Here is a 72,089-nt window from a genome sequence, read left to right as displayed (position 1 = left end):
GGGACCCTGCAAGTTATCTAGTCCAGCTTCCTTCAATGCAGGAATACGCAGCTGTCCCGTACGAGGATCAAACTCACAACCTCAAGGACCGCCCCTTTCCATATGAACCTACCCGGGCCCTGAGAACATCTTCTGAGGCCATCCTGTAGCACCCTGCTTGTGGTTAACGCTTAGCTGGAATGAAATATTCAACGCAGCAATAGAGAAATTAAAATAATAATTTATTTGTCGGACAAATAAATGAGAGGCACAGTGGTATATGGTTACCAAGCTCTGGCCTGGCCTCCTGCCATTATGACCAGCACTTATATTTCTTTAACCCAGCCCCCTTGCTCCTCTGTCCAATCAGCCTGGTTGAAATTCCTATTGGCTGTTTGCTAGAACCAATCATAAAAGATACACCCATTTCCTATTGCCTTTTATGGGAAACAAAAAGCTATATATTCTTCTATTTATAATTGGCAAACAAGTAGCCATTAACCTCTACAAGGCACCTTAATTACCAGATCACCTTTGCCCCCTTAATTCTAAAATAGAGCAGATGGCTAAAACAGATGGTGGCTAATTTTATTTTAAACAGATGTCAGAGATCTTGGGTTCACATTTTCACGCATCATCAATGAAAGATCTCCTTCTTTTGGAGGTCTTTAAACAAAGGCCTGACAACCATATGTCTGGAGTGCTCTGATGGTGTTTCCTGTCTGGCAGGGGGCTGGGCTGATGGCCCCTGTGGTCTCCCACAACCATATGATTCTATGAAATAAGAATCTAACATAAGGATCTAACATTTCTTACTTTCTAAATCCTTTGCATAATTACATTTAAGCCAATATTTCATACATTAACATAGATAGCTTTTTAGAAGAATAAACCTTCTAAAGTAAAAAGGAAGGAACAGTTTACAGCCTCAAAATAAACTTCTTCAGTTTACACCCCCCTTCTTTCAAGCTAGCTCTTGCCCTCTAACCTTAGGAGGCACTTACTATTTAATTGTGTAATTTGTATGGTCAGTTTGACCTTTTGCTTCCAGCCTTTTTATGACTGCAATAAACCAGAGGGGCCTCTGCCCAAGAGTTTGCCAGCTGCCTGCTGGTTTCCTGCCTTGAAAGAAATATTTGTGAATTTAAGCTCATTTTTAGAATACAGGAATCTGATCAAAATATAAGCCTTGATAAAAATGCAGGCTATGATCAGATGCCTCAATCCTATGTGTGCCTCCTGGAGAGGGTCAGAGGGCGGCAACACAAGAACGGGGCCTTCTCTGCAGTGGCTCCCTGTCTGTGGAATGGTCTCCCCAGGGAAGTTCGTCTGGCACCTTCATTATACACCTTTAGGCACCGGGCAAAAACGTTCCATTTTAACCAGGCCTTCCATTGATCTGATTGACATCTTCTTCTTCTCTGGCAATCACTCATAGCTGAGTAAGATTGTCTTCCAGTATGTTTCCAAGCACAATTCAAAGTGTTGGTGCTGACATTTAAAGCCCTCAATGGCCTCGGTCTAGTATATCTGAAGGAACGTCTCCACCCCCATCGTTCTACCCGGACACTGAGGTCCAGCACCAAGGGCCTTCTGGCAGTTCCCTAACTGAGAGAAGCCAAGTTACAGGGAACCAGGCAGAGGCCCTTCTTGGCAGTGGCGCCCTCCCACCAGATGTCAAAGAGAACAACAACTACCAGACTTTTAGAAGACATCTGAAGGCAGCCCTGTTTAGGGAAGCTTTTAATGTTTGATGTATTACAGTATTTTAATATTTTTTGGAAGCTGCCCAGAGTGGCTGGGGAAACCCAGCCAGATGGGTGGGGTATAAATAATAAATTATTATTTATTATTATTCCATAAACATGGTTTTAACAATGAGTCCTATCCCTTTTAAAATACGGCTCTTGGGGGGCAGTTATTGGGTTGTCATTTTTATTTTTATTATGTGTTTTGTGGTTTTATATCTTCATTTTATTCTGTGAGCCGCCCTGAGACTCCCAGGTATAGGGTGATATATAAATAATAATAATAATAATAATAATAATAATAATAATAATAATAATATAAACACCTTGGCATTATCAGCACCACGCTCTAACCTACTGAGCTATCCAGGGTAGCGGGTATTTTTAAAACAGTTTTTTTTTTTCCAAATCTGACCTACTCCTTTTTTTTCTGTTTGGTCTTCTAATGCTACCGTATAAAGCTATGACGGTGAGATTTTATGTGCCGTCCATTTGCCATGTTTTTAAACGGCTGCTTGTATCTTACTTTATCCATTTTTACAGTCATTTGCATTTTGTGTATCGGAAGCCACCTTGTGAGGGTATTTGCCCTGAGAGGTGCCCTAAGGATGCTTTAATTAATGAAAAATGATAACATGTTTGATAATTAAATAATTTCAACAAATATCATTTAATTAATAAAATGAATTAATACTGATTCTTCCAGTGACCTCATTGTAGTAACTTCAGTTCTTCCTTATATCTGTGTGATATTTCCTTCTCCCTCTCCTTTTGAAGTTAATAATAATAATAATATGTTTATTAATCATTGGCAAAATCAAATGACAACCTAAGGTTGTATGGGGCCTCCCCAGGAAAGTTCGCTAGTCTTCAGTTGTAACTCCTCAGATCTTTTACCTGAAGAAGAAGCTGGAAATAAATCACTTTAGGTGACATTTTGGGGGGCAAGTGTAATTTTCTCCTAAATGTACCCTTCTAGGCAGTATTTTTAGCACTGCATTCAAGAGATTGTCAGGTGATACCTGATATTAGAGTGAATGACGCTTCCTATTCTAAGGGAAACTCACTACTTTTTCTTATTGCATGATCAATATCAAGTCACTGACATCAAAGGGAAACAAGAGGGTATATCCACTTTTGATTCCCCCTTTCTCTGCCAATTCTATAGTCTGGCTTCGTAGCACCTTCTTTCACAACCACATCTGTTTTGGAAGACACTATGCAACTATACAAGATTCATCTAATAAATATGTATGTGGGGGTTTATTGCTTAATAATTGTAAGGTTAATAGTCACGGTGAATACCTATATTTAATACGTCAATGAGGCTGCAAAAATGCCAAGGTGACTAGCTTTAGCACGTATCCATTCTGCTTGTGGATCTACAAATATGAGCCCTGCCATAAGTGCTTTCAAACTGAGATCAGTATTGATTCAGGTCCATGGGAAAAGCAGAGGGCTGTGACAGCTTAAAATGATGCACACCAAGAGAATTATTTGCCGGAATATGATGAAAAGTGGTAAATTTGCATGTGGCATGACCTGACGTACTAATCCTTAACACTCAGGGCAAGTATAACATCAGGTGATTAGCCAGAGGTGTACTTTTTTAAATACAGTTCTGTACTTGATGTTGAAAAATCCAAATCTCCCTTTATGAAATCCGCACTATTCGTTATGAGGACAGTACCTCCCATGCTTCTGGGTGTTGAGGTGACACGCACTATTTTTCTGAACTAAAATAGGAGCCACATTTGAATCTTATCTTCTCATAGAATTAGTCTGGATTCAAGACCAGTGTGTGTGTGTGTGTGTGTGTGTGTGTGTACACAGATGGTCTGGGAAAAGTCTGCTGGCGACAAGCAGACATAGCCAGGGTGGATCTACACGCATGTTTTTAACGTTAAGAAATGGTCAAAGAAGGGCTGTGGTAACGTGGAGGGATAAATGGCGCATTGTTTTTAACGTTCTTAATGTGTTATTAAAACGTCACACCAGAAGGCTCTGCAGAGCAACCAGCAGCATTTTGACGGAAATAAACCAACAACAAAGTAAGAAAACCGATTTAAATTACATGTATGCCCTGTGACATTCTAGAACAATATATCTAATATTGTTCTAATAATGTTAAACAGGTCAGTGGTGTAGATCCAGCCTAGAGCAGTATACATGCAGGAGTGCAGTGATTTTGGGGGGGAGGGGGACGCAGGAATATGCATACCCCTAAACATTTTGTAAATCTAATGGGAGAAGAAACTAATTTTTAAAAAAATGTTAGTTTCTTCTCTAGCACGGTGAATCATTAGTTCCATTGCTACCCCTGATGGCGGCCTCATTTGCTTTCCCGGTGTAATGCATGTTCTTTGTACTTTTGTCCATTTACTGTATTTATTTATCCCGATTTGAACTATGAAATGGTGATTTTCTTGGGTCAAAAGGAGAGTAGAGTGGTACCTCGGGTTACAAACACTTTGGGTTACAGACTCCGCTAACCCGGAAGTAGTACCTCGGGTTAAGAACTTTACCTCAGGATGAGAACAAAAATCGCAGCGGCGCAGCGGCAGCAGGAGGCCCCATTACCTAAAGTGGTACCTCAGGTTAAGAACGGTTTCAGCTTAAGAACGGACGAATTAACCCGAGGTACCACTGTACCCCTAAACATTTTTTAGGGGGGGAAGCATTGCAGGGTTGTATGGGGTGTTAGGGGGAGGGGGAGTACCTTTGGTGGGGGACACATCATGCTCTTTCTGGGGCAGTTTGTCCACCTTTGGTCCCCACCCTGCACTCAGCTCTCACCTGCGGCCCCAAGGTAAGCTGTCAGCTTGCGACAGCAGCCACACCCTGGGAACAGCTACGACTGGCTGGGTTCACATATTAGGAAAAGATCTGGGAAAAGATCAGACCTTCATAGGTGTAACGGCAGAGTGTGAGAGTGAGGGACAAAAGATATGTGTATGTGCATCTCTGGAAAGAAGATAAAAGTTCCTACCAGAGAAGAATGGCAGATGAAGTTGATGGACTATGCTGAAATGGCTAAAATGACCAGAAGAATCAGCTATCAGGAGGAACAAAATTTTAATAAGGAATGGGGAGGAATTATAACTTATCTTAAAGATCATTGTAAACAGTTGAAATCATTAGTAGGATTGGAATATCACTTGTAGTTTAAGGGTGAATTCTAGACACAATGGAGATGTAAAAGATTTGGATCATCATAAATGAGAGTGCCTGATCACCTCATCTCTCTCCTGAGAAATTTTTATGTGGGACAAGAAACTACAGTTAGAACTGGATATGGAATAACTGATTGGTTCAAAATTGGGAAAGGAGTACAACAAGGCTGTATATTGTCTCCCTGCTTATTTAACTTATATACAGAATTCATCATGTGAAAGGCTGGACTGGATGAATCCCAAGCCAGAGTTAAGATTGCCTGAAGAAATATCAACATGCTGATGAGACAACCTTGATGGCAGAAAGTGAGGAGGAATTAAAGAACCTTTTAATGAGGGTGAAAGAGGAGAGCGCAAAATATGGTCTGAAGCTCAACATCAAAAAAACTAAGATCATGGCCACTGGTCTCATCACCTCCTGGCAAATAGAAAGGGAAGAAATGGAGGCAGTGAGAGATTTTACTTTCTTGGGCTGCATGATCACTGCAGATGGTGACAGCAGTCACAAAATTAAAAGACGCCGGCTTCTTGGGAGAAAAGCAATGACAAACCTAGACAGCATCTTAAAAAGCAGAGACATCACCTTGCCAACAAAGGCCTGTATAGTTAAAGCTATGGTTTTCCCATGTAGTGATGCATGGAAGTGAGAGCTGGACCATAAAGAAGGCTGATCACCAAAGAATTGATGTTTTTGAATTATGGTGCTGGAGGAGACTCTTGAGAGTCCCATGGACTGCAATAAGATCAAACCTATCCATTTTAAAAGAAATCAGCCCTGAGTGCTCACTGGAAGGACAGATCGTGAAGCTGAGGCTCCAATACTTTGGCCACCTCATGAGAAGAGAAGACTCCCTGGAAAAGACCCTGATGTTGGGAAAGATGGAGGGCACAAGGAGAAGGGAACGACAGAGGACGAGATGGTTGGGCAGCAGCAGTAATTTCTGGGGGGGGCACTAGGGGGCGCATCGGAAGATGGCTAACAATAACATCTCTCCGACCCACACGAGGTAATTTGGAGGCTATGATGGGAGTAATTAGCCTCCCTACCCCCCCCAGGATGGTGGGGGGGGACTGCCTTGCCTGCTGTGCCCTATACCACCCCCGAATTTGTGGGGATGGGGGCACTAGGCACAAAGCCCTCCTGTGGGATTCCGGTGCTCCTGGACGCCATCCCTGATTCGTGCCACTAGCTGCAAGAACTTCAAAAGAAACAATTTGGATGAAGGAATGCACATATCTCAAGGAAGAAGGGGGAGTAAAGACTGCTAACAGAAGAGATCTCTGATAAAATAAGACGAGTCGGAGGAACAAGAGAAATCATGAGAAGATACGCCAAGACTCGGTATGGCAAATGACTGATGGGGGAGGGGGGGAAACTTTCCTTTCTTTCCTTATGTGATTAAACAAGAATCCCCTCCCCTCACGAGTCAGAAATGTCCTTTTAAGGACTTAAGCTGTGGATTTAAGGCTGTGTGGAGATAAACTTTCGAACCAAAGCATGTTTTAAGAAGAGCGTGGAATGTATAAGAGCTTTGGAATGACGCAGTTAAAAATGCCGTCGCCATATTGGGAAGTTCTGTTGGAGGACTTAAGTCTGAGAGGAGAATTAGAGAAATAGAGCTGTTTTTATATTGTGGGTGAAACTCCTCAGTGGGACTTAAGAGCAACAGTTTTGCGAGATTAATGGTGGAAAGAGCGATGTTATCTATGAAGGCAATGATATATGGAAACCATCTCGATTTGAGGATTGGAAGAACGGAAAAATTCACACAGGATTATTATTGGTGTTTATCGGCTTAAGGAGAGTATCAGAAGAGATCATAAAGAAAAAAGAGAAAATATATGAACAAGATGTGATGTGGAAACAGCAAGATAAGACTGGATAGAATTATGAACTCTGTTTGGATTGATTTGGACTGATTTGGACATTAACGCAGTAGCAAGAAGATGCTCAGAATCCCCCTTCGGATCTTGAAATATGGGTCCCCCCAACAAAATTTAAAATTCGGCTTTGTAATTCGGAATTTATGTGATGTGATTTAATTTGATTTGATTGGCCGGTTAATAAAAATTATTTTTTTAAAAAAGAGATGGTTGGGCAGTGTTCTTGAAGCTACCAACATGAGTTTGACCAAACTGTGGTAGGCAGTGGAAGACAGGAGTGCCTGGCGTGCTCTGGTCCATGGGGTCACGAAGAGTCAGACACAACTAAACTAAACAACAACAACAAAAGATGTAGGATGAAATGATCAATAATAGGACCCACAAAGGGGAGGATGGAAGTCCAGGAGATTCCTTGGAATCTTGTTTTGATGATTTATGTTTAATACATCTTTGTAAAATTTTAATATGAAAGACCAAATAAATAAAGTGTGTGTGTGTGTGTGTGTGTAACCTATATGACATTAGTCAGTATGCATCATTCCTTTATGCTCTATTTTCATCCAGTCTCATGAGAAGGATACCTTTCGGACAGCATTCTTTTAATCACAAGTAGAAGAGCACAAACTCACCTCTGATTCACATCTCCAGAGCAGTACAGCTTTTGTTAGCGAGTTGTACAATCAGGTCCTGCATTTGTTGTCAGATGCATATGTTGCCCTCAGAACCAGATGGTGGGCATGCATATGGCTGTAGCTGTAATGACAAGAAGGGCCTCAAGCCTGCTGCTTTTAAACCTGCCTTGGCAGCAAAAATAGACGCAGCCATGGTCCCACTGCTGCGACAGGCCAATCAGGAGCATTGGGGGCCGTGGTTTGTGCAATCAGTCAATGATGCCTGCAAATTGCTTTTGTATATAGGAAGCCATTTGGATGAAAGATCTCTAGGAATGTGAGGTTCTCGCCATTTGCTGGTGTTGCCAAAGAAAAGCCAAAGGCATCTCTTGCTCCTCTTCCAGAAGAGGGGGGAAGGGAGGGAACACAAGCGCTTGAGAGAAGTTCCCAAATTGCCTCCCACTTGTAAACTTCCAGATACACTGCCATGGCAAAGTGTGTGGGGCTCAGGAAACCTTGGCAATCACAAGGCATATTTCCCATCTGTTTGCAGCAATATGCCCCAAAACACCAGGTTTCTAAGTGTACGATTTAGCTAGGCTGCAGTGCTTACTGTTCAGGAACTGGATTGTTTTCCTCCTACTTAATGCTGATTTGTAACCTCTCTGCTTTTCTTTCTCTCTTTCATTCACTCTCTGGTGCTTACTTGCTTGCTTGCTTTTAGGAGCAAACAATCCAGACGACAACATGATCAAAGATCTCTTGCTCCCTTGTTTTCTTTTGCTGCCCCTAGTGCAGAGGTTTTCAACGTTTCTGAGTCCACGACTCCCTTGACCAAACTACATTCTTTCTATGGCACCCCTGTGGGGCTCAGGAGCCCAAAGCTAGGAGCTTCTCACCCTTTTTCAAACACCCTCCCTTGTGGGGTGTTCCCTCAGCCTCCTCTCACCTCCCCTCTCCTTGGGGGTCCTCTGGGCAGCCTCTGCTGCTGGCACTGGTCTCTGAGGTTGCCCCTCACACTGCCCCACAGGAGCCTGGGAAGCACCCCTGGCCAGCCCCAGACACACCAGTGGCCTAGGGAGCTTGTAGTCAGGGCTGCTGCAACAACAGCTGTGCAAGCCTTTGGGAGGCAGAGGTGCGAGAGGGCATCAGAGGAGGGAGGGAAGGAAAGAGGGATACAGGCCAGTGTTGCCTGTGGCACCCCTGACCATCATTCAAGGCACCCCAGGGTGCCACGGCACACTGATTGAAAACTACTGCCCTAGTGCTTCAGAGGTGGAGAACCTGAGCCCCTTCAGATGTTGTTGGACTACAACTCCTATCATCCCTTGCTGACTGGGGCTGATGGGAGTTGTATTCCAACAAGATCTAAAGGGGCACAGGTTCCCCATTCCTAATCAATATGGTGCCACTTCCCTCTGTTCCTTCAGATCTCTCCGCATAACCTACTTGCTCCATAAAGCCTTTCCATCAAAGCTCTCCATAAACCCACTTAGTTCATAATGCTGTGCAAAGCCGTGCAGACTATTAATTCAACTCCGACTTTGGAAATAAAGCACACTCTGGAAATAAAGCGAAGGGGATTGGATTTGTACACGACCCCATCCCCTGTCCAACGGTTCCTTGGCGTTTGCAAGAAGAAATTGTTTCAGTGAACAAATGTGTAACTGTCAGGTGGCTGTGGCAAGTTTCAATCACCCACAGTGCTTTGACAGAAGGAAATGAGGCCTTAATAAATGGGTCAACTAAAAATCCAAAGCACAAGAGTATGGCTGCACCACATATTTTCTAATTTCAGTATTTATTTGTGGTACAACTTGTGGAAACCAAGGGGAAGTGGTCCCAAATGTGTGCTAAACTGCAGTGATATGGGAGACTACACTTCACTTTGAAGCACTCTGTAGCTATCGCTACTTAGCCTGTTTGTGAAGCCCTATCTCCTCCAACATTGCTGCAATGGTTTGTCACTCTTTTAGTTCTTCTTGTTGTTTAAGGATGCAGGTGATTCATATTTTATCCGTCATACTGATAATGGTCTTGTTTCTAAAACAAGTTACTCTTTCATGGGAGTTGCTCTCTTCAGGGGAAACATCTAGATTTATTTTTTTTTTAAAAAAAGATATTTATTGCTTTTAAGCCCATGTGTCCCACCTCAGACCCTAAAAATCAAGTTTTGTATATATCACATACACACAACTAAGCAGCTCCATCATGCAACTCAGCTTAAAATCATAGCAACAGTCATATGTTTCTCACTTATCCCCCCCCATAATAAAATTCTCCAGAGTCTAGACCTATACAGTTGCCTTCCCACTCACTAAATTACACTTGATGAGAGAGTGCTGTTGTTGTGTGTCCTGTTATTCTAAAGCAGCAATGCTGCAGCAAGCAAAGGCTCCAGCAGCTCAGTCAGCTGCTGGTGGCTGCAAAGCCAGACAGGATGTATGTGACTGTTGCCATGGAAACAAAGGGGCAGTCCATTCTGTACTGAGCACCGGATGTTAGCTCAGTGTGTGTGTCATATGACCTGTACAGGATGTACATGGGTGGAGTTTGGAGTTTCTCTCTGTTTGTTGAAGAGAGCAGACATGTTTTCTCTGTACTGAAGTGAAAGACAGGAATAAAAGCAATGTAGATTCATTTCTGTCTGTGTCTGATTCCCCTCCCTGGGGATATGCTGGAGAGCAGGGAGGAAGAGAAGCAGTTGGTGTGTTTTTCTCACAGCCTGAGGAAAATCGCCGGAACGGACCTCGTGTGTTTTTCCTGCCGGGAGTCGCCGGAGGGAGGTCAAAAGAATTCAGCCGGTGCCTGGAGAGATAGGCACATACCTCTGACCGAGCCTGAATTCTGACATTGGTAGCAGAGGATGGTTTCTACGATCCATGGAAGTCTGCAGAAATAGGAGCAGAGCTGCTATTTTCATCCCTCTCCATGGAAGCCTGAGATGGAGGCTGATTCTCTGCAGCCAGGAGCTCACCAGAAGATGCTGAAAGCCAAGCTACGGAGCCCAGGTATGAGATTTTCGGGCTTAAGAGTGTGAATGCAGTTGGATTAATTCTCTGCTTCATGGGAGCAACGTTTGGGTAAAACAGCTCCGAGAGAGAAGAGTCTGCATTCCAAACATTCCTGTGGTTTTTCCTGTCCAAGGAAAGGAATGTGGTTGCTTAGCAACGCAGGCCAGTTTCAAGATAAGGGCTGGAAGTCAGGCTATGCCCAGAGTGGCAAAAACAGCTCGTGTTTAGACTAGGCCCTTACAAAGGAACTGTTGGAAGGGACTTTCCAAGTGGCCAGTGTTATTGCTGCCAGGTGCACAGAGTGTAAACAAGCCAGCTATTGGATTTTAGAGGCTTGTGTTTGAGAGTCAATGCAAGGACTCAAAATGGATGCCAAGAAGGGGGGAGGCCTGCCTTCTCCACCCCTTTTGACCAGTGACAATTATGCATCTTGGTCTATTAAGATGAAGGCCTTGCTGCAGAATCAGAGACTGTTTGGGGTGGTTGAGAACCCCATCCCTGCAGCACCAACGCCTGTTTGGGAGTCACAGGATGTGAAGGCCAGAACCGCTATAATTATGTGCGTGTCAGACTCTCAGCTTATTCATATACAAGATTTACAGCACGCGAAAGATGTTTGGGACACGCTGAGAAGGACACATCAGAGAGATGCAGGTTCTTCAGCGTTGCTGTATTTTGAAAAGCTGACTAACCTGAGGCTTGCGCCTGATGGAGATGTTCAAGCGCACCTGACGGAAATGAAATTTCTGCGTCAGCAGATGGTGGAACGCAATTTCCGTCTGGATGAGGAAGTGTTTTGCTTCATGGTGATCAACAGTCTGAATCGGACTTACAAAACGGTTGCCAGTCAGCTGGGGTCTCTCCCAGCGCAAGATCTAACGTCGGACAGGGTCTTTGCCGTCGTCCTGAACGAACATGACAGACTTGCCGCCCTGGAAGTCAAGGACAGGGGGAGGGCAGAACGGAGTTCAGACACCCCCACTGCTGTAGCTACTGGAGGAGACGCTGTAGCTTTGAACGTTGACCGATGTTTCAATTGTGGGCAGACTGGGCATCTTCAGCGGTACTGCAAGGAGCCACGTCAGAACAAAGGAGCCAAGGGAAGCTCCACGAAGTCTGAGGCGTCAGGCAGAAGTCATGCCAAGTCACAGGCGAAGCCTGCAAAGGCTTTGATGTCCCTAAAAGCCACACCACAAGTGGGGAATTCCTTCGTTTTAGACACGGGAGCGACGGTTCACATGACCCATCGCAGGGATTTGTTTTCGTCGTTTAAGAAGCAAAGCTTCGTTGTACAACAAGCCAACGGTCAAGAGCTGGAAGCCACCGGAATTGGGACTGTGTATCTTAAAAGTCTGAACTTGACTATAAACAATGTTTATTTGGTTCCAGAGTTGAAGTACAATCTGCTCAGCGTTTCGCAGATTGCCAAGAAGGGACTAAAACTGTCCTATGATGATCAACACTGCGAGATCTACAAAGATGGAGAGATGTATCTTTCTGCCAAAGAGAAAGATGGACTGTATTTGTTGACTTTTGATCAAAGTGATTACATGGAATGTAATTCTTGTGATTCTAACATGATTTCTTTTGCAGGTGTAGCCAAGAAGAACACCAAGCAGGTCACCTCAAGGGTCGACAGGGCATTTCAGCGGGTGTATGCTGATGTGATTGGTCCTTTAGCACCATCTAGAGGCAATGCAAAGTATTACCTAATATGTGTTGATTCTTTCACAGGTTTTGTCTGGATTTATCTTTTGGAGAGACCGAAAGAAGCCTTAGAAAGGTTTAAAGAGTTTTGTGACAAGGTTAAAAATATGCATGATGCTGACATAGATTGTCTTTGCACAGATGAGAAGCCAATTTTTCTCTTACAGGATTTCCAGAGGTTCCTGAAGAAGAAAGGGATAAGACACAAAATTGCAGCTTCCGAAGAAGCTTGGAACAGATGTGTCTGTGTTAGGGTGAACAAAGAATTGCAAAAGGGAATGGAAGCGCAATTGCTTAGTTCACATCTGCCACATGAGTACTGGGCTGAGTCACTAATGTCATTTTGTTACACGTGGTTGAGAAAGGTTTCAAAAGACTTGGGAAGTTCTCCTTTTGAGAAACTGTTCCACAGAAAACCTTCTGTTGCCCATTTCAAGGTTTTTGGGTCTCGTGTGAGGACAGAAGCTCCAGGTGGAGTAAAGAATGCCAGAGGCATTTTTGTGGGTTATGAAAAGGGTCTCTACAGAGTAATTTTGTCTGAATCTGGTAAGGTGATTCTCACAAAATCTCTAGAGAGTGCTCCTGAACAGGAGCGAGTGGTTGTTCACACATTTCCCACAGGTGATGATGATGATTCTGATGATGATGATGTTGATTTTATTGAGTTCAGTAGTACTGATGATGACAGCGATAGCTCAGACAGCTCAGTTGTCACAGTCATTGAGAAGAAATCTCACACAATGACTAGACCCTCAGAAGAGGAGGATGAACCACTGATTAAGCTTAGTACTGGTTCTCCAGAGAGCTCAGAGGCTGAACCAGAAAGCAGAGAAGAGCAGCACCTCTTACGTAGGTCTGAGAGAGCAACGAAGGGTGTACCACCCAAGAGGTATTCAAAAGAGTTTGCCAACCAAGCTATTGCATGTGTTGCTGTTGTAAACGACCAAGGTCAAATTGAAGCTGTGTCTGAGTCAGAGACAAAGGCACAACAGAGAGTTGCTAACCAAGGTAATGCAGATGCACTCATTCCTTGGAAGTCACACAACCAGAGAGGTACATTGGTAAAACCAGTGGCGGGTAGTTCCAAGGGTGGAACTGAAACAACAGGGGAGTGTTATAAGTATAACAACTGTTTGTTTTCTTCTCTGGATGACGCTTTGCTCGCAGCACGCATTGATACTTTAGGGGGAGTATGTTATTCTAAAGCAGCAATGCTGCAGCAAGCAAAGGCTCCAGCAGCTCAGTCAGCTGCTGGTGGCTGCAAAGCCAGACAGGATGTATGTGACTGTTGCCATGGAAACAAAGGGGCAGTCCATTCTGTACTGAGCACCGGATGTTAGCTCAGTGTGTGTGTCATATGACCTGTACAGGATGTACATGGGTGGAGTTTGGAGTTTCTCTCTGTTTGTTGAAGAGAGCAGACATGTTTTCTCTGTACTGAAGTGAAAGACAGGAATAAAAGCAATGTAGATTCATTTCTGTCTGTGTCTGATTCCCCTCCCTGGGGATATGCTGGAGAGCAGGGAGGAAGAGAAGCAGTTGGTGTGTTTTTCTCACAGCCTGAGGAAAATCGCCGGAACGGACCTCGTGTGTTTTTCCTGCCGGGAGTCGCCGGAGGGAGGTCGAAAGAATTCAGCCGGTGCCTGGAGAGATAGGCACATACCTCTGACCGAGCCTGAAGTCTGATTCGGTTGAATCTCAGCAGCTTGCCATGTATTTGAGCTAAACATCTGCACCAGGGAGCCTCCACAACTCCTGTTTTAGGACCCTGAACCAATCAGGGTTCTAGATCACGGTCAGCAGGAGTAGTCTCTGTTCTCCTGTTCCAGACCGTCAGGTTGACTATGACGAAAGGTGTCCAGACCACTGAGCAGTGACCAAAGGCGGAGCCAAAGAATTATGACCCTGCCCTCTTCCCCTCATGCAGGGGAATGACTGAATATGGCTCGTGGAGAAATCTGATCACCATGCTATTGAATTTACTACCTCTTGTTATTGTGGGCTTTAGCAAGGCTCCATCATTCATGTGGGCATCCTATGGGCATCTGGTTGGCCACTGTGAGAACAGGATGCTGGACTTTTGGCCTTACTCCACAACTTTGTTCTTAACAAAGTAAAACCCTTGCTGCTTGGTAAGTTGGTCGTTTGTAATGGGCCTTTGAAAGTAGCACATTTGACACAGCCGAAACACCATCCAACCCCACCTGGCTGAATGTTTGCTTCATTTTGATATTATTCAGTGTCCTTTTGCTCCTTTGGCTATTGCTTCTTCCTTCCGCCATTTTCTTCCTTCTCCAATGCTCTCGTGGCCTGTGCTATCATTTAAGCCAATTGGCAGCAGGGACTAATGTGATTTCATTGATATGTTACACATTACATCATCCGTCCATTCTCGAGGGTCACGACAGCCAGTGGGGTCAATGACAATGTGAGAAAACGAGTCCAAGGGCTGCAATGAGGCAGGGATACAAAAACCAAGGGGAATGGCACTGAAACAATTCAAATATGTTTACAGCAAGGGTTGCCAAGCCCCATAAAAAAGAGGCACTCACAAAAATGAAAATAAGTTTTCCTTGCCTCTCTCTTTCCTCCCCTTGTTCTGACTGCCCACACTCCCAGTCAAAATTTAGATTGCAAGCTCCTTAGAGCAGAGGCCTATTGTTTTGCTTGTGTAATTCTTTAAAACTTTGTAAATTATTCTGGTGTGCAATTTAAATAGATTGATAATAACAATAGGAACCGTACAGTTCTTCCCTTATCTGTTTTGTACCCCCAGCTTTTATAACAAGTCCCAGTTCCTGGAATAAGGATCACAAATGGTCTCTCTGTCCAGGTCCAAAAGACATGAGTATTCCTTTCTTTCAGGAAGTGAAACACACATTTCTCTATAGTGCATTAAATTTCCAGTTACTGCTAAGTGTTCACCCACATTCTGGCTTGCCTTTCTGCAAGGCTTCAATTATTCTCCCTGATTCAGCCTCAGAGTGTACACTCTTGACTGTCACATGGATTGGCATCAAATTTGCAAGAATTCCTACATGTCCCCAGCTTAGCCAGGCTGTTTCTATGGTTATGACAGGCAGAATATTGCTTTTACTTAATTATGTTTTCTCCTATTTTTCCCCTCTTGGAAAGATGCTTTTTGTAATGCAGCCCCAGAATTAAGACTTCCGCTGCTATGGATATTTCACCAATCCTCAGGTTTGCACACCCTTTCTGCATTAAACTGGGGCCTATACGCAAAACTGCCAGCCTCTGTCCACCCAACCACCAAGATCTATTGACAACTCTGAGCTGCACACTGGCAGCAAGCCGCAGCAAACCCGAATGAATGCTCAGCTTTGACAGGGTGTGATGCTGGTCTTTCAGGACTGGGAAATTCTGAGCCATGACACAGACAGAGGAGGCAAATTCTCTGTAAGCTGTCCATTGTTCTCACAGCAGAGCAAGATCCACACAGAGACTTTATTGGCTCAACTTTGTATGCTATATCAGCCCTCTGTTGGGAAGCTTTTAATGTCTGGTGTATCGTATGTTCTTTATATTCTGTTGGAAGCTGGCCAGAGTGGCTGAGGCAACCCAGTCAGATGGGCAGGGTACAAGTATTATTATTATTATTATTATTATTATTATTATTATTATTATTATCACACCAAGGGCAGGGATTCTGACATCCCATATGGTGACAGAGATAACATTTCCCTCCAGCAAGCAGGCTAGAGTTAAAGGAGAGAAAGACTGACTTAGGGCAACCATGATACTGTCAGCCCACTGTCAGTCTGTGGGTACGGCTGGGAAGGCCCATCAGTCCATATCCCCAAACTCATTATGTCACTGGCACCAGTATTGGGGGCTTGGGCACGCACAAAAAAATTATTATGGGTGCTCAGCATCAGCACCTGTCAAGCTCAAAAGATTCTCTCCTCCCCCGGCAGCCTCCAGGATCAAAGAAGAAACAAGAAAGTTCGTATTTGTGGTTTTATTCAGCAATTGTGGAGCAAGACAAGGAATCTAGTCCTGGACGCCATCATGACATTGCTCACTCTGAGCTCCTCCTTTTCCTTCCCCAACAGCACCCTGTGTCCCTACGCAGTGGCGTAGCATGGGGGGTGCAGGGGGGGCCGGCCGCACCAGGCGCAACATCTGGGGGTTAGGGTTAGGGGGCGCAAATCCACGGATTAGGGTTAGGGGGCGCAAATCCACGGGTTAGGGGCGCAAATCCACGGGTTAGGGGGCGCAAATTACTTGCCTTGCCCCGGGTGCTGACAACCCACGCTACGCCACTGTCTCTACGGAAAGTCTCAGGAGGCAAACATCACTGCATTCTTTACCCTTGAATCCTAATTGTCCTTGGAGAAGGGGGAGTTCCCAGGTTCTCTAAAGATGTGTCTGCTATCTGTTCTCCAACTCCCTCTCCCTCTTCTCCCAATACTTCATAACTTGGTGGTTCAGTGTCCTGTCATAATTCAACCCTGTCTCTGTCTCTTCTTGCTGCTACTTGGGGGGGGGGCGTGATTACACCACCTGTGCCGCTGGGCACTCATAATCTGGGGTCCAAGTCGGCACCCTGCATTATGTGCGTACCCAGTGGGGAAATAGGGAACCCACTCTTGCTTGCCCCAGACTATGGATCCTACCTGATGTCTCTTAGCATAGCTTGCTTTATTCCACACCCAGTCTAAAGAAAGCTTGAAACTCTTAGGATTTTAACTGATGAGCACAGATATAGTCCAGAAGATCAGTACTTTCCATGCGGTTTTAAAAATTTACAGTAGGAAGTAGGATTGAGGCTGCAGTCCTAACTCCACTTACCTGGGAGTAAGACCCATTGAACTCAATCGGCTTACTTCTAAGCAGACATGGTTAGACTTGCAGCCTTAGTGCCTAGAGGCTGCCTTATCTTATGGGCACACAAAATCAACAAACGACACTTCGGGAAAAAGAACAGTGATGAGGCCCCCGTCAGGACAGCAGCATTTATACATCAATTAATATGTAATAATGCAGCTTGTACAAAACAAGAGAGAAAATTTCCTTGTGGAAAACAGAGGCAAACAGCATCCATAGCAAAAATGCATGCCTTGATGAAGGAAATCAGCTTGATAGTCCATTTTCAACAGATTCCTCCGACATCCGTAGCAGGGTATCCGCAGCCTTGGAACTTATCTCAATACCTAGATAGATAAGTAAGCTGTAAGGAGGACCCCTCAGTCTTTTTCTGGGTGCACTGCAAATATATATATCAATTAAATACTTTAAAACTCTCCATTTCTTTGTTAAGCACAGTCTCAGGCATGAGAGTCTGGAAACAAAAGGCAACAGTGCTTAGCAGGGCAAGAAGCCAAGATGAACCCTAAGAATCATATACAATAGTCAGGGCAAAAGGGTTTTAGGGAGACAGAAAATAATTACTCAAATCTGGACTCCAGCCAGGGTGCTTTGGATTTTGCCCCTGCAGGAAAAGAAGAAAACTGGCAAAGCTGAGGACTGCAGAACAAAACAAAACAAAAATCATGGCAGGAAAAAGAAAAAGGAGGCCACAGAAGGGCTTAAACTAAATAATGAGAAATTTCAAAGAGAATGAAGAACAAGAGGTCACTGAAGGAGACAGTGTAGCAGTCCTCTAAAAGGTGGGAAGAGTAATTTATTCAAGAGAGGGGAAGAGAGGCCATAACTCAAAGGGAGCCGGAGCCAAGAAATCCAGTGTAAAGTTCAAAAATGACACATTTTGTCAAAGGCAGCTCGAAAGAAATATATTTCACTAAGTCAGAACAAAAAACACACACATAGCAACTGACATAAAAATTCACCAGAATATTGGAAGAAAGTGTTGTCACGGCAGGGGAATGTGGACTTTTGACGAGGTTGTCAAGGCAGTAAATAAAGCAAGCCTTGGGTTACGGATAAAGAGGATGGGCTGAGCAGGAGGAAAGTCGAAACGCCTGAATTGGAAGATGTGAGGGAAATGGAAACGAAGAATGTGAGGGGCCTGCACTAAGAGATCCTTTAGTCCATCCAGATGTTAAGGGGGTGCCCAGAAGCAGGGAGTTAAGGGACACACACACCCGACACACATGCACACTGTTTGGGCCCTGGCATCTGGGATCCAGAAGTACTGTGGCTCTGACCTTAAGAGTTCCATTTAGACCACAATGACAAATGTTCCATCTCGGGAACATTTCAGCTTGCCAGATGGAAAGACCCCTTCTTTCATCCCCAACCCATGCACCCTAGAGCCACTTGGGGGGGGCATGAGGCCACACATGGGGGTTGAGAAGGGGAAAGTGCACCTTTGCTTTCGCTTTTAAAGATTTTTATTAGATTTTCATAACTTTAACCAATTGATTTCAAACTTCAGATTTGGTTATATATTTCTCTTTTAATTTGACTTCCCACCTTCCCTTCTATGCTGTTTATATGCCCATCCCTTTTGTAGACTGCATAATGTCGCACATTTAATCTAATACATATTCCTCTACTACATTGCACATTTCCTCTAATATGCATTCCTGTATTTCGTATACAGTCATACCTCGGGTTACAGAAGTTTCAGGTCGCATTTTTTCAGGTTACGGACCACTGAAACCCAGAAGTACCGGAATGGGTTACATCTGGGTTTCGGTGGTCGCGCATGCACAGAAGCACTAAATCATGCTTTGCGCATGCGCAGAAGCGCCGAATCGCAACCCGCACATGCGCAGACACGCAGACGCAGGTTGCGAATGCTGCAGGTTGCGAACGTGCATCCCGCACGGATCACGTTCGCAACCTGAGCGCCCACTGTATTATCGTTTCTTCCCATCGCTCAGATTTCAAATCCTGTCAGCAATTTCATTTCAATCTCCCCAAAAGTTTCCACTCTTCCATAAATTGTCATTGGACCATTTGGGGGAGCATTTGTAACTGGGGGTCCCTTAAAAGTGCAAGTGCATCTTGGTTGTAAGCCGCCCTGGGTTCTCACGTGAGGAAGGGTGGCATACAAGAAATTTTTAAAAAATGTGGTTTACGTATCTTTCTCCAATCTGGTTAAATGCTTTATTTTCCTTTCTGCTTTCAGGCACAAGAACAACTTTCTCCCATGTGTTGAAATGTGCTGATGTGGAAGAGGCAGGTGACCTAGCCTTCCATCCAAACTGTTTGAAAGTCAGCCTGCGGAACTATTGTGCTCCTTCCATGGCTCCCATTCACTTCCAGGGGCTTGGGCAGGAATATTTTCCAGTGGGTTGTGCTTCTCTTAGCTGTAAGAGGGTGGATATTAGGATCCTGCGTTCTTAGAGATGGCCTGAAACATATTAGTGCCCAAGGCATAAGAAGAAGGCGGAAAGAAATCTGAATGGTCTTCCCCTGGTGGTGAAAATATAACAAACCAAATAATTGACTATTTGCTGCCTTTTAATAGTACCCCCAAATCCCTCGCCTGAGGCGGGCTTCCTTGTGCTGCTTCTTGATAGGGCCGGCCTTGAACATGCTTCTGACAGCTTTGGTGTACACAAACACAGACACGCACACTCGCCACAAAGGAACCTATCAATTTTCAGCTCAAGATACACACACAGGATCCAGTAAATAAGGATTCGGGGAAAAGAGATGGACCGCAGTTCAATTAATTTTAGCTTTGCATTGCTGGGCTGTGGGGAATTCTAATCAATACAGAGAGCTTTCAGCTTGCTAAACATAGAGCACATTTCATACAAAGCTGAACATTTTTCTCCTTGTCATACAGAATTATCTTAATTATTGTTTCGGGGAAAAGCCTTACACAAAATCATCCAGTAGTCTCCCCCTCTCCCCCACCCACCCACAAAAAAAAAAAAACCCAGCTCAGAAACTCATCACAGCAATAATTTATGATTCCCCCCCCTCCCATTTTCCCTCTCCTAACATCTTGGTCTTGTTTGATATGCTTGCCATTTCTTGCTGACAGGGAGGTCGATTAAATCACATTTATATTGTAAACGTATGCATTGCTTTTTACCCTAGGCGGCGGATGAAGAGATACATGGCCCCATGGGAAAAAGAAGCCAATCCACTCTCATATTGCAGATTTCTGCCGGTTGGAAGAAATGAATGGTTGCCAGGGAGAGTTGGGAATTACTTGAGGATGCAAATTGTTATTTTAAAAACCTTTTGAGGAAGGCTCTCCTTCCCTCCCCAAAGTCTCTCCCCCACCCCCCCAATATCTTCACATCCTTGATTTGTGCTGGTTTCTAGAAAGGCACTTCAACAACATTCTTCAGGGCAACTGCAAAAACCAGACTTTTAACCTGGTCTGCACAAAGTAGCAGAGAGAGAGAGAGAGAGAGAGAGAGAGAGAGAGAAAAGAAGAAGAAGAAGAAGAAGAAGAAGAAGAAGAAGAAGAAGAAGAAGAAGAAGAAGAAGAAGACAATCTATTAGGAAAAGGTACTTTGTGGTGGCAGAGGGGAAAGAGAGTCTCCCCAGTTTTTTGGAAGGTGATGAGAGGGACACAACTCCAAATGAATTGATAAAAATGAGGAAGGCGGAAGGTTCTTGCCAGAGGCTGAGGGGGAGGGAGAAACGAGCTGCAATGCCATTAACCTAAAAGGAAGCGTTCAGTTTTGTAAATTATGCATAGCTCTCACTTTGTGCTTTTCCTTCTTCAAGTTTCCCCCCTCAAATGACTAATTAGGGAACATTCAAGAGTAGAAGGGAACATTCGCAATAATGCAGAGGAGCTCATACAGAGCAAACTCCTGGTGCATCCTTTAAAAGCCTCCCCTATGCCACTCCCCTTCTTTTTTCCACTCACATATCCTGATAATGATCTTCACGCTTCCAAGTCCTATCACAGTAGAGCTATTCAAAGGTCTTGTCTAGGAACTGCACTCATTTCCTCTTGTCGCTCCTTATGCCCGGAACTCTCACCCTGAGTACATCCCTTCCCACCATTGCCCCTTTCAGGAACCTTAGGCCTGGAGATTCAGAGAGTAGAGCCCAAGGGGTAGATGGAGGATACATCAGAAGATGAAGCCTAGTAGAGCATGGTGAAAGGAAGGGATGGCACCGAGTGGGTCAGAGGTAGGATTGGGCGAATCTGTCAGTTCCGTTTTCTTTCAAGTTTCTCATTTAAGTTCCATTCTCCATATTTCCACATCAGTTTACCTTTTTAAAAGAAAGAAGGAAAGAAAGAAGTCCTCATGAAAATGTATCAGTATTTTAGTGCAAATTTATCCTCATATACATTTTTGTATGCAATTTTAGCTTTTGTGTGCATCTTGTATGCAATTTTACAAAGCCATTTCCCCAATATAATAGATTTTGTCTTATTTTCAATGATACATGCATTTTTATGAACACCTTAGCTCAGCATATGCAGTTTTGGCACACTCTGCTTGGCTAGAGAACCACATTACAAAATTCAGAGAAGTGCAAATTTCAGTGGAATGGCTGTGTTTCAGTTTGCATATACAGTGGTACCTCTGGTTGCGAATGGGATCTGTTCCGGAGGCCCGTTCGCAACATGAGCAGAACACAACCCACGTCTGCAGGTCACGATTTGCCACTTCTGCACATGCGTGTGGCGTCATTTTGCACGTCTGTGCATGCGCGAGTGGCAAAACCCAGAAGTAACCCTTTCTAGTACTTCCGGGTCACCGCAGGACACAACCTGAAAACGCTCAACCTGAAACAAATGTAACATGAGGTATGACTGTAGCTTCAGAAAGTGCAAATTGGGAAAGTTCTCCTTTAAACGTGAACTGAATGCAATTCGTCCCCTACCCCTAGTCAGAGGGCAGCACCTGGTGGCTTAGGATGGAGCCTAATGAACATAGGAATGGAGCTAACAGCAAAAGCTTTTCGCCTTGGCTCCTTTCCCAGAGATTCCACACCTTTTCCTGATGATTCTAGTCCTATTCATGTGTTTCTCCACGTGAATGGTAAATCAGCCTGGCCTGAGCCATTGCATGCCACACTATGCTGCTCCAATGTGTGTGCATTGAACATGGATGTCTTGGAGCGCATGAGCTGCTGGGTGGCATATGGGCATTTCACAAAACAGGAGGTCACGCATTCAGGTATAGGTTCCCCCTTTGCAAATGCCATGCTCAATATGTAGGTGGTGGAAGTGAGGTCAGCACAGCATGGCATGTGATGAAGGGGGAGGCATAGCTCTGCTCCATCTTCCTTGCATTCACTCTGGAGAAATGCATGAGCAGGCTTTCTCAGAAAGGGAGTAAGAAGCTGAAACTTCAGGAGGAATTCTGCGTTCTGACAACCTTTCCTCTCTTCTTTCAGTCTTCAGCTCAAAGCCCACATCTTCTGTGACGCCTTAGTATTTATCCCCAGCCAAAACAAAGCCCCATTACATGTAATTGTGCTTTCTGGCACTTGTCCCTTGTTAGCCTTGCCTCTGTTGTCTTCCTTCCCTATCATGGTGTATTTTTAGCCTGTAAGCTCCTGAGGACATGGACTTGTCTTTTGCTTATGTTACTCTGCAGAGCAACATAAACACTAATGGCTTCATCCTAACAACTTAATGAAGCCATCTTCCATTATCAGGGGGTGGGGTGGGGGAAAATATCCACTAATACTTCCATCTTTCCTAATGTGACCAGCAGAAGGATTATTACCTTGAGAAGCAGTATGGAATGCATCACTGGCTTGGAGAGAAAGCAGAGAGGCTGTCATTTAATATTTTCCACCAGTGTTTTGAGATGAACTTTTAAGAGCTCATGGCTCTGAAGGAGAGCCAAAATGTGCTGCTACATCAGCAACAAATCTGTGTTTGGGCCTGAATGGTAAGTCCAAATCATTACAATAGCCCTGTAAATACTGTTTCATATCCCATGATATGGGATATGAGCAGACCCAGTTAATCCCAGATCCCTTGAACTCCGAAATAATGAAAGATCAGTAGCCAGATAGGGTCATGCACCACCCTGGAGGAGCAGGTGTGCAGCTTGGGGGTATCCTGGATCCATCCTTGTTATTTGAGGTGCAAGAGGCCCCTCTGGAATGGCACATCTTCTACCAGCTTGGGCAGGTGGCCCAGCTGTGACCCTATCTGGATAGATATAGCCTAGATCCAGAGGTCTATACGGTGGTAATTTCTAGGTTAGATGACAGTGGTGTGTTGTTGAACTGCCCTTGAGGGCAGTTTGGAAACTGTAGCAGACACTAGGGTGGATTTTGGGGAGCAAACGCAGGGTGCTGAGCCGAGGGGGCACCATCTCAAGGCCCTGTACACGAGGTGCGAGGTTTTGGGAAGAAGAGGAGGAGGAGGAGGAGGAGGAGGGGGAGGAGGAGTAGTTTGGATTTGATATCCCTAAGGAGTCTCAAAGCAGCTAACAATCGCCTTTCCCTTCCTCCCCCACAACTATCATTCTGTGAGGTGAGTGGGGCTGAGAGACTTCAGAGAAGTGTGACTAGCCTAAGGTCACCCAGCAGCTGCATGTGGAGGAGTGGAGACACGAACCCGGTTCACCTGATTACGAGTCTACTACTCTTAACCACTACACCACACTGGCGTAGAGTCCTCCCTTCTCCTTCCCAAAGCCTAGTTAGCACTTTCCCAGCTTTGGGAAGGAGGTGGGAGGGCTCCAGGACCCTGACAGAGCCCTCGTGCCTCCTTCCCATAGCCAGGTACCTCCTTATCCACCTTTGGGAAGGCAGCGTGAGGACAGGGGAAGGGGCACCCAATTGTGGCCTCACACAGGATGCCACAGTACCCAAGTCCACCACTGCAGACAGGCTGCTGACCAGTACTAGACAATCTGGACATATAAGTACAGTTTGCCCCCACTTGTGCTGGCTACCAATTTGTTTCTGAACCAATTCATAGTTCTGGTATTGACATAAGGTCCATTTTCACTCAGGACCTTAAGGATAGCACTTGATCAGCACTAGTGGCCTGGCTTTTGGGTTGCTTATATTTGGTTTGGGTGGTTATTTTATGTTGTCGGTGATTTTTGTGGATGAAGGCTCTTAGTATATTTGCTTTTCTTTTAATAGGTTTCCATTGCATATTGTATGTTGGCCCTATAAATCAATTCAAGACTTCCTATGTGTGAAGCAATACATAAATCAAATACAGGGGTACCTTGGTTTACAACCATAATCTGTCCGGAGGTCCAGTTGTAAACCAAACCCAAGGCGTGCTTTCGCCAGTGGGGCCTCCCCCTAAAAATGGGTTGTAATCCAAAAAAAAGGGACACACACTTCCGGGTTTGACGTGGTTGTAATCCAAAACCGTTGCAAACCAAGGTACCACTGTACATCTAAATCTGCTTGTGTCCCTTCCCCTACCTTAATACTAGGGGCTTACTCCCTAGTCAGTATGTTTAGGACTGCAGCGTAACTCCTCATATAGGATTGCAGCTATAGCCTCACATGCAAACCTTCTAGTGATGTAATGTTAATAAGGAAAGCCCACCATTTTGCTCCAGCACCCCATGCGATGCCATGCCGACATCTCCGTATGCCTCTTTTCATCATCTAACAAGAGACTAGTTTTCTCAAATGCAGCTATTCCTAGCTGCAAATAGCACATCGAGCAAATGGGAACTACATTCATGCTATGAACACTCCAACTCTGGCAACCTTGTTATTTGTTAAAAGGGAATAAGAATTGTGGGATGAGATGCTTTCTGGAGGGATGGGGTGTTGTAAAAGGGGCTGTGGGACAGCATTCCTAAGAACTCGATTTGCAAAACGAATACCCGAACTTAAAGTCAGCTCTGCTTTTAGTAGCGTATCAGCCATGATTTCCCCAAGATGAAACTCTATTGAGCCCCAGGCTCTGTGCTGGTGCCTCTCCTGTGGGCTACTTTGGGAGCAGAAAAGAGATCCTCTTCCACACGTTGCCCTAAAACCTGACAACAGCTAGGCAACCATTGTGCAGAAACCTCTGGCTAACACTGCCTTGTTGTCTCTTTGTGCTTCCCCTGCCTGTTGTATTCATCAATTGTCTCCATTCTTTAAAAAAAAATGCAAAGAGATTATCTATCTTTTCCTTCTGCTTATATGCTATTGAACACAGTAGGCCCTGCTGTGTGGATTCTGTTCAATAATGCAATCTCTTATGTATAAAAGTGAGCTCTCAACATTCTGTCACACACTCTGGTATGACCAAGAAACAAAACCCAGGAGGGGGGATATGCAGATAAAGGTATAGGGCTGTGCATATATAGGAGCAGGAGCTATTCTCTATGTCTGGAGTGGAGGGAGGAGCGCTATACTTCCCACCCCAGATGTACCCTCAGATTACTGCTGGGCCAAAGCATTCTGCCTAGACTTGGTCATGACTTTTTGGGAATGCTGAACCCCAATTTTTATTATTATCAATTTGGGGGTGTGGATCTATTAACTTTTGACTGGGGGGGTAGACTTACCTTTGAAGACTAGGTGAGTAAGCTTTTGCTCTCCCCCACCCACAATAAAAAATGAGGTGACTTGGTTGCCCTTAACAACCCGGCAGCACCAGAATGCACTATGTCACAAAGACCTAGTTCACATCATTCTCTGTGGCATCCTTGGGGACAAAAGGTAGCTGCCCCATTGGCCAGTTGACCCTATTCCTGACAGATGATAAGGCCTAACCAAAATCTGATATTTATGTGTATGTGGGAAGCTATTTACCTAAAAATTCCTGAGGCTGTATAGACCTGTTTGATCCCAACCTTCCCTGTACATCATATCACCAGCTTTACAATACATGGGGGGGGAGGGGTCCTAAGTGGAATCAGCATGCAGATTGCAGAAGTTGCTTTGCTGTATACAGTGGTACCTCGGGTTACATATGCTTCAGGTTACATACGCTTCAGGTTACAGACTCCGCTAACCCAGAAATATTACCTCGGGTTAAGAACTTTGCTTTCAGAATGAGAACAGAAATCGTGCTCCGGCGGCGCGGCAGCAGCAGGAGGCCCCATTAGCTAAAGTGGTGCTTCAGGTTAAGAACAGTTTCAGGTTAAGAATGGACCTCCAGAACGAATTAAGTATGTAACCAGAGGTACCCCTGTATTGTTCACCAAACACTTAACATACAGAGAAAAAATGGGTTTTCTGCCTTGCGAATTATTTGGGGGATGATAGTAAGAAAGGGCCATGCTCTAAACATCTGATCTGCTGGTTGAGTGGGGTTTTGTCTATATTTGGAAACAGCTGGACACCATTTTGAATCAGGATGGTGGACTGAACCACTCTGTGGGTCTGGATCATGCCCTCCATCAGGCCAGCAGAATTTTGCCCATACCTGCTGGATGCCTGACAACAAGCCGGAAGAAAAACAAGTTTGTTAAGTTCCTGGTGGGCCACCATATATGCCTGGAAGATTGTATGGGGTTTGATATACTGTGCAGATCTATATGAATATGTGCTAGACAAGATCTCAATAGAGTATAAGTGCAATTTTCCTTGGATGGGAATCAAGGTGTTCCTAGTGCCACCATGAGATCAGCCTGGGAAATGAATGCTGTAACTCCATATTCTTAAATTGTCCTGAAGCGTTTGGACCTGGCCATTATCAGATGAAAGATATTGCACTGCATGCACCATTGTTCTGATCCGGTCAGGCTCCTGTGATTATGTGGGTAGCAGTCCTCTTCCCCATAAAGAACTGCAGCAGATTCAGTTTCTTTATCGCTACGAACTCACTCATCCTTCGCCATCGGCCTCTAGGTGAGAGAACTAGATTTATGATGTTCTCATTACTGTCCTTATGATGACTTTTGATACGAGAACAAGAGATCACAGATGAAACCGACAGCAGCATCCTGTTGGATTTTGACCTTTTCAGTATTTCACATTTTGAATCACTGACCATTCCATCTGCTCACTGCACACTGCAGAGAAGATCGGGATCGTCATGCATGACGGTTACTAGGATATAAGATGGCCAAAAAAAAAAAAAACCTGAGGGGAAGGACGTTACTGCAGGTTGGGAGATCTACGTGACTTAAAATAAAGTGTATTAAGCCTTGGTTTGGTCGAATGACTACAGGATTTCACCTGGATAAGTACAATTAAAATTCTTTGTTAAGAGCATAAATGGGAGGAGAGAGAAAGATACTGTGAAGATATTACCATCTTGTTCTGCAATCTCATTGACAGATCAACCTTCGTTGCCACAAAGCAGTGATGGATTACAGTGGTGGGCAACGTTTTACAAGTGACAAATCACACTTAATTCCTCGGGTATTCATTATCATAACATTAATCCATTTGGCACAGCAGAGAGAGAGAGAGAGAGAGAGCAGTGTACAAGCCTGTCGTATTTCTATTGTAATTTAATACAAATCTGCAATGGCTTTTCAGATATTCTTAACAGAGATCTCCAAAGGTAAATCTTTCATACCATCTAAAATATTATCATACTGTTATGGGGAAGTAATGCCTCAGCTATGCTTCAGACCATTCTTGTCCTTGGGCCAATGTAATGTGAGTTAAAACTCTGAGTTGAACTCTATGGTCTAGGTCTAGGACTGGTTCATGGGTTATATTGGGCCTACCAGCAGGCTCAACCTGGTCCACTGCACTGTTTTACCTCAGAAGTGGCACCTTGTGTGCTGCTGCTACTTTGCACAGGAAACAGTGCTCCTCAGGCCAAAAGCACAGCTTCTGAGTTACGTTAAGGAAAAGAGCATTCAAAAACCTGCTTATTACAAGAAATTCAAACTAAAATGAATCACATATTGATGCAGAAATGTGGAGGTCTGAATTTAAAATTGGACAAATGAGAAGCTGGGGGAACCAAAACTGACATATCCATTCATCTTCACTGAAATGTTTTCATAGACACGCTGACTAGCATGGGGGACAAGATGGAACCCTGCAGTATCCCCTAGGTCAACTGGCACAGGGCCAAGCAATAGTCTCTCAATGATATTCTCTGGTAGTGGGCCAACAGATAAGAAGGGAGCTACTGTCACACAGTGCCACAATTGCCATAAGTGTAGATTTGTACTATGGTGTCAATCTAAGCTGATGTGGGCAACTTTGTCCTAAAAAGGCTTTACAAATCTATCACAGAGAGCCTCTGAGTGGTCCAGCACACCACTACTCACATATCCTCCAACATCCACCATCATAATCATCATCATTTTATTATTTATGTGTGCACACTCAGATGATGACCTTCAAGCCATCCTAAATATCTTTGCAGAAGCTCATGGAAAGCTTGGCCTATTGCTCAATATCCAAAAAAAAACACAACTGCTGCACCAACAAGCACAAAACAACCCCCCGTCCCGCAGCGCCACAAATCCAACTTAATGGTGCAATGTTAGAAAATGTTTATCCTTTTCTTACCTAGGCAGTTATCTTTCCACAAGGGCCAGCATTGATGCCAAAATCCAGCGTTGCCTGAGCTCTGCAAGCACGGCTTTCTCCCGATTGAAGCGTAGATTGTTTGAGGACTGGGACATTTGCAGGGAAACCAAAATGCTTGTTTACAAAGCTATTGTACTACCAACTTTACTGTATGATTGTGAAACATGGACCACTTATAAACACCATCTCTAACTCCTCGAAAGATTCCATCAACGATGTCTCTGACCATTTTTACATATTACTTGGGAAGACAGGTGAACTAATGCCAGTGTACTGGAAGAAGCAAAGATCACCAGTGTTGAAGCAATGATTCTTCAACATCAACTTCACTGGACTGGTCATGTTGTTTGGATGCCTGATTATCGTCTTCCAAAGAAACTACTCTATTCCCAATTTAAGAATGGAAAATGTAAGGCTGGTGGTCGACAAAAGAGGTTTAAAGATGCTCTCAAGGCAAATCTAAAAAAAAATGTAGTATAAACATTGGCAACTGGGAAACACTGGCCTGTGAGTGCTTCAGTTGGAGAATAGCTTCTACCAAAGGCGCAGTGGCGTAGCGTGGGTTGTCAGCACCCGGGGCAAGGCAAGTAATTTGCGCCACCTAACCCGTGGATTTGCGCCCCCTTACCCGTGGATTTGCGCCCCCTAACCCTAACCCCCAGATGTTGCGCCCGGTGCGGCCGCCCCCCCCCCTGCACCCCCCACGCTACGCCACTGCAAAGGCGTCATGAACTTTGAGGAAGCACAAACTCAGGATGAAAGGGAGAAAAAAGTTAAGGGGAAGGGACATTTGGCAAATCCTCACCGTGATCAACTCCCATCTGGAAACCTATGTCCCCACTGAGGAAGGTACTGCGGATCCAGAATTGGCTTCCACAGTCACCTACAGACACACTGTTAAGACCATATTCATGGAAGACAATCTTACTCGGCTATGAGTTATCACCAAAGAGTAATAATTATTATTTATACCCTGCCCATCTGACTGGGTTTGCCCCAACCACTCTGGGCAGCTTCCAACAGATATAAAAACATAATAAAACATTATACATTAGAAGGCTTCCATATACAGGGCTGCCTTCTGATCTCTTCTAAAGGTTATATAGTTACTCATCTCCTTGACGTCTGCTGGGAGGGTGTTCCTGGTTCCCTGTAGCTTCACTTCTTGTAGTAAGGGAACTACAGAAGGCCCTCAGAGCTGGACCTCAGTGGCTGTGCTGAACAATGGGGGTGGAGATGCTCCTTCAGGTATACCAGGCCAAGGACATTTAGGGCTTTAAAAGTCAGCACCAACACTTTGAATTGTGCTCTGAAACGTACTAGGAGCCAATGTAACTTATTGTGCTCGGAAGTGTATTGGGAATGGTAACTTTCTGAGGATCTTTCTAAGTAATCTTTCTAAGGATTTGCAGCAATAGCCCAATCCTGACAGATCATTCACCTCTACTCATGAAAGCTGCCTCCACCTGATTCCCATCTCTTTTGCAATGCAGACCCCCTGTCAAACCACATCCTCTGACCATCTTGCAGGGAGGGGCGTGCAGGGGCTGTAGTGGGTAGGAGAGGAGGGGAAAGGCCCACTGCGCAGGCCGGGTCTGCTCATGCGAACTCCGGATCCAAGCCAAAGTAAGAAACTGCGAAACATCTTAGTTCCTTGCAACTTTTGGAAACATATATTTCCCCTTATAAATGAATCAGAAGATTTAAAAACAAAACACTTCTCAAGTCAAACTGGACAGGCCTCTGGGAGTTGGCTCAGTTCTGATTCATGCCAGGTTCTGTTACATCAGAGACATCCCAGTATGAGGTCACAAGCAGTGTGAGGCCATCATGAGGTCACAATGGTCTCTGGAAGACAAATAAAACTTACCTTGTGACTGGCTTCATAACAGCTCTTCACCATGAGGACATAATCTGCTGGCCTGAGAGAGACACAATGGAAAATGAAGATATGGCAAAATGAGGAAGATACCAAAGAGACCACCTGAAGCCTTATGAGGCAATCCTTGTGGCAGTTGCTGATTTCTTTTAAGTTCCAGGTCTGCTCCAAACAGCTGAGAGAGGTCAGTCTGCATTCTGCTGCACGTGGTCTTCACTTTGATTGCTGTGTGTCTCCTCTGCCCCATTTTTGTTGAGGCCTTCACTAGACCTTCAGAAAGCAGAATTGGGTATGGAAACCAGCATCTGCTAAAAAGAATGGGGTTATTTGCAGGATAGGAATGGAGAAGTGGCAGGTTGTAAAAGGATGCTTAATTCTTCTCCTGCCCACTGTTATCCCATTGCTCGTCATGTCTCTCTTCTAAATCTCACCTGCCCTATCTCTACTGACTTTCAGATGTTCTGGAGACCTGGGTCCCCAGACTCAAGTTTTTCATGAACCTTGTCCCTGTCCTGTAAATGATGTTCCCTGTATGGGCCTCAGGAAGGTTGCATGACGACTTATAACAGTTGTGTATTAGTGTTATACAGTACCGTCTTCACAGGTGACACTTTATGAAATTGCATAAGCAAAAGAAAAACCCAGCTGGTCCCTGTGATCAGGAGTTTACAACATGAAAACTACAAGGTTGAAGATCTGCAGAACTGGAAGTTGAGTGCTCATTTCTGGCTTTTGGCAGGGGCCATCATCTGTATTAATGTACACAAATATACATGTCCAAATAATGAACATGCCATACAAATCAAGGGTAGAGTTGCTGACCCTCCAAATGTCCCTATTTTCCAGGGATGTCCCTGATTTAGAGAAGCTGTCCTGGTTTCTGATTTGATCCTCGGATGTCCCACTTTTCCTTAGGATGTCCCTATTTTCATTGGAGAAATGTTGGCAGGTATGGAGTTATCCAACCCCTGAGCTGTATGAAGGCAATCTTGTATAGGGAAGTTTTTTAAATGTCTTATTATGTTTTTATATATGTTGGAATCTGCCCAGAGTGCTGGGGCAACCCAATAAGTTGTGTGGAGGATAAATAGTAAAATTATCGTTATGGAATAGGATGTCCCTATTTTCATCAGAGAAATGTTGGAGCGTATGAGGCTGCCATATGCCAGCAAATTCCTGGACACGTCTGCTTTTGGGGGTCCTACAAGCCCATCCGGGGGGAATTATAGATTTGAAAGCAAATGTCTTGGATTTGGGTTTTTTAAAAAACAAAATTTTGGAGTGTGTGTGTGGCTCTGTCTCTGGTGTGGACGACCCAGGCTCTTATTCAGGCTCTGGAGATGGCTTGGGCTCTGATGTGGGTGGCTCAGGCTCAGTGCTGACAGAGGAGCTATGGAGAAATTGCCCTAAAACAGCTCTAAAACTTTTTGTGTCCAGATTTTTAGCTCTTGAAATATGGCAACCCTAATCAAGGGGGAAAGATGTGTCTATATCTGAGCATCCTTCATGAAACAACAAAATGGTTAGCAGTGCAATCTTGTATATGTCTACTCATAAGTAAGCCTTGTTGAATTCAGTGGTACTTACTCCCAGGTAAGTGAGCAAAGGAGCACAGCTGAAGAATGAGATTTTGTGTGAAAGAACTAAAAAGAAGCTATCGTTTAAGAATGTGGTTTCAGGCAGTAAAATAGCAGGAATAAGATGTACTGCCAGACCTCCTGGAAATATCTTGGTTGTTTCCCTCCATCACTCATTGTTACATTCAGTGAGTCAGTGGCAAATAACGTAACAAACATATACTCATCTTCACCCAGTGAATGTTGGATGATAAGTCTCCTTCATCTGTTTGTGTGAATTACTACAGCACCATGCAGCCAATCATGAAATCCGCTCCATGCTATGTTGCAGGGGCACTGGGGTTTCAGGCCCATTGAGACACAAAACAACTCCCTTCTTGCTGCCTGCAGAAGCAAAGGAGGCCACTTGGAAGCAGCACTTCATATAGCCAGCCCTTCCATCTGTTGAAGACAGGTTTATGAGCTCATTGGTACACCACACTCCCACAGGCAGTCTGCTTTGAGATTGCCAAGTATCTGGGGCCAGGTTACATGAGATCATGCAACAGCTGGTTGACAGGACCAGCCCTAGCATTGCGCAGAGTGAGGCAACCACCTCAAGTGACAAATGGTAGGGGGAGGGCACCAGGAGCAGCCCCCAACCCAACAGTTCCTCCTAAGTGCCCTTGCCATGCCCACCTTCTGTTGGAGCACAGAACTATGCAGGCCACACAGCCCACCTTGTGCTCCCCAAATGACGTTGTTGCCCTCAGGTGCCATGGAGGATGCTATCTGTTGCCAGTATTGAACATGCAACTGCTAGTCCAGTTAGCTTCTATATGTGGAATGCTAGGGCAGAAGACTGCATTCAGTCCTTGCTTCTCCTGTCCAGCTAGCTCCCATGAGGAGGACGGGTGTCCCTTAAACTCCTTAGCTAATCATCAGGAAAATGTAATGGATCTCCATATCAACAAATAGGTAAAGGTAAAGGTACCCCTGCCCATACGGGCCAGTCTTGACAGACTCTGGGGTTGTGCGCCCATCTCACTTAAGAGGCCAGGGGCCAGCGCTGTCCGGAGACACTTCCGGGTCACGTGGCCAGCGTGACATCGCTGCTCTGGCGAGCCAGAGCCGCACACGGAAACGCCGTTTACCTTCCCGCTGGTAAGCGGTCCCTATTTATCTACTTGCACCCGGAGGTGCTTTCGAACTGCTAGGTTGGCAGGCGCTGGGACCGAGCAGCGGGAGCGCACCCCGCCGCAGGGATTCGAACCGCCGACCTTTCGATCGGCAAGTCCTAGGCGCTGAGGCTTTAACCCACAGCGCCACCTGCGTCCCACTATCAACAAATATCTTTCAACAAAAAAAAGCTCTCTTTCTAGAACAGAGCCCAGTTCCTAGAGGTAACTCAAGGGCAATGATTGCCACTGTGGGCTCCTTTGGCAGGAAAGGAAGGATACAAATTCAATTAATAATAATAATAATAATAATAATAATAATAATAATAATAATAATAATTATTATTATTATTATTATTATTATTTATTATTTATACCCCACCCATCTGGCTGGGGTTCCCCAGCCACTCTGGGTGGCTCCCAACAGAATGTTAAAAACACGATAAAACATCACACATTAAAAACTTCCCTAAACCGGGTTTCCTTCAGATGCCTTCTAAAAGTCACGTAGTTGTTTATTTCCTTGACATCTGCTGGTAGGGCGTTACACAAGGTGGGTGCCACTATCGAGAAGGCCCTCTGCTTGGTTCCCTGTAACCTCACTTCTTGCAGAAGGCCCTTCAGTGTCCGGGCTGAATGATGGGGGTGGAGACGCTCCTTCAGGTATACTGGGCTGAGGCTGTTCAGGGCTTTAAAGGTCAGCACCAACACTTTGAATTGTGCTCGGAAACATACTGGGAGCCAGTGTAGGTCTTTCAGGACCGGTGTTATGTGGTCCCAGTGGCCACTCCCAGTCACCAGCCTAGCTGCCGCATTTTGGATTAGTTGTAGTTTCCGGGCCACCTTCAAAGGTAGCCCCACACCACCTGGTGAAAGGTGTCACTTGGTTGAATCCAGCTAAGTTAGAGTAGACCAACTGAAAGTAAGCTGTGTTCAATCATTTCAGTAGATCTACTCCGAGTATGACCTTTATCTTCTGGGAGAAGCGGAATCCTTTGTTGATGGTGTGCTCTCAGTAGAAGCCTGGAGAAGAGGGGATCTGTGACGACTGATATGCAAAGGGCAGAGATTGTTTTTCAATGTCTCAGCGGCCAAAACTAACAACCAAAAAATGGCCTGAAAATACAGGTTGAACTAATTGTTTTCTTTTGTTAAGCTGTGTGTGATGCAGGTGCAAGTAGAAATCTTTATTTCAAGATACCTCTGTTTATATCTTGTCTGCCTCTCAAACATTTATTTCACACTTGTTCTAAGTTGCTGTCCACACAGTACACTTTATACACGGTGACAGTTAAGGGCAATGGTAATGTTAGGGATGCCTGCCTACAAAGACAATTTTGCTGCCATTTCTTTGCATGGGAGCTGGGAACTGCCAGTAACTACTATAAGAAGTGCCTTTGCACTTTTCTATGAGACAGCAGCGGCGAGAGACAGCAGCATGTGTCCCTCCTATGTACTGTTTTTCAGCGCCCTTTGCTTTATTTTCGCGAGGTTTGGTTTTTGCTGCAAAAGGTGTGGAGAGCATAAAAACGTTTGCAAAAAAAAAAAAAAAACAACCTTCTTCCTTCCAGTCTTGAACACATCTTTGTGGCTGTTTGTGGCCATTTTCTCCTCTGATCCGCTTATGTTTGGGAGGACGGGGAAGAGCTGACACCCCCAGTGCTAAAGCAATGGGGACCACCCCTTTCTGTGCTAAGCTCAGTGCTACTGACCCATTTGCTTCTGCAAAACAGCATGTTCACTCTTTCGCTGACACCTGCCCATTGCAAACAGTTTCACACACTTTCACCATTGGGTGCCAAATACTCTCCAAAACAAAGGAAGGCTTGTTTCAGAAGGAGAAGAGGAGGGGGGACAATTACAGCCCCCTGTCTTGACTATTATGTTTTTATTCTGCTCTTCTCCTCAATGAGCTCAGGGAAGCCTACACAGTCTCTCTCTCCTTCTTCGCATTTCATCCTAAACAAATAAACCTTGTGAAGCGGCTAGGCGGAGAGACAGAGAGAATGTGACTGACCAAGTGAGGTCCATGGCTGAGTGGCAAACTGAAACCCAATCTCCCATTCATTGTTTGACACTGTCCACTATCTGACACAAGCTCTTTCCCCTTTGTCTCAGCACTTAATGGTGCAAACGTCTGCCTGGGATCTCCTTCCTGCCATTCCATTTCTGGTTTTACTTGTTTTGGTATTTCTCTCGAATCGAAAATACTGATTTATTTTTGGAGGTGGAGTGGCCGGGAGCTAAGGAAATTACCTGCCTTTCAACACTAGCTCTAAACATTTCCTAATGTCCTACCAAAGGAATGCATTATTTTCCCCATCTCATATGTCTAGGTGGCTTGCGACATCATTTTTCTCATGACACGCAAATTACCTCCACATGCAGCACGAAGGCCTTTCTATAGTTTCTCCTTGGCATCAGAAACAAATTGCCAGTCACATGTAAAATATTTGACTCCAGTCCATGCCTCTGCCTTTGATTCTGCAACAATTGTGAAGGATGAGTTTCCCTGTTCTGTACGAGAAACAAAGGCTGATTAGGGATGGCAGAGAAATTCAATTCAGTTTGAATTTTAATGTGAACCTGCCTAATTCACCCTTCCTAAAAAAATAATAATAGGTAAAGGTAAAGGTACCCCTGCCCGTACGGGCCAGTCTTGACAGACTCTAGGGTTGTGCGCTCATCTCACTCTATAGGCCGAGAGCCAGCGCTGTCCGCAGACACTTCTGGGTCACGTGGCCAGCGTGACAAGCTGCATCTGGCAAGCCAGCGCAGCACACGGAACGCCATTTACCTTCCCGCTGGTAAGCGGTCCCTATTTATCTACTTGCACCCGGGGGTGCTTTCGAACTGCTAGGTTGGCAGGCGCTGGGACCGAACAATGGGAGTGCACCCCGCCGCGGGGATTCGAGCTGCCAACCATACGATCGGCAAGTCCTAGGCGCTGAGGTTTTACCCACAGCGCCACCTGCGTCCCCTTTTTTTAAATAAAAATAATAATATGTGAACCTAAACGCTGCCCTTTGAAATCCACACATCTCTGCATTTTATGATGCAGTTCCCCAACCTAAAGATTTATAGAAAGTGCATATATTAGAGGAAAGTAAGCATAAAAGAGCATATATTAAAGTGCTTGCAGGACTGCACATATTAGGCAGTATTGTGTATGTTGTGAGAAAACCTGCCTTAAAAGGCTGAATTTATTTATGATGACTTCTTAAAATATATTTGCAAATTGATGCAACAATATAGTTTGAGCTGGGTTGTAGAAATTTTGCCCCAGCCTGCAAAAAATTGAGGAAGGGGCTTATGTTAGTTCTGCTTTAACTGGCTGAATCTAATTCTTATGTATTTAACAACATTTCCACCCCACTCTTCCAACATTGAAGCCTCCAGAGCTGCTAACAAATAAAAGAACTATTTAAAACAACAATCATCTCATTATAACCATAAAAGAGCAGAATATTACTGAGCATTAGTAATGGCAAGATGTGTCAGTAATAAAAAATAAAGGAACACCAGACACTTCCAGACTGTCACTCTTTAAGGATGCAGTTCAATTACACACTGGCAAATTCAGGTTGCACAGAGAAAGCGGATTTGGTGCTCATGTACAACAAAACCGATTTTTTAAAATGACGTTTTGTGCTAAGGAAAGTGACAGGGCACCCTGGAAAGCACGGGGTAATAATTGCTCGATGCAACCACCCTGCAGTCTGATCCGAATGAATACTCATCAGTCAGGTTCTTTGGAAGTAAAAGTATCAGACCCTCTGGGGTGCCAACACTTCAAAGGTCCTATCTAGGATTGCTACCTCAGATGATGGTGAATCTCAAAGAATACAATCTAAGGGTCAGGTTAAATGAAGATACATTTAGAGGGGTTGATGGAGAGAAGAGAGAGACCTGTGTAGAGACAGGTTAGAGTGAGTTTCCCTCAAGGCTGAGGAAAGGGAAAACTTTTTTCAGGCGAGAGCTGGGAAGACTCACTTCTTTAGATGTGAAGATTAAGGTATAATTATGGTAGTGGGCTATATACACGCCTAAGAAACAGTTTCTCCCCAAATGCGATTTTGGTTTTAAAGCATTGTAAGGAGTCTGTATGGGAGTATATTGTATTTAAAAATGGGGTATCAGAGTTTTTAGGGGGCTAACCAGGTTGGGATAGCTGGGATAGCAGGCTTGTTGGGTTTTGAATGTCTTATGTAGGTTTTCAATTTCGTTGTTCTGTATGGGACAATGACAATAAAGATTATCGTATCGTATCGTACATATAATTTTGTGTTTTATTATGATTACTATTGGTGTTAATATTATTTTATTGCACCATGAAAAATTTAATAAAATATTTGTGTGGGTGGGGGGAGAATACAACCTCAGGGTCTGGGAAGGTTTATGTGGAAGAAGGCCATTCTGGGCTTTGAAGCAGAGCCATAGCTATGGGGAGGGGAGGGGACTAGCCAGGGTTTTTTTTGCCCCAGGTGAAGCCTGCAGAGGTGCTCCATGGGAGCTCCTAGCCTGTGTGTGTGTGTACACAAATGCACATGGGTGTGTGTGCCAAACTGGGTCTCTGACCCAGGTGAAATAAAGCCTAGTTTCGCCCCTGCTTTAAAGGTCAGAACCAGTATTTTCTGTTCATCCTGGAAGCAGACCAGAAGCCCATATAGTTCTCTTCAAAACTGCCAAGGGATGTTCTGAAAAACCTGTCCCAGTTAGTAATCTATTTGCTATTAATTAAGTAAGCAAAGACTCTCCTCCCTGAAAGAGAGGGGAGTGGTTGTGGACGGGAGCCCGAGCACCGCTCCTAGCAGGGGGCGTTGCCCCCTGCCTCCAGCTCACCTGGCTGGCACTCACGTCCCCCCCCCCCCCCCCGTGGCTGTCCAACCAGGTGCCATGGGGGGGCGTGTCCAGCAGCCTTTATGCTGCAGTGCCAGCCTCCCCCCCGGCCTCATTTCTCTTTGTCGTCCTGGGCGAGTGGGGGTCGGGTCCTCAAACCACAACACTATAAAATGAGCGTCCAGTTTGCCAGCCGGATCCATGGGGAGATTCTCTTCTGCCATTCCCCTCAACAGTAATCAACTGGCCTCTAAACATTTAGCAAAATGTATCCACTTCAAACATTATTCTAAACCGGCAGCAGATCCTGCCCGACCCCCTTTTTTTTTCTCTTTCCACCAAGAGAAATTCAGAGGCATCTTCTTCTTGTGGAAAAGATTTTCCTCATGGAAAACACAATCTGGCTTCATTTCACTATCATGCAGCACATAATGTGTGTCATTTTAATAAAGGGGTGTGCTTTCGAGTGGCATAAACTAAACCACAATGCAGTAAGCTGTGTGGTTCTTTTTCATTTGCCCAGAAAGGCCAGGTTGGGAAAATGTATTTGTAGTCAGGGCCATGTTTGACTTCCTCTGAAATCAGGAGGTATTGATTTGTTTTTTTCCCTCGACTGATCCTCTCCTCTCTTTCCAGCTTCTTGCTGTGGTTTTGGAGCAGCTGCAGCCCAAAGCATTGTGGGAACGGCTTTCACATCTGAGCCCATTAGTCACCAGATGTCATCTGCTGCTGCCAGGGCTTCAAACAGCCGAGCAGACAATGTCCCATGCATGCTGAACATCTGAATGCCGACTCCTTCAATAATGTGGACAGCTCAATGGGTTCGAATGACATCCCAGAAGCACCTGACCTCAAAGCCATGTTTATACTGACACCTACAGCTCTGAGAGGAAACACAGGCAGCAGCGGAGGATTTTCAAGACCAGCTTTGTGAGCTGTTGCTTTCACATTTATTTAAAGAAGAAAGAAGGTGGGGGAGAGAAACCCGGAAAGATTAATTGAGTGGATTTGCTAAAGGAAATAGACTTTTGATTGACTTTTTGCATTCATTGCATTTCATTCGCTTCTGCTGTGCAGAAGCATCAAACAGGGTTATTAAAAAGGTGACTTAGAGCCAAACAAAACATGACTTGTTTGGATGCTAAAATCCATTATTTCATTTGAAACAACAACACACTGTCTCTCTCTCTCTCTCTCTGCATGTGTGTGTGTGTGTACACACACCCGCTTCAGATACTAAAACAACTGTAGGCATAGAGTTGGCTTCAGGAATAGGGGAACCCTCAAAAATAAACCATCAGGGTTCCCATTTACCTTAAGGAAGCCAGGGGGTAGAAGTGGGCAAAGTGATGGATGATCCCAGAGACTTCTGCTCACATGAATTGTGCAAGGTAACCAAATCACATGTCAAAGAAGTGAATATACCCCTTCCCAGCAGTTACAGGGGGGGACCCCCAGTAATGGTTTCTTTCAATGGAAGGCAATAGCAGTCCCAGTTAAAACTAAGGGGAAAAGCAAAGGCCATGTTGGTGACTTTTTCTGAAAGTTTTGGTCCAGTTCTTCTCCGTGAGCCCTCTGTTGACCTCTGGGTCCCAGCCACTGCCCCACAGAGAGATTTATTGTGAGGGATGCTGTTTCTGATTTACTTACTTCTCTGTCATTCTTTTCTCCAGATTGCCATCCCAGAGAGAGCCAGATTAACTGTTAGGCTAATAAGGGTACAACCTTAGACACTCATATTTTAAGCCAATTTCCTAGCTGTGGAAGCTGAAGCTGAGAATTCCTGCAAGGGGCAGGCAGTTTCTCATAGTCTTATGCTACTTGCAATGTTCCTTACAGGAGCTCAACCCTCACTTATCCTCTCACAGGTCACCCAAAGCCTATGCTCCCAGCTCATCCCACCACCTTCCCCCAAACTTCCCCTCATAACCTGCCCAAACCCCTTTTTAAAGTTCACCTGGGCTGCCTGCCTGCTTGCTCACCTGCTTACTGGTGTGTTGTCATGGTAGAGTTGCTAGGGCCACCTGTTGGTAGCCGCACAAACTGCCATGTGATGATAGCCTTACAATTTTATTATATAGTAAGACATACTACTTAGGTCCATCTCTCATATTTGTCTTATTTCCTTCATACCATTTATCCAGGCCTGTCCAAATGGTAGAGCCAGCACCCTTACAGGGATTTTCAGCTTCAGCCTCTGGAACTGTGCCTTCCCTCAGAACCAGAGCCTGTTTTCTATCCACATATACAAACATATTAATCAGTCATCACAATCCGATCATTTGCTCAATCTCTCTTTCCAGTCTCTGTCAGCCACAAGCTGCAAGTCTGTACACACTCTGCATGTTGCTACATCCGACTCCGGTCTTGGGGATATTTTTTAAAACAATTCCTTCCCTTGTAGAGACAGCATTTAGCAATTCCCACTGAAAGTAGCCTGGTAAGTGATGAGGCTCAAGAATCCTACATTAAGCCATGTTTCCTTGTGACCGGCAACACCTAGTCCCTCAGGAGCACTCAGAACAGTTTTTAGCATGAAATAGGGGTGTTCCTAACCAGCACCCACCACCCGTAAAGTTCCAGCTTCCCCCAGTGGCTGTGTGGTACACTCCTGCCAGCTGCTTCTGACTCAGTCTCCTCAGGCTGGAGTGTAGTGTGCTATTGTGCAAGAGAACTACTCAGCAGCAAAAGAGGAGAGTTCTGCAGACTCCAAAGACCAGAAGGACATGGGAAGCAGCAGGTATCCCAGCGAGGGAGAAGATTTCCAATTCTTTCATGCCTGCACAGTCCTCTTTACAAGACAGAGATTATAAGAGGGGAGAAGGGAGCTGCACTGCAGCTATAGTTGGATTCCCCCTCCCAACACGCCCCCCATAACCTACCAAGGAAGACAGTTTCCTCTTCTTTCTTACTTTTTAAAAAGAATACAGTTCGCTTTGTAAGGACAAGATGGGGTGTAGATATAGTTTTGTTGTTGCTACTGCAATGTGTGGGGAGCAGGTGCTGCGGTTATAGGGGGCTGTCTTTGTCTCCCTCCCTCTATTTTTTGGTCCTCTGATTTATATCTTCTCTTTCTCCCCCCGCCCCACCTTTAATGGCCTTAATTCCTTCTTCTTTGTCTTCTCTGCTGGTAGGTTGCTCACCCCTGGTGTTTGTATTTGAAGACAGGGAAATTCCGCCAGCTAGAATGAATCTTCTTGAATCTTACAGCAAATAAAGCGACACCAGAGCGACCAACAACAAAATGTTGCACTGTATCTTAGCCCCTTATAGGGAGCTCTTACTCAGAGTTCCAAGCAGCCACTCCCTCCAAGCAAAACATCCACCTCCTCCCCTTTTTCTTTATCAGCTGTGACTCTACATTCTGTGGCTACTGAGCATGCTCCGTTCTCACTGAGCTGCTTTGGCCCATTGTTTATTTTATTTTTAAGAAATTTATTTGTACTTCTGCAAATCTTGGGTTTGATTCCTTCAAGCGTATATCCCTCTTTGTGCTTGGTGACCCTGGCACTACATCCCTGGCACAGGAGTCAACTCTTAGGGGTTGAGATCCCTTTAAGGTAAAGGTAAAGGGACCCCTGACCATTAGGTCCAGTGGTGGCCGACTCTGGGGTTGCGGTGCTCATCTCACTTTATTGGCCGAGGGAGCCGGCATACAGCTTCCGGGTCATGTGGCCAGCATGACTAAGCTGCTTCTGGCGAACCAGAGCAGCGCACAGAAACGCCGTTTACCTTCCCGCTGGAACGGTACCTATTTATCTACTTGCACTTCATGCTTTCAAACTGCTAGGTTGGCAGGAGCAGGGACCAAGCAATGGGAGCTCACCCCGTCCGGGGATTCGAACCGCCGACCTTCTGATCAGCAAGTCCTAGGCTCTGTGGTTTAACCCACAGCGCCACCTGCGTCCCGAGATCCCTTTACCACCCCCATTAAATATTTGAGGGGACGCCCCCCAGGTTGATGGACATTGCTGTTCAAATGGTACGTGTGTGCCATGTCTTGTGATCAATTATGTGGGGCGGGGCTTACCTAGGCCCCACCAATATTTTATTCACGTTGGCACCCCTGATCCCTGGTGGCTGTCACTACCTAAGTTTCTTGTTAGATGGGATGAGATATTCACCCTCCAAAACCCAACAAACACTTACCCCAGCCAATGCCTGCCAAGATCCATGTCTACTTTTGCCTCTTCTAGTCCTAGGACTCAGCTACATTAGTAGTTTTTAAAAGTGTTTTAGTTGTGTTATAACACTGTGACACCAGATGGCGCTATAGAGTTCTATCTTTCGGCAACTGATTTCCCATTTTGAGGTAATGTTTTCCTGAAACATGGTTTGTTTGTTTTTAATGTGTCTAGATCAGAGCTTTCTAGACTTTTCATGTTGGTAACACACTTTTTAGACATACATCATTCCACAACACAGTAATTCAGTTTTACTAGCAAACCAGAGGTTAAACTAACCCCTTTCCAGCCCTAGAAGGAGCACGGGGAGCATTCACACAACACAGGTACACACTGCAGCCGACACACTAATGTGTCATGACACACAGTTTGGAAAGCTTTGGTCTAGATCCAGCCTGTGTCTTCCCCTTTCTGCTGTATCATTGCACGATGCTGCAAACAGTGCAGAGTACCTAATAAGTATTGGTTGGCATTGCTTTGAATAAGCTTTTACCACATTTTATGATGTTGAATGGAAACTGTGACTAATAAATCAAACTTGATTGATTCATTACACAATCAAACCACAGTTGCTTAAGCATGTAATATGCAGGATTTATTTTGCTCACTATGACCACAAAGGATTACGGGTATTCGAATTGTGCTCTCTGATTTGCAAAAGCTGAGGCACCAGATAGCAGTTAGGGTTCCCTGGAAGTATATCATATATATGGTACTGTTTAATTCTGTAATTTTGTAATTCACTTGGAGGCTCCTTATGTGTCAAGTGACTAATAAATTGGAATAATAATGGTATTTAGGAAGGCTGTTAAATAAGTCCTGCAAAATAATATTCTTCCATCTGTACAATCACCTTAATGTGAAATTTGAGAACCAACCCTTACTTAGTAAATGTTGGGCCCCATCCCAAGTATAATTTTTGGTTTTGGCATACACTTAACCCTTTTTAAGTAGCCTAGCCTAGTTTCAGAAGGATGCAGTGAAATGCATTGTTTAGGAAGGAGTTTTTTTAGGGAGAGAGTCGAAAGAACTTGCCATGCTATTTCTTGGTGGGGGGGTATGAAAGGGGAGACATAACCATATTCTGCTATGTAAAAGGTTGTTATAAAAGGGGGTTAGTGATAAATTGTTCACCATGGCAACGGAAGTAAGGCCAGAAGCAAGTTGCTGAATTTACAGAAAGGAAGATTTAGGTTAACCAGAATGAAAAGGTCCTCCTGCCGCCAACACACACACACACACACACAGAGAGAGAGAGAGAGGATTGTATGTGCAGATGTATTAGGGAGGTGGAGAAAACCCATAATTGGAAATGCATTAAAATTAAAACTTGTCAGGAGTCGTATAGTGGGCAGCGGATAAACATCTGGCAGGGATTATATGGGTTTAATTAATTCTGCCTAGACTAAATAACCACTGAAGAATTCCTTTGGTCGAGTAAGTTAGCAAATCTATAAGTTTACAGAATTCCTTCATATGAGTTGCTCATATCATTGTGGTCATGAGGGGCAGGACAGGTGAGGGAAGCTTTTTCTCTCTTCCACAATGGAGTAGCTCTTCCTGCCCCTGTGTTTCAATCTCTGGGTCTCCATACTGTGGGCCAAAGCCACCGCAGGGAGAAGAGTGGGGTGGTGAAGAAGCTTTGCATCCCCACCCCCCACCCACAGGTGAGAGGAGATACTGCAGGCTGCCTCAGAAGCCATGAAACAAGAAAAAGCAAAGCTACCGACATCCACACTGGAGGCAGTTTGACAGAATGAGCTTTTCATTAGGATTCTTAACTTCAGGCAGCACATTTTGGGAATTATAGGGACAGAACTACCTAAAATGTATAGAAATTTATTCATGTATGCTACTACAGCGGCAAGAATTTTACTTGTCCCGAAATGGAAAGAAGCAGAAGTCCCAGCAAAGGAAGAATGGATACAAAAACTGATGGAATATGCAGAAGTGGCGAAACTTACTGGAAGAATAAGAAATCAAGATAACTATGTGTGTTTGTTTGTTTGTGTGTGTGTGTGTGTGTGTGTGTGTGTGTGTGTGTGTGAATGGAAATGGTTTACAGTACTGAATATTGAAATGTCAAAATGATTGTAAAATTAGTGGAAATGTATAAACTTGAAATGAATGACTGAATGAATGAATAACTTCAGGCAGCACATTACAGAATAGGTTTCAAATTCTGGGAATCTGCTTCTGCCAAAAAAAATTACTATACAGGGAAATGGTAGGTCTCAGAAGATTGAGAGGCTTTGTCAAATTTGTAGCCCACCATGCCAACCTGTAACCATTCAGATATTATTGGGCGCAAACTGCCATCCTAGATGATGGGAGCTGTAGTCCAGGCACATCTGGAGGGCCACAGATTCCCTATGCTTGGCCTGCAACATCTCAACATGCAAAGGTTGGGGCAGCGCAGCAAGGGGGGTGCAAGCATCAGTCATGGGGCTAGAAGCCCATCCTCACTCCTAAAGCCACACATGAGTGCCATACATATAATGAAACCTGTGAATAGGACTTCAGGTTCATAGCTTGGGAGTTCTCCTGTATCAAAGGGCATGCTATGAATACCTATGCAGCCATCTTGGCAGCAAAGAACTGCCTTTCTCCAGCATAACCTCTGCAGGGAAACAGTTCTCTAGTTCCAACACAAATTTAAATATTTCTGCTTCTTTAATTTTTATGTTCCAGGGCCCATGGAACTCTCCTGCCTCCATAATTTGGATTTACTCGATCTGACCTTTTTCTGCCGTCACCTATTCCCTTAGAATGCATTTTAAAACTCCTGAGAGCCTGGTATGGTAGGCTTTGGCGTGAGATTGCCACCAACACTAGAGACAGAGCCAGCTATTAACTGTTTATCAAAGGGTTATTATGTACATAAGGGAGTACTGGTGTTTACACTGAGGTCTTACATATGCTTAGTGACAGTTTCTAAGGACTCCAGAGACGCTGGCTGTGTACACATTGCCAGCTTAAAATGAGGCAACGTTGGGCTTTTCTAGCTGCTTTCATTTCGAATTTCCTCATCATTGTAAGCATCGCTACTCTTTGATGTGTTTCCACCTCCTCGGCTGTGTGTCCTCAAGAGCAGGTGAGGATGTCATTGTCTGATGTGACTTACCTGGTTGCCCCACCCTTTCACCCACCCCAACCTGTACTCATAACACTTTCCTCCCTGAGATAATCTTTATGAGGTTGTCATCGCCCTTCCAAGTGAGAAAGCACAAAATATGAACCTGACAGGGGAGCCATGAACATGACCACTTAAAGGAAGCCATCAATAGGGCTTACTCTCAAGTAAGGGGGTTAGTAGGACCACAGCTTAAAGCAGCGATCCTAACCCCACTTACCTATGTGCCAGGCCAGTTGAATTACCAGAGCCAGCCCAAAACATTTTAGCACTTGAGGCGGACCATAGAATAAGGGGTCAGGGAAAATGTACATCAGGAACAGGGAAGGAAGGAAGATTGACATTGAGATCTACTGCCCCAGTGGACCCTGCTGCCTGAGGCATTTGCCTCACCTTGCCTCATGGGTGGGTTGGCCCTGGGGCTTACATCTGATTAGAAATGGTTAGGAATGTGCTGTTAGTTTTTGAAGAACTGATTGTTGTCTATACTACAAGGCGGTCTGAGAATGCTGATCACCTGGATGGTCTGTATTTAATTGAAATGCATGTTTTACCCACAGGTACACAGAAAGAAAAGAAAAGAAAAGAAAAGAAAAGAAAAGAAAAGAAAAGAAAAGAAAAGAAAAGAAAAGAAAGGAAGGGAGGAAGGGAAGAAGGGGGTGAGAGTCTAAAAGCTCAAAAAATAAAAAATAAAATTGGGAGGGGGTTCAAGGGAAGGTTACCAGACGTCCTCGTTTCCTGGGGACAGTCCCCAGATTTACAGCTTTCTCAGCATTCACATGTATGTAGCGAGCAATGAGTGTCCCCGGATCCATTGAAACAAATCTGGTAACCTTAGTTCAAGGAAAGAGGATTCACCAGAGGAAGGAGAGTTAGATGGGTTTAGACTGCCAAGTGCAACTGTGCCATGCCAGTAACAACCCAAAAGGCAGCAGGAGCTGGGATTGGCTCCCAGCAGTGGCCAATGGGGTCACATCACCAGCAGGCAAAGCCAGCCTGATTGGCTCCCTCCCCTCACCGCAGCAGGAGTGCAAGCAAGGATGGTAGGAAGGCAAATGAGATTGTTCCACCAGCCATTTCAAATGCACACTCCTGGGCTTAGGTACAAATTGGATATGACTACTGATCTCAAGTTGGGTCAGAGCTGGCTTGGATTCGCATGAAACAGCAGCAGCTAACAAGAAACTACAGGATACCTCTAGATAGTAGCTAACGGTATGCGTACACAGATTCGAAATCCAGTGGTGGGAGCACACTGGTGTCAGAGTAAAAGGCTTTTAAAAAAAAAAGGTAAAGGTACCCCTGCCCGTACAGGCCAGTCTTGACAGACTCTGGGGTTGTGCACCCATCTCACTTAAGAGGCCAGGGGCCAGCGCTGTCCGGAGACACTTCTGGGTCACGTGGCCAGCGTGACATCGCTGCTCTGGCGAGCCAGAGCCGCACACGGAAACGCCGTTTACCTTCCCGCTGGTAAGCGGTCCCTATTTATCTACTTGCACCCGGAGGTGCTTTCGAACTGCTAGGTTGGCAGGCGCTGGGACCGAGCAGCGGGAGCGCACCCCGCCGCAGGGATTCGAACCGCCGACCTTTTGATCGGCAAGCCCTAGGCGCTGAGGCTTTAACCCACAGCACCACTACCTCAGGCCAAATTCACTCATCATATCGTTGTCCAACAACTGGGGACAATGTGCTTCTGACCCCATAACTTCTTCAGTTGTATGTCTGGCTGCTTGGCCGATTTAAAAAACTCACTTGTGTGACCTTCTTCTGGTAAGGCCTTTGCATGGGTCATCCTCTCTTGGCCCTTCTTTGATCTCCACCAGCAAAGTATAGTTATCACACTGGGGAAAAATAGCTTAATATTCAGATCTCAGCTATTCTTTCACCTCAGCTTTATCTGGTCAACTGACTTCCTCAACCTACGTTACTTCTGACAGCTAACTGCCATTTCTTCACGGGCTGGAACCTCCAGTCAATCAATCTGTAGTTTCCCAGACCAATCAAAATGAATTTACCCAATCCAAGCCCTGTCTATAAATACTAAAAGCAACACACGCACACACACCCCTTGTCACCAAATAGTTATTGCCAATCAAGTCTGCATCATAGTAGCAGCATAAGGCCTTGATCTTTGACAGTTATTTTCTGACATCGGAGAGGACATCTTTGTTTGAGGCTCTGTCTTGCCATGTGATTTCACAAATCTTCCAGACACAGCTCATGTAGAAGGCGTTTAGGCATTGCTCCTGGCAGTTGTAAGTTGCCCACGGCTCACTTCCATAAAGCAGCATGCTCAACACACAAGCCTGGTAGACCTTCATTTTTATAACGGTCATTAGCATCACATTCTTCCACCCCATTTTGGAGAGGTGAGCCATTGCCATAGCTGCCTTGCCAAGGCGCTTGTCCAGCTGTGTTGTATGGATGTCCCAGAATGATGACCAAATAAGATTCTTTCTCCAGGCCACAGAAGGAGAAGTGGAGTCCAGTTAGACAAAATTGTCTACCACCTCAAGTGTGTGGTCACCAGTGCTGGTGCGTGGAGTGCTGGCAGTGTCTGGGCCCAAGGATGTTGGGCTTTGTCAGGCTGGTGGTACAGGTACCACAAACATACATTTTTAGCTCACAGTGATGTAATTCAGGGGAAATGTTAATATTTCACAGACATGCTGGAACATTGAGTCCCAAGGCCAATAAACAAACTAGGAGTGAACAAGTTGCCTTCAAACAGGAACCCCAACATTTGTACAGTAAATATGATCCCTGAATAGATGAGATATTTCAGCTTGAGTGCCTTCTGTGGCCTGGAGAAAGAGTCTTATATGGTCATCATTTTGGGACATCCATACAACACAGAAAGAAGAAAAGGATCCAGTGCAAAAAAGAAAAGAAAAGAGAGAGATGTTGTCTTTACAAGGGAACTTTAGTCTTGTGTCCCTGAGGAAGGTTGTCATCAATCAAAATGTATTTGTTCACAGGTTGTTTTCCTGGTCCTTTGATTCAAGTTTTCTTGGCTAAAAGTGACGAATAGACATATGAATTGTTGGATCATTTTTAAAAAGACATTTAAGCTACTGGCTCTCACTACATTTTGTGGTAGCGAATTCTGGAAATTAATTATGATCCTCTTTACTTGTAAATTATATTCCCTCCCCATGCTGTCTGCATGCCTTTGGTTAGGCTACATTAACTGAGTTGTCCCATTGTATGGGATTTTTCTTATTTGTTTATTTAAGACATTTATATACAACTTAATCCTATGCAGTCCTAAGAGGTTTCCCATAAAATCAGCTCAAAGAAAATGAGGCAATAAAACATCAAAAATTATCATAAAACCAATGCTACCTTAAAATGCCCTCTGGAACAGGAAAGTCTCAAGTCAAGCATTTGAAGTTTATCTAAACTCAGCTGGGAGGGAGTTTTCTGGACTTGCATAGCTTTTAGTAGTTACAAGCCATGCCTCTGAGCCTTGGGGGACCACCAGTAGAGGTTCCCCACAATATCTCTGTTTGTTAACATGTGGGATTTACTGAAACTTGGTGATGTCCTCTAGCTTTTTTTTTTGCTTTTTTTTTAAGGACTAAGCAAGCTCATAGAATCAGCCAGTGGCTGTTAGACATGATAGCTAACTTGTGAACCACCATGCAAAGCACAGCTCAACCAAATTTCCCATCCTCCCAATTCTGTTTCTGCAATCAGTTCCAATGTAGCAAAAAGTGAAACAGGAAGTTTCAGCTCCTACTGAACTATCATATGTGACTGGTTGGTTCTGTTCAGCTTGGTAAGTTACAAGTTGTGTAGCCCTGCTTAATCAAACTTCTCTAACTAGAGGCAGTCTACCTCTGAAAAGGGACGCAAGTGGCACTAAACCACTGAGCCTAGGGCTTGCCGATCGGAAGGTCGGCGGTTCGAATCCCCATGACAGGGTGAGCTCCCATTGTTCAGTCCCAGCCCCTGCCAACCTAGCAGTTCGAAAGCACGTCAAAGTGCAAGTTGATAAATAGGCACCACTCTGGCGAGAAGGTAAATGGCGTTTCCGTGTGCTGCTCTAGTTTCGCCTGAAGTGGCTTAGTCATGCTGGCCACGTGACCCGGAAGCTGTACACCGGCTCCCTCAGCCAGTAAAGTGAGATGAGCGCCACAACCCCAGAGTTGTTCGCGACTGCACTTAACTGTCAGGGGTCCTTTACCTTTACCTCTGAAATACTGGCTATGACTTTCCATCCGTCTATGCCTTAAGACTCCATATTGGTTTTTCTTTTCTTAAACAGCTACCCTTTTGGAATTTGCTAAAAGCAGAAATTCAACTAAGTAATATTTTCTAGAAAATTCACATGTGTGAAGACATATTTGGGCTGGATACACTGCCTACTGTGGTACCCGATAGCTGCTGCCACCGTCTTATTTTGTAGCATCATTGTGTGCTCTGATGCTTTGGGTCTTTCGACTGCTTTGTCCCATCTTTTTTCTGCAGAGAACTGTCTAGCTCTTCACATCTTGACCTGGTCTCTTGCAGATCCCCTGAATCTCGCAGGATGTTGTCAGTGACTAATGAGTAAGGCGATGTAATGAAAAACACAAAGGGGAGGGGAAAGGCGAAGGGGCTGCTGTGCCGGAATATGACAGTCAACCCCACACCTAACAAAGGAAAACAGCATAAGAGATGTCACAGCGCCCTCTGTTCCTCTTTACCGAAGTCCTCTACAAAATCAACAAAAGAGAGCACTTCAGATCTCTCTAGGTTATTTCCCCCCTGTCTCTGAAGCTACAGTTCTCCTTTGCTGCAGGCCATTCCATCTGTCTTTCCAGTTTTTGCGTTTTCTCCTGTGGGTTGAGAGTTAATGGCTTGTGCGTGAGCGATGGACAAAGGCTGTGCATGTACCCTTGTCTCTACCCGAGGTGTGCACACAACTATAGGCAGTAGTCAACATTTCCTCAGCTGGCTTCATCAATATATCTGTGCTGAACTTGCCGATGCCACCTGCCTCTGAGGACATATAAGGTCAGCTTTCCTTACTCTCATTCAACTGTTACCTCATTGTACAAGGGGTCGAAAACATCTACAGTTTCAACAGGGTTTGTGGCTGGACTGCTTTCAGTCGTGGAATGTCATAATTTTAAAGATTTGTTTTTTTTTTTTTTTATAATAATTTTTATTAATTTTCCACACATAAAATAAAGAACAATGTAACACAATATAACTTCATACTCATCGGTTCATAGCCTTTTTTCTTTGACTTCCCCATACTTCCCCATCCCTGCATCCTTGTTTAATAATTCTTTAGCAACCCTTAAGTCCATTGTCTTAGTTCCTTTTCGTAAATATTTCTTAAGTTTTTTTGTTTACTGCTGCAATTCTTTACTTCTTACCCCCTGACATCTTAACATTCCTCAATTTTACAATTATTTTTAAGATATATTTTGAAATTCTTCCAGTCCTCTTCCACTGTCTCTTTCCCCTGGTCCCGGATTCTGCCCGTCATCTCAGCCAGTCCCATAAAGTCAATCACCTTTGTTTGCCATTCTTCCAGAGTAGGTAGTTCTTGCGTCTTCCAATACTTTGCCAGTAGAATTCTTGCTGCTGTAGTGGCATACATAAAGAATGTCCTATCCTTCCTTAACACCACTTGGCCCACCATACCCAAGAGGAAAGCCTCTGGTTTCTTAGGAAAAGTCCATTTAAGGACCTTCTTAATTTCATTATAGATCATTTCCCAGAAAGCTTTAACCTTTGGGCAGGTCCACCAAAGGTGGTAGAAAGTGCCTTCAGTCTCATTACATTTCCAACACTTATTATTAGGCAAATGATAAATTTTTGCTAGCTTGACTGGGGTCATGTACCACCGGTAGATCATTTTCATAATATTTTCTTTTAAAGCATTACATGCAGTAAATTTGATACCGGTGGTCCATAACTGTTCCCAGTCAGCAAACATAATATCATGACCTATATCTTGTGCCCATTTAATCATAGCTGATTTCACCGTTTCATCCTGTGTATTCCATTTTAACAGCAAGTTATACATTCTTGATAAATTCTTAGTATTGGGTTCCAACAATTCTGTTTCTAATTTTGACTTCTCTTTCTGAAATCCTATTTTCCTGTCCTGTTTAAACGTCTCATTTATCTGATGATAATGCAACCAATCTCGAACCTTAGGTTTTAGTTTCTCATAACTCTGAAGTTTCACCCTTTCACCATCGTATTCTATAATCTCATGATATTTTGGCCATTTAGAATCCATATTAAGCTTTTTTACTTCCCTAGCTTCCATTGGTGACACCCACCTAGGGGTTTTACTTTCCAACAAATCTTTGTATCTAGTCCAAACGTTATACAATGCTTTCCTTACAATATGGTTTTTAAAACTTTTATACACCTTTACCTTGTCGTACCATAAATATGCATGCCAACCAAAACTATTGTCATACCCTTCCAGATCCAAAATGTCAGTATTCTCAAGAAGTAGCCAGTGTTTCAACCAGCAAAAAGCTGCTGATTCATAGTAGAGTCTTAAGTCCGGCAGGGCAAACCCCCCTCTATCCTTTGCATCAGTTAAAATCTTAAATTTAATTCTGGGCTTTTTGCCCTGCCAGACAAATTTTGATATATCTTTCTGCCACTTCTTGAAACAGTCCATCTTGTCCACAATCTGCAGCGTCTGGAATAAAAACAGCATTCTAGGCAATACATTCATCTTAATAGTAGCGATTCGGCCTAACAAGGAAAGTTTCAGCCTTGACCATATTTCCAGATCCTTTTTAACTTCTGACCAACATTTTTCATAATTATCCTTAAATAAATTCACATTCTTAGATGTTAAGTTTACCCCCAGGTATTTTACCCTTTTTGTTATTTCCAAGCCTGTTTCATTCTGAAAACTCTCTCTTTCTTCCATTGTTAAATTTTTTTCCAACACTTTCGTTTTTTGTCTGTTCAATTTAAAACCTGCTACTCGACCAAATATTTCAATTAGTTCTAATACTCTTTTAGTACTAGTGTCTGGCTGTTGCAAGGTCAATACTAGATCATCTGCAAATGCTCTTAATTTATAATGTCTAACTCCGACCTGAACTCCTTTAACCAACTGGTCCTTTCTGATCATGTTTAACAAAACCTCCAGGACTGATATAAAAAGTAAAGGGGATATTGGGCAACCTTGTCGTGTACCTTTTTCTATAGGTATTTCTTCTGTTACCACATTATTTACAATTAATTTGGCTTTTTGTTGAGGATATATTGCACCTATACCGTTTTCAAAACCTTGGCCTACCCCCATCCCTTGGAGATTCTTTTTCATAAAAGTCCAACAAATGTTGTCAAAGGCTTTCTCCGCATCCACAAAAATCAAAACTGCTTTCCTATTAATGTCAACGTCCAGCAGCTCCAAAATGTCTATAATGTTCCTCACATTGTCTGACATATGTCTACCTGGGAGAAAGCCTGTTTGGTCCTTATGAATCTCTTCTGCCAACACTCTTTTCAATCTTTTTGCCAAAATGTCTGCAAAAATTTTGTAATCCACATTGAGTAAAGATATAGGGCGGTAGTTTTTAACTTGGTTCTTCTCAGTCTCTGTTTTCGGTATAAGTGAGATGAAAGCCTCTTTCCACGATTCAGGTGCCTTTTTCCCCTTCAAAATTTCATTGCAAACTTCCTTCAATGGTTGTATCAGCCATTCTTTCAGCATTTTGTAGTATTTGGCCGTCAGGCCATCTGGTCCTGGTGATTTTCCCAATTTCATATTTTGAATGGCACCCTCTATTTCTTGTTCTGTTATTTCCTCGTTTAAGATCCTTTTACTTTGTTCTGAGATTTTTGGTAAACCGTATTTTCTGATGAATTCTTCTATTTCTTGCTCGTTGGTTGGCCCTTGTGCATACAATTTCTTAAAAAAGCTTTGAAAACAATTGTTGATCTCGTTGGGTTTGTGGATAATCTTTCCATCCATTTCTAAACTTGTTACCGTATTCATTTTCTGCCTTTTTTTCAATTGCCATGACAGAAGTTTCCCACATTTATCCGCTGATTCAAAAGTTTTTTGTCTCATTTGCTTTATCTTCCATTCTATTTGTTGGTTCATGAGTTCCATGTATTGCATCTGATGAAACTTTATTTCTCTCAAAATCTCATGAGACTTTGGTTTGGACCTCAACTTCTTCTCTCCTTCTTTTATTTTTTCTAAGATTTTTTCCTTCTTTTCATTTTGTTGCTTCCTCTTAATAGAATTTTGTTGAATTAGGAAACCTCGCATCACGGCTTTGCTTGCGTCCCAAATTATTCTTTTTTCCACATCTGTTTTCCTGTTGATCTCAAAGTAATCTTTTAATGTTTTAAGGGCCTTCTTATGGATCTCTTCGTCCTTGAATAGGGTGTCATTCATTCTCCATCTAAAGGAACCAGTTGTTGTTAGTTTCATCTCCATCTTGACCGCATTATGGTCGGAGCACGTTTTTGGGCAGATTTCTACTTTTTTTGTTCTTGACGCCAGACTACTAGAAATCCAAATTTGGTCTATTCTTGTCCATGTCATTTTTGCTTCTGAGAAGAAAGTTCCCTCTCTCTCTAAAGGATTCTTTGTTCTCCAAATGTCAATCAAGTCCATTGTTTCAGTCATTTCAAAAAAGATCCTTGGTAGTCTCCCTTCTTTCGAGATCACTTGTCTCTGTGCTTTGTCCATGTTTGTTGAGACAACTCCATTCATATCTCCCATCATTAGGATTTTATAATCTAAAAAGTCAACTAATGTTTCATGCAACTTCCTAAAAAATTCAGCCTTCCCTTCATTTGGGGCATAAACTCCCACAATTAATATCTTTTCTCCTTGAATTTGTATTTCAATTGCCAGGTATCTTCCTTGTTCATCTTTAAATATCAATTTTGGAGCCAACTTTTCCTTTGCATAGATCACCACACCTCTTTTCTTTACTTTGTCTGATGAGATAAATTCTTGACCGAGTCTCTTATTTATTAATAATTTCCTGTGTATCCTGGCAATATGGGTTTCTTGCAAACATATTATGTCTAATTGTTCTTTCTTCAAAATGTGAAAAACCTGTCTTCTTTTCCGAGGAAGGTTCAAACCATTACAGTTCCAACTAAGGAGTTGCAGAGACATTTTGTATTTAGGTAGCTGTTCCTCCAACTGCTCCAAGCTTCTGCTCTTCCTCCGATGGTGGTAGTGAAAGTCCAAATGACAAATTTGCTATATCGGGTGGTTCCCTCTCCTCCACGGTTCCTTTCTGCAGATCCTCCAGATACTTCTCTAAAAATAGTTCTTTGTCCTGAATTGTTTTTATTTTAATCTTCCTTCCATTGAAGTTAAAGGACAATCCTTGTGGAAATTCCCATCTGAATGGTATAGTGTTTTTCTTCAGCAGGTCTACTAAACTCTTGTAATATGTTCTCACCTCTAAAATGTATTTAGGAATGTCCTTAAAAATCTGTATCTGACAATTTTGGATCACCAGTGCCTTTTGGTAATGCAAATTCAATATTCTATCTCTTTCTTCTTTTGATCTCAATGTAATTAGGCAGTCCCTTGGTTTTTTGTCCTGCCTTCTACCCAGTCGAAAGGCTGATATTATCTCAAGTTCCTCATCTTCCTCCCATTCCTCCCGCCAAAAAGTTATGATGTTCTCTGTGAGAAATTTCACAAGGTTGTCCCCTTCCCCTTCAGGCACCAATCTAAATTTTAAATTCTTCTCTTTACGTTGAAGTTCCAATAAGGAGAGGGCTGCATCATGCTCATTCACTTTTTTAATAATAGGCCCAAATTTTTCCCTTGTCTCTTCAGCCGTTATTTTTGCACTTTCTGCAATCTTTCGTGTTTCTGAACTTTCCTGAATTAATCTATTTATAGAATCTGTGTTCGATGCAACACTAGCCGTATTCACATCCAACCTTGTTGTCAACTCTGTTAATTTTTTAGAATTCTCTGTCGAAAGTTTTGTCAATGCTTCCAGGGATTGATTTATTTTAAGTAGAGCCTGAGTCATAGGATCCATAGAAGCTGGTGTTTTTTCCTGCACAGCTGCAGTTCCTGATATAGAGGCCCTTTTCTTGTGAGATTGTTTTGCTTTCTGCCTTGTTACTATCTCTTCTGTAGGGGCACTCATATCCTCAAGGTCGTTTTCACAGAGTTGATTCCCAAGTGGAAAATCCCACTGTTACTTTTTCAAGTGCAACAGTTTCAGATAGAGCCCTCTAGAGGGAGCATTCAATTGTATCCAAATGGCAGAGATAGAAGAAAACAAAGAAGCAAGGGAGTATAACAGTAGCCAAAAGTTTCCAATGTCCAAATTGTAAAGTCTCTATTTTTCTATGTGGCCAAAATGCAGCAAAGTACATCTAAGGTCCGATAACTTTTTTGCAAACAAGTCCTCACTTCTCAAAGTTTGACAGTCCACGTCCCGGTGTCTTGTTTGGGCAGCCCGACCCCAGGGGGTTTGGCAATGGAAGGTCTTAATTTTCCATTAATTTTCCAGCAGATTAACAACGTTCCAATCCCTTCCCCCCTTCTCCTGCCAATCTGGGGGGAGGTTTTAAGTCCGATGTCAGTTTGACAGCTTAAAAAAATTAGAAAGGTTCCCTTTAAGTGCAGCTTGATTTTCGTTGCTTTATTCCTTCTGCAGTTCCGGGGAGGCAGACTTCCTTAATTTTTGCCTTTCCCGTTTTCAGCCAATTTTTTTTTTTTTAAAAGTCCCGTTACTTTTCCAATCTTACTCACGGGTGTTGTGGTCAAATTCCAATTGCAGGAAGGAATCGGCGCTCTCCGCTCATGGCGACGCGGCTTCACTCCGCTAGCTGGGTGACGACTCTCAGCACCGCGCTTACCCCGATGCCGCTCAGAAGCCTTTAAAAAGGCTCCCTCACAGTACCGGGGGGCGCAAAGGGTGCCCACCGAATCTCCTTTGTTCACAGGCTCCGCGCCTGTGATTTTAGGGGTCCCCCGCTTGCCGTAGCGGGTGAGACCCGAACTAACGGAGCAGTCCTGCCTCGGAGCTCGAGGCTCGGACCGCCATTAAGCGCTGGCGCCGACCGGAAGTCCATAATTTTAAAGATTTGGGCTTGGAACATTGACTTGACTCTTTCAACCATCCAAGGCTGATTCTGGCAAGATCTAGCCCCAAACATCTGGAGAGATGACCACTTGAAGCTACTTTTTAACAGACTAGACCAGGCATAGGCAAACTCAGCCCTCCAGATGTTTTGGGACTACAAGTCCCATCATCCCTGATGATGTTAGCTAGGGTCCTGTTAGCTAGGGATGATGGGAGTTGTAGTCCCAAAACATCTGGAGGGCTGAGTTTGCCTATGCCTGGACTAGACCTTTGTTCCATCCAGTTCCATACTGTCACCTCCAACTGATCATTTGAAATTTTCCAGAGAGCTAACCGTGTCAGTTTCTTGCAGGAAAAACAGTGATGAGACTTGTGGTGCCTGAAGTCCATTGTGGCATAGGTTTGGTGGACATAAGGCCCTTTACGAATTGAACTTGGGTCCTTCAAAGTTTATGCCATAGTAAATGTGTCCATCCTTAAGATGCCTCAAGACAGTTTGCCATCTATTTAAAAGGTTTATATTGCATCCTTTCAAGGGTGCTGACCTGCCTCCCCCCCACACACACACACATTGAGGGAGTGTCATGTGACGCCACCCACCATATGCCAAGCAGGAGCAGGACACGCAGAGGGTGATCTTCATGGTTGTTCATCTCAGCTGCCCAGCTCCTGGGTTCCTGGGCTGCTGGCTGGAGGCTGGAATGAGGAAAGGCAAAAATCGCCTTCGCTGGTCCCAGCCACCACCCAGCTCCCGGGCTGCTGGGTGGAGGCTGGGGCTGGGGCATGCGGAGGGTGCCCAGCAGCAGGGTGTGGTGGTGGCAGCCCCCTTAATATTGGGGGGTCTCTGCCCCTGCCCCAAAACATTGGGGGAGCTGAAGCCCCCTCTGCCCCCTATACCCGGTGCCCCTGCATCCTTGTTGGGAATCTGTATACGTGCAGCTTCTCACACAGAGTCAATTAGGGTTTGGCAGACAGCCAAGGCAGTGTGAAGGAGTACGTCTGCCTGGTGATACAGAGGCATGGAGACAGCACCATGATTGGTCAAGCTCTCTCACGGGAGTAATGATTAATGGCCTACTAACTGGAATGTGTCAGTGTACGAGGTTGAGTTCAGGAGTTGTGAGTCGTGTATGAGAAAGCAAGTTAAAGATCCGTGTTCTGTTCTGTTCCTGTAAATAGTCCACTGTATATAATAAACACCTATAACTACAAGTTCCTGGTTCCTGCTTTGTCTATCCTGTCTGCAGCCAAGTTGCCAATTGCTTCCGTGGATTCTGCGTATACTCTGCTAGGTCTGGCTAAGGTCCTGCAACAAGTCAGAAAGTTGCGAAACACCAACAGGTTTTGCCAATAATCCTTTCTACAGCTGCTTATGTAGGTTCACAGCCTCAATTTAAAACAATTTCATCCAATCATTAAACTGAAAACAACTATCTCTGTTGTTAGCGTTAAAAGCAAAAACAGCAGCCGCACTACCAATATAAAAAGCAGAGCACTCCCTCCACGTAACAAAAGTCACACAAAACAGGTGGGTTTCACAAAGGTGTCAAAAGGCTTTATTCCATAAAGTTGGGGCCACTTCTTTTCATTATGGCTTCCAACCTTATGATGTAAATAAGACACCTCGGGGGTTGCACTAAAAATGGGGGAGGAGGATGCATGGCGATGTGCTAGCCCCCTTCCCCTGGGTGATGCCGTCCCCCCTCCTTTAGCGCCTTGCCCCGGGTGCTGGCAGCTCACACTATGCCACTGTTCAAGACGTACTAAAGTACATTGAAAAGCACATGAATGCACATGAATGCACTAAAGTACATTGAAGTACACAATGTGGTTACTTCTTTAAATGCCAGCAGGTGGAACTATTACGTTTGTCATTTAGAATGCTATGGCTAAAATGACATCAGTAAGGTAATGCTAGCAGGAAAATGCGGGCGTGAGGGGCTTTTTGGGACTTTATTTAACTGGCAGCATCCCTTGCAATCTCTTTTCTCATACAGCTTTCTTCTAGCGGGCTGCTGAGGAACGGGAGGGCGAGCGGCAGATAAAGCAGAAGATCCTATTTAGGTGTGATTCATTATCCGCATAGCTCCCATTACTGGCATTTACTGCAATAACATCACAACATGATAATTAATTCCCTTCAATTAATTACAGCATCACTGAAGGAGAGGAGGAACTGTTGCAGATCACAAAAGGCACAGTAACAATTAGCATTTCGAACGAGCTGGTCCCTATACTTGCCTGCACACACTTATTCATATTTTTTATTGTTGTCTGTAGACAAGTTTTAATTAGGGCTTTGGAAACATTATATTTGTTTTTAAACCTGCATTAAATAATATTATCTAACAATAGGATTTTCCACACAAACAACAGGCCCTGTTTCTTTCTTTTTCCTTTTGCTCGTCATCTGCCTTGAAGCTCTTCCAGATTCGAGCAACACATTTGCAATATTTAGCCAATGAATTGGTTAATCAAGCCAAAACCTTTTCGTCAGTTAGAAGGGCAACACACATTAAATTCAGCAGCAGTCTTTTTTTAAAAAAAAAAATTAATGCAAAATTAAGGTCATTTGAAAAGAAATGAAATACTTCATCTATGTATGTGAATATTAAATATAAATATAATTTCTTAATATCGTGTATCCAGATACAAGAGGTTAAATATGATTTAAAGAGTGTTGTATACACCTATTAGGTCTCTTGGTTACTATTATATTTTAAACAGAACATCAGATTAAAGGTAAAGGTAAAGGTACCCCTGCCCGTACGGGCCAGTCTTGACAGACTCTGGGGTTGTGCGCCCATCTCACTTAAGAGGCCAGGGGCCAGCGCTGTCCGGAGACACTTCCGGGTCACGTGGCCAGCGTGACATCACTGCTCTGGCAAGCCAGAGCCGCACACGGAAACGCCGTTTACCTTCCCGCTGGTAAGCGGTCCCTATTTATCTATTTGCACCCGGAGGTGCTTTCGAACTGCTAGGTTGGCAGGCGCTGGGACCGAGCAGCGGGAGCGCACCCCGCCGCAGGGATTCGAACCGCCGACCTTTCGATCGGCAAGTCCTAGGCGCTGAGGCTTTAACCCACAGCGCCACCTGCGTCCCAGAACATCAGATTACATGTGTGCAAATAATATATAAGGTTGAACATAGTCTTGGCATTTTACTTTCCAATAATTAACGGACTCAATTTTTCAGTAAATTTATTGATGCACACCAGACGCTATGTTTTAAAACATGTAAGTTTTGTCAACAATGCTATAATCCATACATTTTAATACCATTGCAAGATGTCAGCTGGTTTATCTGATTTCCAGATTCTCGCTATAACTAGTCGGATGACAGTCTTTTAATATCTTCCAGGGCAACAACACAGATGCACATGGCAAGGAACTCACAAGTCAGTTAATCTCAGCAGCTAGAAATATCGTAACTAGACCCTAGAAAGGCCTATCAGGAGTGAACATAAACCACTGGTACCAAAATGTATGGGAAACCACTTTACTAGAAAAATTAACCAACAAATTAAACTAGCACTAGTACATAGAAATCATATAAATCATTGAGTTGGAAGGGGCCACGAGGATCATCTAGTCCAACCCTGAAATGCAGGAATCTTATGCCCAATATGGGTCTCAAACCCACAACCCTGAGATTAAGAGTCTTGTGCTCAACCAACTGAGCTATATAGTGTTATATGTACTTTTCTTTATTTGTTTGTATCACCAAAAAATCCTTAATAACAACTAATTTGAAATATTGTTTTTAAATACATGAACTTATAAATATCACTGGTGGAGGCACCAGCTTAGAAGATTCATTCTTTCCTCTCCTTCACAGGAGGTAATGGGTTTTTTGCCTCCTATGACAGGCAACTTCTGAAAGCAAGGAAGAAATGAGAAGATGTTCTGCATGTCATTTGCCACCGAGGAGAGGCCCTGTAGCCGAAGGAGGTACATAACTTCAGCAAAACAGATTAGAAACATGGTTATATAGTGTATGCATATTATTAATTACCCACAATGCCACATATTGCTCTGTAATCAAAAGTATAGTAAGCAATATGAATGGAAGAAGGCAATTAACCTGTAGCTTTTTGTGGACAACAAATCACTGCTAGTTGGGCCAGCACCAAAAAGGCCAGCACTCAAGGAAATTATCCTTTTCAGGTCAGCCCTTGGCATTATTTTCTTTGTGAAGCATAAAGTTTAGCCACAAAACCACTATGTACACCGGGAGTGTGTGTGCAATAAATAAATGGTGACTTTTACTGATGACTACTCAAGGTACATAGTCAAATATGCAATGAAAAGCAAGGATGAAATGTTTTAAAAATTACAGGACTATGTGGCAACTGATTTCAATGTAAGTCACACACACTCTGAACTGGAAATGGAAGAGAATTCATAAATAAGAAAGTCGGGGCCTTGAGCAAAGTGGGGTTGCCGGGGGGGTAACCCCAGAACCTTAACTGAATTGTGATGTTAACAAACTCCAATGTATCAGAAAAAATGTTGGGGAGAGGCAATAGCCACAGATACTGTATTCCAGAACAGTCAACTAAACTCCATAAGAATTACAGCATGGAGAAAAACTCAGTATTTGGCTGAAAAACATATGTATATGTTCCAGAAGAGAATACAGCAAACTACAGAACAAAGCAGTAGAAGGGATTTTTGTTGGGTCCGACAAACCTTCAACAGATGAACATCATCATAAACTATTAAGTAAAAAATTACAAGCTCTCCCTACTTGGCAGAATCTCAGTTATCAAAATGAACCTACTGCCCAGGTTGCTGTTTTTATTCCATTCAATACCAACTGTAAAGTGAAAAATGTTTAAACTATATATACAAAAAATAATAATAAACTATTAACTAAAATTGGCCTAGGGGGTTAATTCATATGTCTGTTGAGAAGGGATGCTGGAATAGGCAACGGTATTTAATTAAGAGCCCTGAATGCTCACTGGAAGGACAGATTGTGAAGCTGAGGCTTCAATACTTTGGCCACCTCATGAGAAGAGAAGACTCCCTGGAAAAGACCCTGATATTGGGAAAGATGGAGGGCACAAGGAGAAGGGGACGACAGAGGACGAGATGGTTGGATAGTGTTCTTGAAGCAACCAGCATGAGTTTGACCGAACTGCGGGAGGCAGTAGAAGACAGAAGTGCTTGGTGTGCTCTGGTCCATGGGGTCACGAAGAGTCGGACACGACTAAACGACTAAACAACAACACATTTAATTAATGTCCACTGAATTGAGAAAAGTCTACTAAAGGGTTGGTGTATCTGGGAGTGTGGTGGGGGGAGACCACACTCAGGAAGTGGCCTTCCTGAGTTGTGAGCAGGGCCGGCTGATCCATGAGGCAAACTGAGGCAGCCGCCTCAGGCAGCAGAATCCAAGGGGCAATGCTGTAGGCACCACTGCCGCCAGGGAAGCAAGGAGAAGTGGCAGAGTCAGTGTCCAAGTTCTGATAAGATCTCATGAGATCTCACCAGAATCCACCACTGCAGGGGGCAGGGCACAGGACTCCACCTGAGGCCACCTCTGGTTGTGTGTTTAAGTATCAATTTCCCCTGCCTTGCTTGTTCTGTTGTAACATGGAACAGCTGGTCATGCTAAGCAAAGGATCATGTTTAAACCTTACAGCAATGTCAGTCTTCCCTGGAATAAGACAAATAACTCACTTTGAAGCATATCCCCTCCAGTGAATGTGCAGAAAATCTCCGGGCAGCATCCCTCCACCTTAGAACTTTGCCAATTAACAAAAGGGACCAGTCCCACAGTTGTTCGACATCCTGTAAAACAACCCTGATAAATGGTATCCCCTCTGGGCCTCAAGATTTCTCCCCCCCCCCCTTTTCTAATTTAATCAATTTTGCAAATTGGGCTGATGTGCTTAATTGATCTTTTTCACTTCTAATATTTTCTCTGTCATTCTCTTTTGCACAGCGCCTGCCCTCGTCTATCCACAGTTGTTTTGCAGGAAGCAGAAACGAGGTCCCTCCAAAATGGAGACTTTCCGCCCTGTCTCCACATTTAAAGTGGCTTGTGAAGAAGAGAGCCTCAAAAGAAGGGCATATCGACAGCGCAGGGAAACTAAACCACAGATCACACAGCGCTACTTTTCTGTAAGGATCCAGACATTAAAGCTGAACTTCCTGTCATTTGGAGCTAATCTATTTCTGCTAGGAAACACGTTGGCAGTGACAGGTGAGGGTCTTTATGGTCTAACTGAAACAACAATATCCCCAGAAAAAAGCTGTAATGAAGAGCCAAGTATTGACCACAAGAAACAGAGAGAAACAGTAGATAGTGGGAGCTGACAGGAAACCCAATTTCCTTACTGCTTAGCTGTGTATCTGAAAAGGTCAGAACTAAATGACAAAATTGCTCCAAGGCTTTTATTTTTTATTTTTTTGCAGAGAAGAATTTCAGCTCAGGTGGACAAAGGATGTGTTCACATTTTGTGTTTTACCAAAATCCTCTTTCCTGTAAGCGTTCTGACAGGGCCACCCATGGTGGAAGTGGCCTTGGCTCATGACAACTGAAAGGTGACTTAATAAGTTCATGGTGAAAACCGCACCATTGTACCCTTAATTCAGACACCTTAATGCAACACTCAAGCTTGCAACATGGCAGTTAGCTCTTACGTCATATCTACAGATTGTTAGGTCAACAATACTTGCATTGCCTAATTCTGCTGAAGCTTAGATTCCATCATATTTGTTCATGAGTGGAAAATAAGATGGTTAAATATTACCTGTGTGTTTGGCTGAGATGAAACTTTTATCTCTTCTTGAACAATTTTGACTACAGATGGGACTACAGAAGTATTTAACTAGGAGGGCTCAAAATGGGAGCCACCAATCCTTTTATTACTTTTACAGCACACGCTATATTCTCCAGACAGCTGAAGCACAGCAAATTTGGCAATATTCTTTGGATTTATGCTCATTTATCTATTTTGATGCTTTGAAGGTTCTTCTCTGAGAACCTTCGGTCATGAACAACTTGCAGTCATTATGACTGCAGAAAACACGTTCGTGACATTGTTTGCTTCCATTGTTTCTTTGTGAGCCAGTGTGGTGTAGTGGTTAAGAGCGGTAGTCACGTAATCTGGGGAACTGGGTTCGCGTCGCTCATCCACATGCAGCTGCTGGGTGATCTTGGTCTAGTCACACTTCTTTGAAGTCTCTCAGCCCCACTCACCTCACAGAGTGTTTGTTGTGGGGGAGGAAGGGAAAGGAGATTGTTAGCCGCTTTGAGACTCATTCGGGTAGTGATAAAGCGGGGTATCAAATCCAAACTCTTCTTGTTTTCTAGGTTTTCTAGGTCATGCTTTGATGGAGATCGTATTTCATAATGTTGGTCATAATATTCTGAGAAATATTTTATTTAAAAAAATAGTTGCCATATATTTCCATGCTTTACTTTGCTTTACTTTGCGATTTCAAATTGCTGCTGGGGTTCTCTCACCAATGAGCACAGTGGTACCGCAGGTTAAGAACTTAATTTGTTCTGGAGGTCCGTTCTTAACCTGAAACTGTTCTTAACCTGAGGTACCACTTTAGCTAATGGGGCCTCCCGCTGCTGCCGTGCCACCACGAGCGCTTTCTGTTCTCATCCTGAAGCAAAGTTCTTAACCTGAGGTACTATTTCTGGGTTAGCGGAGTCTGTAACCTGAAGCGTCTGTAACCCAAGGTACCACTGTACTTGCCCAAAACTTGGATCTTGGCATCCAGGGAATTATCCTTTTCATATACCCACTTTTCTTTGCACCAACATGGTGTCACCCTGTAAGAGGATCTCAGGCAGCAGGACAAGATCCTAAAGCCCAAGAGATCTGCTACCAGGCAGGGTAGATAATACTCAGCTAGACGGACCATTGGCCTGAGGAAGTTATTCAAGTTTAAAGATGCACACCCATGTGTGAATATGCCTTAATAAAGATTCTGATTAGAGTTTCATTCCCCTTCCTTCGGTTCGGTTCGGTTGTCATTCATGGCATTATTCATATCCATCCACATCCAAGGATTTTGTGTGCAACAGTGAAAATGCCTGCAATTAAACCATGGCCTCCTACCCTCCCTTCCCCAATGGTTCATAGAATAAAAGGCTTCTAGGGTGACACATTTAAAGAATGATGTTGTCAATCTCTTCTGCTAGGTAAGAGTAATTACTGTTGGGGAGTGTGCTTAAACATTTGGCATTCTATTCCATTCCAAGGCAAGTGCTTTTGTGGTGCCAAGGTTGGGCCAGAGATTTTCTATCTTACAGTACAAGGTTATTGTAATAGAATGCGAGGTTGCGGCCCTCACTTTTCTATGCCAAGGAGATGAAGCAGATGAGTTTAATATTCTAACGTGCTTCTTTTCTTTTTCTTTTCTTTTAAAAATGGCTACCATTATCAATTTTGTTGATAAAGCCAGAAAGTGTTACAATCTTCAGCCAAAGAACACAGAAGAAGGCAGGTTGTTGTTGTTTCTTGCAAAATTCTGGGCTCATACTATGCAGCAAGAAACAGTCTTCTCAAAGTTAGCAAGAACAAGATTTCTGGTGAGGAGCCTCTCCTCTTGTACAGTCATACCTTGGGTTAAATAGGCTTCGGGATGAATATTTTCGGGTTGCGCTTCACGGCGACCTAGAAGTAACAGAGCGCGTTACTTCCAGGTTTTGTCGCTCGTGCATGCGCAGACGCTCAAAATGACATCACTCGCATGCATGGAAGCAGCAAATCGTGACCCATGCATGCACAGACACAGGTTGCATTCGTTTCAGGATGCGAACAGGGCTCCGGAACGGATCCCATTCGCATCCAGAGGTACCACTATACAGTTAACTTAATGGGGTAAGGGCCATTCTGAAGGCAGTCCTGTTTAGGGAAGTTTTTCGTGTCTGATATTTTATCATGTTTTTAATATTTTGTTAGGAGCTGCCCAGAGTGGCTGGGGAAACCCAGCCAGATGGGTGGGGTATAAATAAACTATTATTATGTGCAGCACTGATCATGACCTAGAGCACTGTGGGGAAAGACAAGAAAGGCTGGAGATCGATGGTTTTTCTCTCTCCCTAGAGATGTGTCAAATGTTCTCCAGTTTGGATCTGGGATTCAGTGGTGGAAAAACTTCAAGCAAAATTTTCACATATACATCATGTTCAGTGCCATTTTTCATTTGGTTGCTGCTGATTTTGTGCATTTCCCCCCTATTTTGTTTCTCCTTTAGTTGCATAGGTGTTCCCATTCTCATCTAATCAGGGATCACAAGTAACTGAGGCATTACTTGCTTTTTTGGCGCTGTGGGTTAAAGCCTCAACGCCTAGGGCTTGCCGATCGAAAGGTCAGCGGTTCGAATCCCTGCGGCGGGGTGCGCTCCCGCTGCTCGGTCCCAGCGCCTGCCAACCTAGCAGTTCGAAAGCACCTCCGGGTGCAAGTAGATAAATAGGGACCGCTTACCAGCGGGAAGGTAAACGGCGTTTCCGTGTGCGGCTCTGGCTCTGGCCAGAGCAGCGATGTCACGCTGGCCACGTGACCCGGAAGTGTCTCCGGACAGCGCTGGCCCCTGGCCTCATAAGTGAGATGGGCGCACAACCCCAGAGTCTGTCAAGACTGGCCCGTACGGGCAGGGGTACCTTTACCTTTTTTAAACACTCAGAAAGACGCAAGGTTCATTCAGAATGCTCATATATTTTCATATTTGCTATTGTGTAATCACACCAAAAAAAAAGGAATGGAAAGCCAATGAGGAGTTCACCATCATCACACATTTTCTATCAACCATTATCTATGTTCAACCATTTGGACTCGTAATCTGGTGAACCGGGTTCACGTCTCCGCTCCTCCACATGCAGCTGCTGGGTGACCTTGGGCTCGTCACACTTCTTTGAAGTCTCTCAGCCCCACTCACCTCACAGAGTGTTTGTTGTGGGGGAGGAAGGGAAAGGAGAATGTTAGCTGCTTTGAGACACCTTCGGGTAGTGATAAAGCGGGATATCAAATCCAAACTCTTCTTCTCCTGCAAATGTCATCCATCAAACAATGGATTGGATTCATCACAAATGTAGGGAGACATTATAGTAACATGTAACATTGTGTGGTGTGGTATTTGAACAGGTCACCCTGAACTTTCAAAGGAAGGTGGGGTAGAAATCCTTTTAATTAATTAAACAAGAATAAGTTTGCATATGTAGCAGGTGAGTTGACCACCGTTCTGCTGTGTTATTCCCTGCAACCACATTCTGAGAACTGATTCATCTACAGTACATCTTATCTTGACACTCCTGCTTCTATCTGTATTTTTATACCAGTGATACTGACTGTGACAATATTGGATTGTGTGCTTTTGTTCTCTGAGTGCCTGTTTCAGTTTCAAAATGACTCCTGGCAAAAGTTATCCCAAGACTCCATGGCCCAACCAGTTTATAAACCATAGTCCATCAGATTCCACTCATAATCTAGTAGACACTGCCCTGGCTTCACTCTGACACTCTATAGCCCACTGTGGTTCTGTCTCTGGCCTACGAGATTTTATCCTGACGCTACATATGATCTACAATTTTCATCAAAGTTAAATTATGGAATTTGCTACCAAAAGGTGGAGTGATTGTCACCAAGCCAGTAACCTCAAACATTACTCCAGCAATAGCCCACTCCAGATCCTACTTAGGTCTGAAACAGTCCAGCAGGGAGGTGTTTGTTTAAGGCCCTGTGCCAGGACTGCAATGTCTTCTGCTGCCTCTGGGACTGGTATGTTAGTGAAAGTGGGATCTTCAGGGACATGGGAGTTTTTGGAGAGGAGTCATCTGTGTTGAGAAAATGCGAAAGCTACACTTGACTTCACTTTGCTCCATGGTCCCTAAATGTAGGACATTATTTTTTAAATGAAAATAATTCATGCATGCATTAAACAGGCCTCTATGATTCTCTCTCTCTCTCTCTCTCTCTCTCTCTCTCTCTCTCTAGTTTGGCACATTATAGGTTTGGGCCAACCTTACAAACGTCAATCATGCTTTGCCATATATTTCAAACTGGTATTGATGCAAAAGGCACACTACAAATTTCTCCTAGCAAAGAAAAGACAGAGACAAAGGAAGGGAAAGTTCAAGAAGCCAAGAACAATGTTGCTGGAGCCAAGTGGAAGAGTCTGCAGGTTTTATTGTTTCCAGTTTATGACAAATAATTCAATCCAGAAAAAGGAGGAAGAGACTATCGCCGGAATGTGCAACGCCAAACTAACATTGCTCTTGGAACTGTTCTTTTCATGATTAATGTAGAAACAACACAAGGCTTTTTCTGAACTTTCTAAAAACCAGCACCCAACTTCTAACAACACAGGCAACTATGTAATAAGTGGTGGAGCGGCTTGTGCACTGTGTGTCTGGCGTTAACTCTCAATCACGGTTCAATACCACACATGGCTCACTCTTGCAGAATGTGGTCTGCTACTGATGCACAAAACCTTTTCTTTTCTGCCGGCATCACATTTCAGGCATTTATCAACAAAAGCAGACAAGACTGTAACAGGGCCAGTCTGAATTATTTGTATACACTGCATGCGCAACACGCACAACTGCACACCACACGTTTTCCTTTCAAAAGTGCAGAATGCAAGAGATCTGAACAGAAGCTGTGCACTGCCTCAAAAATGGATGGGCCCAAAGTTCAACATGATAGGGCAGGAAATGCAGCCCATGGGGGTTGTATAAGAGGCAGCCATCGAGTCCTTGGGATTAGAGTGGCTCAGAGCACTACAAGGGAAAGGAGGCTGGAGGGGGAGCCCTGAGATCAGAGCATGGCAAGAGAGCGTGCGAGAGAAGCTGGAAGGTGGTGGAATTGAGCAGGTTAGTCTTCAAGCACCACTTAGGTAAAGAATACTTAAGACTAAGTGATGCTTGAAGGCTACCTTGCTGTGTTTTACCACCTTCCAGCTAATCTCACATGCTCTACGGAGTTCTGTGATGACTTGCAGCAGAACCGGAGACCACCAGGCACACCCTACCGTAAGGGGTTAGTCTGAGACTCTTGAGGGTTGACAAGAAAGAGAAAGGAGTGAATCTGCAATTCTCGACTACACATGCAGTTCTAGAGAGGCATGCGTAGCCCATTCCTCTCTAGGCTGCCACCACACAGCCTGCTTGAACTGTTGGTAAGAGGAGCTTGCTTGCCAAGGCTTTAGAGACAACAAGGCTGACATGCTTGCTACCATTATAGGAACTGTAGAACTGCACGGATTCCATCTTCCGTGAGTGGGTGCAATGCAGTGCCTCCAGCAATGTGTACAAGGGAGCCACCAACTAAAATTCACAAAGAAAATCTCTTCCCATGGTGTGTGCAGAACTGCACATGCAGGCTGGCATAATTTATGCCTGTTTATATAAAAACATAGTTAACCCAATATATCCAATTAACCAAATATATCCATCTAGCCTAAGAGAACACTGGCTGCTATTCTATTCCTTACCCTCCAGGGTAGAAACTTTAGCCCAGTCTATGCAGAAGTAGGAGAATGAGCAAGAAATTGGGTGCAAGTATGGCTTGTATCACTTCAAAGTACAAGGGTGCATCACATTTTTATATGTTCACCTATGTGTAAGTCCTTGTGTTACTCTGTCCCAGCTCCTGCTAACCTAGCAGTTCAAAAGCATACCAGTGCAAGTAGATAAATAGGTACCGCTGCGGCGGGAAGGTAAATTGCATTTCCATGCGCTCTGGTTTCTGTCACGGTGCTCCGTTGCGCCGGAAGAGGTTTAGTCATGCTGGCCACGTAACCCAGAAAGCTGTCTATGGACAAATGCCAGTTCCCTCGCTCTGAAAGCGAGATGAACGCCACAACCCCATAGTCACCTTTGACTGGACTTAACCATCCAGGGGTCCTTTGCCTTTACCTTTTACCTTTTACCAGTCCTCTTATATAGAACAATAGAGATCATGTTGGACTAGAATATTTTTCTCCATTTGACTAATCTTGTTAACTTGCGACGAGCTTCTTCTTTTTACATGGGGGAGTATTCATTAAAGTGGTCACCCATTTGCAGCCTGAAGCTCACCAGTCCATTCTTACCAACTCAGGAGTCTACCTCACAATTTTGCTGCATTTGTATACCAGACCTTTATTCTTACTGATTAGCCCAACACTTGCCAAGCTGTTTGACTGGTACAAATAAACTAACATTTAGCTAAGCAAAATTTGAGTTACAAGGACATAAATCTTGCAAAACACTTTGTTTTCTGGTTTTAATTCCTTTCAGCAATTTAACTAGCCCAGCAGACCAATATCGCAATAAGATACTTTTGCTTAAACATTACTATTATGTTAACTGATACTAGGAGTGAAAGGGTCTTGATCTCAGTTAAATGCATTCCTCAAGTAGTTTAGAATGTGCAAGTTGGTCATTGATATTTTTACAGGGTTGTCAAAAGGAAATATCATTTTCCTTTCCCTTTTATTTCACTTTTCTTCCGGAAGGATATAATAATTAAGAAGAGTCTTTAGATGCTGGCAAAACTGTCCCCTTTTGAAGTTTCTCCGTCTCTGTCACCCTGGAGATAAAGGGTGCTCAATCTTGACATTCTAATTGTGGATACGAGATAAAAGGCTGGATTAGAAACTTCATAACCTCATGCAGAGAGGGAGAAAAATGAGATCACCATGAGGTCATTTCACTCTGAGTTTTGTAAGTTTATAGAATTCCCCGAGGGTGGCAAGGGAATGAATAGAATATATGTATTTTAACTGCTATGAAACCAGCAACATAATCTCTATTTTATTTCATTAAAAAAGTTACAGTACACTTTTCATTCTGAAGTGTGTCTGAAGAGGAATTATGTTATTCCTCTTCGTAGGAGTGACCTTCAAATATGTTTACCCTCTCTCTACCTCTTTCCCCAATTATTTGCTTTTTCATACATGTACCTCATAAGTATGTGCCCCCCACCATTCTAAGTAGGAGACACTTCACACCTTACAGATATTAGATGTTTGTAAACATAAACATATCCTTACCTGAGCCATGATTTGCCTTTGCTCCTTGCTGCAAATGGAATTAGACACTGTGGAATTTGACTCCAAAGAGAAAGATTAGCTTACCTTTAAATGAAGTTGCTGGTGAAAAGTTCTTTTTAAAAAGGAGCTTTGAATGGTGGGAAGCTATGGTGGGTCACTCCAAGCCACTGCAATGCTCTCTGCTTCCCCCTGCAACTTCCAGGTATGGAATACCCTGAAGAAGATGCTGAGCAGCACCAGATATAAGGTTGAATGGGTGGCTACCCCACAAAGGGTACCAAGCTAAGGGGGTGCAAAATTGAGAAGATCCATAATTGAGAAGATCCATTTCAGACCTTCCAGGTGTCCCTGTTTTCCTGGGACAGTCCAGGATTTACAGAAGCCATTCTGGTTTCTGATTTGATCCTGAAATGTCCCAGTTTCCCTTAGGACATCCCTATTTTCATCAGAGAAATGTTGGAGAGTATAGGGAAGTTTGTTAAATGTCTGATGTTTTATTATGTTTTTATAAATGTTGAATCCCACCTGGTGTGGCGGCGGCAACCCAGTCAGACGGGGAATAAAAATAAAAATAAAAATGGAGTAGGACATCCCTAACTTCATTGGAGAAATGTTGGAGGGTATGCCACTTGGGGGCACCAAATGTTGGCCTCGCACAAGGCACTATATATTACAAAGGACTACCAGAACCCACCAGCTAAGCTGGTTTTTCTCCCAGATTACACTGGAAAGGAAAAAAAGAGAAATAAAAGATGTGTGTGCAGCAAAACAAATAGTAAAGGTAAAGGTACCCCTGCCCGTACGGGCCAGTCTTGACAGACTCTGGGGTTGTGCGCCCATCTCACTTAAGAGGCCAGGGGCCAGCGCTGTCCGGAGACACTTCCGGGTCACGTGGCCAGCGTGACATCGCTGCTCTGGCGAGCCAGAGCCGCACACGGAAACGCCGTTTACCTTCCCGCTGGTAAGCGGTCCCTATTTATCTACTTGCACCCGGAGGTGCTTTCGAACTGCTAGGTTGGCAGGCAGCAAAACAAATAAATAAAGCATATTAGATACAGTGGTGCCTCGCAAGACGAAATTAATCCGTTCCATGGGGCTCTTCGTATAGCGGTTTTTTCGTCTTGCGAAGCAAGCCCATTGACAGCTTAGCGGATTAGCGCTATTAGCGGTTTAGCGGCTTTTAGCGGATCAGCTGATAAGCGGCTTAGGGCTTAGGAAAAGAGGGGGGAAAGGGAAAAAACCCCGCAGGAACTCACAAGACATTTTCGTCTTGCGAAGCAAGCCCATAGGGAAATTCGTTTTGCAAAGCGCCTCCAAAACGGAAAACCCTTTTGTCTAGCGGGTTTTCCGTCTTGCGAGGCGTTCGTCTTGCGGGGCACCACTGTATTGCAGATTGGGGTTAAAAGGTTTGAAAAGGCTGAAGACTACAAGTCAAAGGTATGTACTACTGTGTAAGAGTTTGTGTGCATGGTGACATAAGAAGAAAAGAGCAGGGTATTTTTCGTGTACAGTGGTACCTCTGGTTACATACTTAATTCGTTCCAGAGGTCCGTTCTTAACCTGAAACTGTTCTTAACCTGAAGCACCACTTTAGCTAATGGGGCCTCCCACTGCCGTTGCGCTGCCGCTGCACGATTTCAGTTCTCATCCTGAAGCAAAGTTCTTAACCTGCCAATCGTATGCCTCAACAAAGCCAACAATCGTCAGCTTGCTCACTGCCAGCCAGCACCAATTGCCTGCCCAATTGCCGCAGCAGCCAATCAACAGCAAGCCTTGCTGCAGCCACCAATCACCAGCCCAATCGCCGGTGACAATCTCATGCTCACAGCTGCCACCAATGCCCCCCCCCGA

At 44.1% G+C, this 72,089-nt stretch overlaps 3 long non-coding RNA genes across 5 annotated transcripts; 2 read left to right on the top strand and 1 right to left on the bottom strand.

Moving 5' to 3' along the window:
- Window positions 1-19,102: 19,102 nt before the first annotated feature.
- On the bottom strand, window positions 19,103-30,146 carry LOC307216596. 2 transcript variants are annotated; one of them, XR_013839189.1, is made up of 4 exons: window positions 29,845-30,146; window positions 28,383-28,489; window positions 20,884-21,236; window positions 19,103-19,460 (listed from the first exon to the last, which is right to left on the bottom strand). It is a non-coding gene; the product is annotated as an uncharacterized lncRNA (long non-coding RNA). The 2 variants fall into 2 exon arrangements; XR_013839190.1 differs by lacking the exons at window positions 28,383-28,489; window positions 29,845-30,146 and adding an exon at window positions 25,466-25,606.
- A 5-nt stretch (window positions 30,147-30,151) lies between these two features.
- On the top strand, window positions 30,152-38,979 carry LOC307216600. Its single transcript, XR_013839194.1, has 2 exons — window positions 30,152-30,466; window positions 38,492-38,979. It is a non-coding gene; the product is annotated as an uncharacterized lncRNA (long non-coding RNA).
- A 21,087-nt stretch (window positions 38,980-60,066) lies between these two features.
- Window positions 60,067-68,614, top strand: LOC307216629. Of its 2 annotated transcripts, none has more exons than XR_013839235.1 (3): window positions 60,067-60,185; window positions 62,188-62,448; window positions 67,214-68,614. It is a non-coding gene; the product is annotated as an uncharacterized lncRNA (long non-coding RNA). The 2 variants fall into 2 exon arrangements; XR_013839236.1 differs by having other exon boundaries at window positions 67,199-68,614.
- Window positions 68,615-72,089: the final 3,475 nt, after the last annotated feature.

This window comes from Podarcis cretensis, assembly GCF_951804945.1.
Source record: "Podarcis cretensis genome assembly, chromosome: 5".
In the NCBI taxonomy this organism is placed as follows: domain Eukaryota; kingdom Metazoa; phylum Chordata; class Lepidosauria; order Squamata; family Lacertidae; genus Podarcis; species Podarcis cretensis.
The sequence above is the reverse complement of the archived record's forward strand: the minus strand, read 5'-3'. Positions and strand labels throughout refer to the sequence as shown.